The 70,983-nt window shown below is 43.6% G+C and overlaps 3 protein-coding genes and 1 long non-coding RNA gene across 8 annotated transcripts; 2 read left to right on the forward strand and 2 right to left on the reverse strand.

Annotated features, from left to right (window-relative positions):
• The first annotated feature begins 10,806 nt into the window (after window positions 1-10,806).
• On the forward strand, window positions 10,807-13,266 carry LOC144581254 (histone H2B type W-T-like). Of its 2 annotated transcripts, XR_013531832.1 has the most exons (4): window positions 10,807-11,266; window positions 11,662-11,720; window positions 12,595-12,642; window positions 12,927-13,266. XR_013531832.1 is itself a non-coding variant. In XM_078364318.1 (3 exons), the coding sequence occupies exons 1-2, from the start codon at window positions 10,854-10,856 to the stop codon at window positions 11,696-11,698; spliced, it is 450 nt and encodes a 149-aa protein (XP_078220444.1). In that variant the 5' UTR covers window positions 10,807-10,853; the 3' UTR covers window positions 11,699-11,720; window positions 12,927-13,266. The 2 variants fall into 2 exon arrangements, 1 of the variants encoding a protein (XP_078220444.1); XM_078364318.1 differs by lacking the exon at window positions 12,595-12,642.
• Window positions 11,139-25,684, reverse strand: LOC118151099 (uncharacterized). The gene is made up of 3 exons (XR_013531833.1): window positions 25,603-25,684; window positions 12,738-12,927; window positions 11,139-11,677 (listed from the first exon to the last, which is right to left on the reverse strand). It is a non-coding gene; the product is annotated as an uncharacterized LOC118151099 (long non-coding RNA).
• Window positions 25,685-29,607: 3,923 nt separating this feature from the next.
• On the forward strand, window positions 29,608-32,092 carry LOC144580971 (histone H2B type F-M-like). Of its 3 annotated transcripts, none has more exons than XR_013531381.1 (4): window positions 29,608-30,067; window positions 30,490-30,548; window positions 30,750-30,922; window positions 31,775-32,092. XR_013531381.1 is itself a non-coding variant. In XM_078362300.1 (4 exons), the coding sequence occupies exons 1-2, from the start codon at window positions 29,658-29,660 to the stop codon at window positions 30,524-30,526; spliced, it is 447 nt and encodes a 148-aa protein (XP_078218426.1). In that variant the 5' UTR covers window positions 29,608-29,657; the 3' UTR covers window positions 30,527-30,548; window positions 30,750-30,768; window positions 31,775-32,092. The 3 variants fall into 3 exon arrangements, 2 of the variants coding, with proteins under 2 accessions (XP_078218426.1, XP_078218427.1); XM_078362300.1 differs by having other exon boundaries at window positions 30,750-30,768; XM_078362301.1 differs by lacking the exon at window positions 30,750-30,922.
• Window positions 32,093-43,529: 11,437 nt separating this feature from the next.
• Window positions 43,530-45,786, reverse strand: LOC144581231 (histone H2B type W-T-like). 2 transcript variants are annotated; one of them, XR_013531803.1, is made up of 4 exons: window positions 45,327-45,786; window positions 44,873-44,931; window positions 43,951-43,998; window positions 43,530-43,666 (listed from the first exon to the last, which is right to left on the reverse strand). XR_013531803.1 is itself a non-coding variant. In XM_078364216.1 (3 exons), the coding sequence occupies exons 1-2, from the start codon at window positions 45,737-45,739 to the stop codon at window positions 44,895-44,897; spliced, it is 450 nt and encodes a 149-aa protein (XP_078220342.1). In that variant the 5' UTR covers window positions 45,740-45,786; the 3' UTR covers window positions 43,532-43,666; window positions 44,873-44,894. The 2 variants fall into 2 exon arrangements, 1 of the variants encoding a protein (XP_078220342.1); XM_078364216.1 differs by lacking the exon at window positions 43,951-43,998 and having other exon boundaries at window positions 43,532-43,666.
• Window positions 45,787-70,983: the final 25,197 nt, after the last annotated feature.

Consider the following 70,983-nt stretch of genomic DNA (forward strand, 5'->3'; position numbering starts at 1 on the left):
GAGGCCAACTGAATCTGTCTCTCTCTCTCCCTCACTCCTCGGTTTTTCTGTAGTTTATGCAAATAGTAAACAAAAATATTTTACTATTATTAATATTATTTGGAATTTTTTTTAAAAAAGGAAACCAAATATTAACCTCACATTTGTATATTATTAACTCAAAGCTAATTTTCCTGAAATCCTGCAAATAAAGCCACTTAATTTCAGTTTGTTTGCCTGCAAGGCAACATTCTTGATAAACTTCTTTTTATAATCTTCTATAAATTCGTGTTGCCTTTTTTCATTTGCTCATACTTATTTAGTTTTATTTTTTTAATTTAGAACAATTCCTAAAAACTTTAAAACTAGGCAACATTACATTTCCTAACAAAACTTACATTCCTGTGCCGTTTTTTGACCTTTTGTAAATTACAAAACTCATCTTGCTTTTTAAATATACCTTGTACATAAAATTCTTTCTCTTATATCCAGAAGTTTTAATTGTAAGTGTTAACTATAATGTTCTATCAAAGTAACCCTTATTATTATTGAATCTCCAAGGAAGCCAGTAATTTCAATTGTGTATCAGATGTAGAGCCCATGACAAAAGGCAGTGCCTGGAGTCAGGCCTCCCCATGGACCTTTTTCTTTTCTTTTTTTTTTTGAGACAGAGTTTCGCTCTTGTTACCCAGGCTAGAGTGCAATGGCGTGTTCTCGGCTCACCACAACCTCCGCCTCCTGGGTTCAGGCAATTCTCCTGCCTCAGCCTCCTGGGTAGCTGGGATTACAGGCACGCACCACCATGCCCAGCTAATTTTTTGTATTTTTAGTAGAGACGGGGTTTCACCATGTTGACCAGGATGGTCTCGATCTCTTGACCTCGTGATCCACCCGCCTTGGCTTCCCAAAGTGCTGGGATTACAGGCGTGAGCCACCGTGCCCAGCGACCTGTAACAGTTTTAATCTAAAGACATAAGTTCTCAGACAAGCTGGTATCAAAAGTATTATGGAAGTAACTGCCTTATGACCTTAAAACATCCAGTATAGAGTGTTTCTGACCAGTAGACTCAGACGAACTGTCTAAGTTTCAAAGACATTTTTCTTTTGTTTTACCAATACTTTTACAAGTGTTTGTACTTAGCAAAGATTACTGAGGTCCCGTGAACTTGAAAACTATTGGGCTAGTTATTTAATTTATGAGTACTCACTTATGTTTAAGTTAATTGGTACCATGGATAGCCAATATATAAACATCTCTATAGACATATACATATAGGGACACATAACATATAACATTTATGTGTACATGTGTGTGATCTAAAAGCCTATATTAGTTTGTTTTCACACTGGTGTAAAGACGTACCAGAGACTAGGCAATTTAGTGAAGTAAGAGGTTTAGTGGACTTACTTACAGTCCCGCATAGTTGAGGAGGTCTCAGATTCATGTCAGAGGGTGAAAGTTACATCTCACATGGTGGCAGACAAGAGAAGAGAGCTTGTGCAGGGAAACTTTGGTTTTCAAAACTGTCAGTTCTGGTGAGACTTATTTACTATCACAAGAACAGCATGAGACAGACCAGAACCCGTGATTCAATTACCTCCCACCAGGTTCTTCCCACAACATATGGGAATTGTGGGAGTTGCAATTCAAGATGAGATTATTGTGGGGACACAGCCAAACCATATCAATGCTAAGGAGAACAAGGGGTACAGCTCAAAAGAGAGTAGAGCTTTCGACTTGAGAGGAATCTGTCCACTTGCGGCTTCTGGTGTTCCATGACGAATCATGGAAGTCTTGACCCACAAAAAGAGTGTGTGGAGCCTTTTCTGTTTTCCTTAAGGGATCTCAGGCTGTTTCAAGAGTGAAGAAAAAAGGATTTAGGTCTTCTCACGTGGCATTGGTGATTGCAACTGAAAGGAGGGACAGAGAGAAGTAAGACTTGTTTACAGAGAACAGAGGCTTTAAACCTCTCTCTCTCTCTACCTTTCTCTCTCTCTCTCTAAATATAAACATACAAATGTGTGCGTGCATGTATGTGTGTGTGTGTGTGTGTGTGTGTGTGAGTGTGTATCCTAAATATTACTATAAATTGTGTTAACTTTTGAATATTGAGCTCTTGAAAAATCCTTGGAAATTTCTCCACATTAGATTTTAACCATGACAAACACCTGATATTTCTTGGTGTTTGTTCTTTTCTTGTTTGTCTTGTTTTATTTAAAGTAAAGGTAACCTTTCAGTTAAGTTTAGCCAAGATTATGACTCAACCAAGAACACACGAGGTGTCTCCAAAAAGGTGAAATGCAGATTTCACAAGGGCCAGAAAATCCCCAAACCCCACACACAACTCAAAGAGAAAAGAAAGGTTTGCTAGCCATTAACAGGATACGACCACATATTTGTCCCACCAAATCTTTCACAGTCTTAGATTCTCAGCTATGTACACACAATGACTAAAGGGCCTCATGTACCTTCACGATAGATGAGAGAAACAGGAAACAAAAAGAAATGCAAGGAAGGGAAATGGGTCAATAAGAAATAGGTACTCACCAAAAGTCAAACAAATATCCAACCAAGAGGGGCTGTTTTCCTGACCCGGAGCGCAACCCACTGTGTTGAGTTGAAAACACAGAATTTGAACTCAAAGGCCGCAAGGTGGAGTGGCCTTTGTTGTTATTCCCACAGGGGCAGTATGAGCAGACACAGGAGTTTATGTTTGTTTGGGTCAGATTTTTGCTCGTCACTTTTGTCAAGCCAAGTTTTAAGGCTAGCTGTCATAACATTATGTGTCTTTCACACATGTAACCTTTCTATCAATAATAAATCTCTAAAGTCCTTTTAATAAAATTTAGGAGGCTAAAGGATCAGTCTTTTCACCATTGGCAATTAGAATTCTCAGTAGTGTACTGAAGTTCAATAGCGACTGGATGCAATACCCTCTTCAGAGAAGAAGTAATCAAAAAGATTCCCCCGTTCCCAGACATAGGCTGAGATAACAAACGACTCCCGGGATTGCAGTTTGCCAGCACATGCTACGTAGACCAGCAGTCTCCAACCGTTGTGACACCATAGACGGGTTTCATGAAACACAATTTTTCCGTGGAATGACATTGTGGGGATGGTTCAGGGATGATTCACGTGCATTACACTTATTGTGCACTTTATTTCTGTTATTATTATATTGTAATATGTAATGAAACAATTTTACAGCTCACCATAATGTAGAATCAGTGGGAGCTCTGAGCTTGCTTTCCTGCAACTAGACAGTCCCATACAAGGGTGATGGAAGATAGTGACAGATCATCAGGCATTAGATCCCCATAAGAAGTGTGCAACCTAAGATCCCTCCATCCCCAATACATCTATTAGATTCCCGACCCCTCATTGCTCTCCTACTTGAAGATGAGTTCGTTACTGGGGTACTCAAGTTAAATTACATTCATTAGGGTGGGCTATAACCAAAACATCTAGTGTGCATTGAGCATATCAATAGGGCGAATTTAGACCCAGAGACGTGTGTGCGGGGAAGAAAATGGGAAGTGGCATAGGGAGAAGTGGGCCATCTATAAGCCAAGGAAGTATCCCTGGAAGAGATCTGTGTCTCTTACTACTCAGAAGGAACCAACTGAGCTGACTCTTTGATTTGGACTTCCAGCCTGCAGAACTGTATACAATAAATTTCTGCTGTTTAAGTCACCTGGTCTGTGGTACTTTGTCAGAATAGCCCTAGCAAACTACGAGAGATTCTGTTGCCAAGCAGTGGGATGATGCTATAAGGAACACCGGAAAGACTGGAAGACGCCCTGGAACTAGGTAATGCATAGACACTGGAAGCATTTAGACATGCATGACACAAGAAGCCTAGAATCCCTTTAGGTGACAGCTGGGGGAAATATGAACCCCAAATGCAATTCAAAAGAGGGCTAAGAAAGAACTCTTTGCTGTAGAGAGAGGATCTCTGACTTAGAGAATACATATATCATGATCACCAAGATGTTGCTATAACTATGCGTGTTAAAGGTGCTTGTGATGAGTTTACCGATGGAAACTAGGAAGATGTTATGGGAAGCATGAGGAAAGGTGATCCTGGATTTACAGTGGCCAAGAATTGGGCTGTATTGTGTTCTTAGAGTTTTTGAGGAAAGTAGAAATTGTAAGTGATGAACTTGCACATGCAGCTGACTTCTAGCGTTGGGGCTCGGAGCACAATACCTCAAAGTGAAGGCTTTAGAAGTAGTCTCTGATGCAAAAAATTTTCTCTGACGTTCGGTGTCTCCTGTCTTTCATTCCCATTCTGCCCAGGAGCTAATCACAGAGAACAGAATCCCTCTTCCCGAAAGTGGGTCCTAGAAACTAGAAGCCCTTTTTTCTAAAGGCTTCTAATCTTGGAAACTTCATTGTAATATTTTCCACCTTTTCGTGTAAAAACTGGCTATGAAGAAGTAATCTAACCTATCTTGTTTGAATGGAAGTCACAAGGACCCCATTGCAGAGAGGGTCGTGTCCTGTAACCAGGAGAAAGGACTGTCTGCTTGGAGAAGCCACGCAGAGTTTAGATGAACAGGCTTTGCACAGTTTTGGCCACTCAGTCTATTAGCGTTAGATCATAGACTTTTTGTCCCATTATTTATACACGGCTGTCCCTACGCCTTTGAGCCCAGGAATAAAAACAGATAACTTCCCATGTGTCTTCAGCTATTCACACTAAAGGCACCTGGGGATATTGGTTAAATAGGTTGGTGTGCCTTATGTCCTATGGATGTTCCTTTTGCGAGTTGATTTTTCAGCAAAACTTAAGAAGAGGGCGATGGGGACCCTTGGCCACTACAGCAGCACGTTGAGAAAAGTATTTAGGATTTAACATGGCTTCTCCTAGATCCATATAGTAAATGGGAGAGAAGAGAGAGAAATTAGCCAAGGAAGCACTGAAGAAAAGGAAGCCAGCATCTGATGATTCAGAAGGTACTGAACGTGTTCAGATACCTTGCTCTGGAAACAGGTCAAAGGGTGCTCCTGGAAAGCCATTAGCTAAAGAAGTGAGGCATGTGGCTCATGGATCCTATAAACCATCTCTGCAGAAGTTAGGAATTGAGATATGGGAGATATGGGTATTCAAGAAAGATATGCGGAAAACTTCTTGTCTGATGGCCTGAACTCATGTGAATTCCATGGGAAGGCAAAAAGTTTTTGAGAATTTTATAGCAGAAAAAATGTTGCCAGAATGAAATGAAGGGGACAAAGAGGAGCTGAAATGAAAGGAGGCTGTTAGAGTTCCTGGCTCGTACAGTAAAGAAAGGGACTGATTGAAGTACCCAGCTATAACCATTTCTTCATTTTCGAGAAGAGGACGAAGGGCTCCAAAGTTGGGTCAAAGGCTGGCATGGCCGTCACTTCTGCCAAGAACCAGGGGCACCGTACTAGGGGACTGGACGATCTCTCTCTTGGTCTCAGAAATGGAGGTCACCTCCTGAGTTCCAGGCACTTGTACCGCCTCCTCGGTTTCAGAGGGATGGACTGCAGTAGCCCAGGCTAGAGTGAGAGCCCCCACTCTGCTGCCCAGGGCTTAGGCTGTGAAGCTTTTAGCCCATTGGACCTCAAGGACAGAACATTAAGCCCAAGTAGAATCTTTTCCATCCTTAGAATCTAACGGAATTTGCTCCACTGGGTTTCAAACTTGCTAAGGATGCACGAACTCCAGTAGTTTTTCTGATTTCCTGCTTTTTGGTATGATAAGCCCTATCCGGTACCAGTCCCACAACTGTATTTCAGAAGCTGATAACTTGTCTAGCTTCACAGGTGCAGTGGTGGAGAGAACTCCTGCCTCAGCATGAGTCAGACCTGGAGACTCACCCATTCCAGATATAGAGTTTTAGGTGAACTTTTGGAGAATCGATCTTTGAGTGAGTTAAGATTTTGGGGATGTTGTGATGACGTTCTGTGACCTCATTTGGAGAGAGGCTCTACACAGGTCATCTGGTTAAAGTGAAGTTAGGAGGGTCGACCTTACCCAACAGGATTGTTCTTCTTACAAAAAGGTGACAACTGGCATCCAGAACTCTGAGATTAAAAATAGTGTTTAAGTCAGCCAGTCTATGGAATATTTTTGCAGTGTCCCTAGAATACAAATAGAATAAACCTCCATCAACAGCATTAAAAGCATACCACCAATGGAAGGACCAAAGAAGCACAACCACGTAACCACAGGTTTCCCCTTGAACTCCCGCTGAACACCACTGGATGACTAACTCTTACTGGTTCAGATCAGGAAAACTGGTCACATTTTGGGCTGTGGCTCCTGGGCTGGATGTGCCTCACTGGCTTACACGAATCCGTGTGAGGCTTGTGCTGCTCCATCAGACAACGTTCCACCATCCCCATGACGTATAGAGGCCAGTCACGAAGGTTTCCAAAAGCAAAAGATTCTAGCCTGAAGAAGAGCAGAATGAGATAAATCTAAACAAATGAGATTCCATTTCTAGGGAGCATAGAATAGGAATTGTTCTTTGAACTTGTTGATGCCGTTTTCTCTGTGCTGTGTTTCGGCCATTGCTTATGTTCTGAAATGAACTCCACGTACAGGGAATGCTGACACAGAGATTCATTGGACTATATTTGTCTTATTCATATTATTTTCCCCACATTGATGCTTCTTATTTGTTGTTTAAACAGTATAGCCGTTTCCCTTAATTTTTGCATTCAGTAAACCACAGAATGACATCACGATTGCACTGTAGGTTCCCCTTCTCCTCAATCACCCACTTAAATGCTATATCAAATGTTCAGCTTCTTCTTCCCATCTTCACATCAAAACACCGTTTTTCCTCTTTCTTCCTATAATTCACTGGTATCAGTCCCCTTGAAATCTCACTCTTCACTCCCCACAGTCCAGTTAGAGTTCATAGTTAACTCTGTTTCAAATGTGCCTCTTTGATTTCTGGATTTGCAAGTAGAACACACACAGTCCACGGTAAAATATCCGAAGGGGTTTGATTTCTCAGAAAGTCATGTCAAATTACCCAGTAGATATGCAAGGATGCATTCAGAAATTTATGTCTGCGTCCTATTTGACAGAAACATTGGCATTTTAAAGCCATACAATTAGCATAATGAGGATTAAGTCACTGAGTGAAACGTGGTGTTGTGGACCAGGTACACAGCTCTGTCATTGGAAAAGAACAGCGTTCTCCAAAGCGTGTTTGGTTTTTAAAGTGTTGTTCCAGACAGTACAGGAACGAGCCAAATGGAATTTCCAGGAAGCGTCTCACTATTTCAGGTCCTTGAGCTCTGAAATTACTCTTCCAATTCCTTCAGATTTATCCAATTCTATTCCTTTTTTGTCCATAACCTCCTGTTTCTTTAAAACACAAACTTTATGCATCATTGGATGATGGGAGTGTCTGAAGAGAATGTCAAGCCCCAGTCTCCACTCATTTCACCACAGAACCTGCAGCCCATGAGCCACAGCCATTGGCACAAGCGAGGAAGATGACTGGGACTGAAACCGTATGTGTGTTCCCTGGTGTTTCCCTATTACATGGAAGAGGGGCAGAGAATGATTTCTGCCTGCTCTGTGACTTTTTGCACAGTTGCTTTGCTTTCAAATGTAGTGATTTGGAGATATAAATCTGTACATTTATATGTCTCTTGCCCCTTGCAATAATTAAGAAAAAGATGATGAGGCAATAAGAGAACTGAGATGACCCCTCCTTTCTCCTCCTGTGATGTCACTGTTAATATTAACATGAATGCTAATAAGTTCTATTATAAAGATGCATGCACGCGTATGTTCACTGCTCCACTATTCACAGTAGCAAGGACAGGTAGTCAACCCAAATGCCCCTCAACGATAGGCTGGATAAATAAAATGTGGTGCACATACACCATGGAGTACTATGCCTCCATGAAAAAGAACAACATCATGTCGTTTGCAGGAACTCGGATGGAGCTGGAGGCCATTATCTTTAGCAAACAAATGAAGGATCACAAATATGGTTTGGTCCTGTGTCCCCCACTCAAACCTCACCTTGAACCGTAATTCCCATAATCCCCCAGTGGGACAATGTGGAGGTGACAGAATCGTGGGGGCGGTTCTCCCATGCTGTTCTTGTGATAGTGAGTGAGTTCTCACGAGATCTGATGATTTTAGAAAGGGCTTCCCCCTTCACTCTGCACTTTTTCTCCTTCCTGATGCCACGTGAAAAAGGACGGGTTTGCATTTCCTTCCACCATAATTGTGAGTTTTCTGAGGCCTCCCCGGTCCTGTGGAACTGTGAGTCAATTAAACCTCTTTTCTTTATAAATTACCCAGTCTCTGGTATTTCTTCACAGCAGCCTGAGAGCAGACTAACGCAACCAGAAAACGAAATAGCACATGTTCTCACTTATAAGTGGGAGCTAAATGATGCGAACACCTGGACTCACAGAGGGAAACGACACACTGCAGCCTATCGGAGAGGAGGGAGAGGATCAGGAACAATAACTAATGATTACTAGGCTTAATGCCTGGGTGATGAAATGATCGGTACAGCAGAGCCCCACGACACACATTTACCTCTCTAAGAAACCTGTCCATCCTGTACATGTACCGCTGAACTTAAAAGGGAAACACCCTGATGCAATAAAGATTATGACTGTATTATAAATTAAGAAAACAGGTAGGGTACAGTGTCTCAGGCCTGTAATCACAGCACTTTGGGAGATCGAGGCGGGTGGATCACTTCAAACCAAGAGTTCACGACCAGCGTGGCCAACATGATGAAACCCCGTCTCTAGTAAAAGTACAAAAGTTAGCCCTGTTTGGTGGTGCACACCTGTAGTCCCAGCTTCTGGGGAACCTGAGGCAAGAAAATCTTTTAAACCCAGGAGGTAGAAGTGGCAGTGAACTGAGATTGCACCAATGCGCTCCAGCCCGGGAGACAGAGTGAGACTCTGTCTCAAAAATAAACAAAAACAAGGAGAATGAAAGGAACAAAAGAAAGACTATATAGTTTTGCATCATGTGGATGATGGGAGCATCCTATGAGAGCAGCTCATGCCACAGTCACCACTGGCTCAGGCGATAAAGGCTTTGCTGCCCTTCAGACACCACCAGCCATGGCTGAAAGTGTACAGAGGTGACCCGGAAATGAACCAGTGAGAGCCTCCCTGGGATGTTTAGCCTTGCAGATTGTGAAGAAAAATGGTATGGCTCTTTCCCTGTTGATTATTTGCTTTTTTAAAAACAAAAAAATCATGGTGATTTACTGATATGAATCCAGAGATTGTTGCATACAAGTTTCTTCTGCCTTGTACCAAACTAAGAGAAGGATTGGCTTGCTAAGAGTTCTAGTAGATTTATAAAATTATCATTTGTAGAGGGGACTGTTCAGAAATCGTTTACTAGGCTTCTGTCATGGAGTTTACCACAGAGGATGTTAACTAATAGCAAACATGAGGCTTTCTGTCCTTCCTCATCGTGAACCGATTCATCAGGAGTACAACAAGTAGTCTGTTAAAGATATTACGGGAAATACACCTGCCAGCCTGACCTTTGAAATGAGAGTTCACTCATGACCTTTATTTCTTCGTTTTTTCTTAATAAGCTTTTGTTGTTTCTTCCTGCAACTGAATTTTACTTAAATTCATTTAAGGCATGTCTTTGCATATATTATCACAGGCTCTTGAAAGCTATCTTCTTTTTCTGAGACAGAGTCTTGCTGTATCGCCAGGCACTAGGCTGGAGTATAGTGGGATGATCTTGGCTGACTGCAACCTCTGCACCCCGGGTTCAAGCGATTCTCCTGCCTCAGCCTCCCACGTAGCTGGGACTACAGAGGTGCGCCACCAGGCCCAGCTAATTTTTCTTTTGTATTTTAGTAGAGGTGTGGTTTCCCTGTGTTGGCCAGGATGGTCACCATCTCTTGACCTCGTGATCTGCCCGCCTCGGCCTCCCAAAGTGCTGGGATTACAGGCATGAGCCATGAAAGCTATCTTTCTAAATTGAACATGGTTTTTATTTTTGGAATCGATTTCTCTTCCTCAGGGAGTTCCGAGGAGATTTAAGGTGATATTTTAAATTGAATATCTCTTAAACTTATTAGCCATTTCCAGCTTCTGAGTTGTGATTTGTGGTTGCTGTTTCGTTTTCCTTTTTTTTTTTTTTCCTGGTTTAAACCTGGTCAACGTTGAGTGTCGTTATATGTTTTACATAAAAGCACCTTTCCGTTTCTATTCTCGGCTTGGAGGCTGTGGTATGGCCATTCCTCGTTCTCCTGATTCACTGAAGACGGTGATCAGAACTGAAGACAGCAGCCAGACCGCCAGGTCCTTTTCTGCCCAGGAGCCCTTGGCGGCCGTATCGGGGAGTTCCTGCTAAAGCCGGGGTGGCTTAGCCAGGGATAACAGTAGATTCTGAGATGGGTGAGAACCGGTCCACACGTGGACACGGTCGTTCCTCTGGCATCCGCATAATGGCCTTGGGCTCAGGAGGTCTGTCTCTCTTCAAGGAGCATGAGCTGAAATTGCTGAGCTTTGGGAGTTTTCAGTGACACCCTTCAAAGTGCACAGGGTGTGTCATGTATCAGCTGAGGAGGGCTGATGCGCTTTTTCCCGGTGAGGCATCTGTGTAAGTGCCTCCGACGTAGGCCACAGGGGGCGCCTAGGCCGGCAGACGCCCGCTGTGATTGGTTGACAAGATGCCAAGCAACGGAACCATCCAGTCACCTTCGATGCAGGGAGGTTTGCTGACAGGGTCCCTGTGTGACTTCATCCACTTGATCCAATCAGATGTCAAGTTTGCCCGTGACGTGGAGCCATGCTGCGTACCCAAGCATCCCCGCTTCACAATCGCCATTGTCTGTCCCCGTCGACAACCGCCATTGCCTCTTCTTGCGATCTAATGGCCGCTGCCTCCGCCATGGCTAGAAATTCCTCTGGGGAACAAATGATCACCCAGGAGCCCAAAGAGGCCAACTCCACAACGGCCCAGAAGAAGAGCAAGCAGAGGAAGCGAGGGCGCCGAGGGCCCCGCAGGTGCCACGCCAACTGCCGCGGGGACAGCTTCGCCACCTATTTCCGCCTGGTGCTGAAGCAGGTTCACCAGGGCCTCAGCCTTTCCCGGGAGGCCGTGAGTGTCATGGATTCTATGGTTCACGACATACTTGACCGCATCGGCTCCGAGGCTGGTCGCCTGGCCCACTCCGCCAAGCACGTGACCATCACCGCCTGGGAGATCCAGATCGCCGTGCGCCTGCTGCTGCCCGGGGACATGGGCAGGCTGGCCGAGTCCGAGGGCACGAAGGCTGTTCTCAGGTACACCAGGAGCAAGTGAGCTACCTCAGGAGCCCCTGAGCACCACGGAAAGACCAGTGGCTCCCCAAGTGGGGGGGACCCCAGCGGAGGTTGGGGTGGGTGGCGTTCTTTCGAAATCGTGTCGGGGGGGTAGCATGTGGCATGTGGCGTCCTGCGATTTTTCAAGCATTTCTCCCTCGGTACTAGACACTATCAACTCCAATATATCTGTAGTGCCATTCGCTCTAAGGAAAAGTAGTGAGTTTTTCCTCGATCCTGCTTCATTTCCTCAGTTTCCTAAATGGTCGTTTTTATTAGTTTTCTTTCTAGGTTATCTTTATGGTGATGTTATCAATGTACTGATCTTTACCCTTTTCACTCTCGTTCTCCTGCGACTGGATGGCGGAATATTCCAGAACTTCAGTATATGCCCTACAGCAACAGAAAAAGTGAATACGCTGACAGAAGAACCAAGGTAACCGTCCTAAATGTTTTCAACATCTCTCCCAACACGAATCCAAGTAAATAAGCAAATGAGGCCCAGTTACACCGTACATATAGCTAAATAAAACTTTGAGGAATCCGCTCATTTTCCCTCTGCCTCGACTCTGACATCACTATTGCAGTTCATTCTTTTATTTTTCCCTGACAGATAATCTTTTCATTTCTTTTTAAACAGAAACCTCCGTTAGTTCCAGGTTTGTGTCAGTGGGCTTAGGGAGAGTCCACGCAAACAGCTGATGCCCTAGTATCCAGTGGTGCAGGCAGTGAGCAACAGTCAGTGTCCCAATGTGTGGGGCGTGACTGAGGCTGTACCCACAACCGCTTTCCTGTGATATTCACTCTGGTGTTTCAAGGGACAGGGCTGTGATTCTTTACCTGACGTTTTAGTTTTCAGTGTTTGTAACCACGGTGATTTAAGGATATGAATCCAAAGCTAGGGGTATTCTATGTTCCTTGCCCCTGGCATCAAGTTATGCAGAGCTTGGTCAGCCTTTAGGAGGAGTAAGATGACACTTATTTCCTCCAGAGATTTGCTTATTCATGTTAATGTTAGTATAGGCTGCTTTTCATTGTGCTTTCTTCTGGGTCCCAGGTCTTTGTATATTTAGCATTTTCTTCTATAAGTGTATTGCAGAATTTCAGAGCAGCTGGTGGCTTTCTCTTTGCTTTTCATTTAAATAGATTTCCAGCAGTCCGAGCATGTGGACAAGAAAACCTACGCTGGGATTGCCACCCATAGGAATTTATTATTTTGTGCCTTGAAGCTCAGTCTGTGGTCATTTCTGTTAAATGATTCCCACAAAGTTTGAAACATCTCATAAACAACCCTTCTCGTTTATATGCAGAAACCTGTCAAGGATGGTACACTCAGCCAAACCATGAAAGAAAAGCTGGTAAATCACAAGAATCAAAATTTTCTTGAGTCCCTCAGAAGTGGGAAATAACCACCCCAGGGGGACCCAACACACAGCCACATAGATTATTCTACCTTTGAGGGGAGGACCGCTTGGTCAAGATGGAAATGAGCGCAGAGCAGGATAGAAGCCAGAGCTTCCCTGAGTAGTGCAGACGGGTACGGGTAGAAGGTCACCTCCAGAGCTCCACTTGGGATCCAAAGAGAAAGGATGTAGAAGCAAGAAGTCCTCTCACCGGGATTGGTTGTTTTCTGTTTTTCCAGACTGTTGGAAACATGTTATGAAAATAGTTGAAGAAAAATGCTCACCTCGCCAGGAGACCAAGAAACACCACCACGAAATCTGCTGCAATGAAATCCCTCTGCAGGAGGCCGACAAGTGTTCCTACCTGTCCACACAACAATCTGAAAACCAAAGATGCTTTGCAGATCCCTGTTGTTTTCCAGAGACAGAGCTGTGTACCTGATCCAAAACACCACACCCCACTCAGTCAATGAATTCTCATTATGCTCATCGTTTTGCTTTAAAGTGCCAACTTTTCTGTCAAGTAGGACATAGAAATAAATTTCGAAAGTTATCCTTGCATATCTACTGAGTAATTTGATATGTCTTTTTCAGAAACCAAATCCACTGGGATATTTCACCCTGGAGTGTGTGTTTTGTACCTGCAAATTCAGAAATCAAAGAGGAGCATTAGTAACACAGGGCCCACGATGAACTCTGGTCGGGCTGTGGAGAGTGGAGAGTGGGAGTTCAAGGGGACTGATGCCGACGAATTATAGGAAGAAAGAGCAAAAGGGTAGTTTGATGGGATGATGGGAAGAGGAGGTTCACGCCTTTGGTACAGCATTTCGGTGGGTGATTGAGAAGCAGGGGAACCTAGTGAGCAATCCTGATGCCTTGCTGTGGCTTACTGAAAACACAAAGTAAGGAAAATGTCTTTACTGCTTCAATAACCAATGAGAAATACCGATGTAGGAAAAATAGTAGGAATAAGAGCAATAGAGTCCAATCAGTCTTTCTGTCAGCATTCCCTGTACCATGGAGTTCATTTCAAAAGAGAAGCAACGACCCAAACACTGCACAGAAAAAACTACAAAAGTGTAAGGATCAATTCCTATTCTAGGCTCCCTAGAATTGGAATCTCACTTGTTTAGATTTCTCTGATTCTGCTCTTCTTCAGGCTAGAATCTTTTGTTTTTGAAAACCTTCATGACTGGCCTCTGCGCATCATGGGATGATGGAATGTTGTCTGATGGTGCAGCAGAAGCTCCACTCGGATCCCTTTCAGCCAGTGAGGCACCTGCAGCCCAGGAGCCACAGCCCAAGGTGTGATCAGGTGTCCTGGTCTGAACTAGTAAGAGTGAGTTGTCCAGGGATGTTCAGTTGGAGTTGAAGGGGAAACCTGTGGTTGGATGGTTGTGCGTCGTTGGTTCTTCGATTGGTTGTATGCTTTTAATGCCGTTGATGGAGATGTTCTATTAGTTTTCTAGGGCCGATGCAAAAACATTCCAGAGACTGGCTGACTTAAACGCTATTTATTTTCTTGTTTCTTAAAGTTATACTTGTAGTTCTGGGGTGCGTGTGCAGAATGTGCAGATTTCTTACATAGTTATACATGTGCCATGGTGGTGGCTGCATCCATCACCCCGTCCTCTACATTAGGTCTTTCTCCTAAGGCTCTCCCTTCCCTAGCCCCCCAGCCCCCCAGCCCCCGACAGGCACCGGTGTGTGATATTCCTCTCCCTGTGTCCGAGGAACACTATTTATTTTTTATCTCACAGTTCTGGATACCAATTGTCACATTTTTGTAAGGAGACGAATCCCATTGGTTAGGTCTACCCTCATAACTTCACTTTAGCCAGATGACCTGTGTAGAGACTCTCTTTAAATAAGGTCACATTCTAAAACACTGGGAGCCAGGACGTCTACATGTGAAGTTTGCGGGGACAAAACTCCATCCGTAATGGTGCTTCTTCTGCGTCCACTCCTCCACAGCACAAATTAACGTCCTCACATAGAAAACACATTCATTTCATCACAACCTCCCCGAAGGCTTAACTGAGTCCAAAACCAGTTATCCAACATCTCACCTGAAAATCTTCTCCATCAGGAATGGGTGAGTCTTCAGGTCTGACTCATGCTGAGGTAGGAATTCTCTCCGCCACTGCACCTGTGAAGCTAGACAAGTTCTCTGCTTCTGAAACACAGTTGTGGGACTGGCACCGGAGAGGGCTTATCACACCGAAAGCAGGAGCTCAGCAAAAGTCCTTGACCTCGTGGGCCCGAGGCAAGCTTGAAACATAGTGGGGCAAACTCCGTCAGATTCCGTGGAAAGAAAAGATTCTACTAGGGCTCAACGCTCTGTCCTTGAGGCCCAATGGGGTAACAGCTTCACACCCTAAGTCCTGGGCAGCCAAGTGAAGGCTCTCACCCCAGCCTGGGCTGCTGCCGCCCATCCCTCTGAAACCGAGGAGGTGGGACAAATGCCTGGAACTCAGGAGGTGACATCCGCTTCTGGGACCGAGAGGGATGGCCCAGCCCCCAGGTACTGTGCCCCTGGTTCTTGGGGGGAGGTGGCGGCCGTGCCAACCTTTGACCCAACTTTGGAGTCCTTCCTCGTCTTCTCGAATGTGAAGAAATGGCCACAGCTGGGTACCTCAGTCAGCCCCTTTCTTGCCTGTACAATCCAGGAACTCTAACAGCTTCTTTCCATTTCAGCCATCTTTGTCCCATCCAGTTCATTCTCACAACACTTTTTTTCTGGTATAAAATTCTCAAAAACTTTTTGGCTTCTCGGGGAATTCACATGAGTCCATGCCATCAGACAAGATCTTCCTTGAATACCCATATGTCAGTTCCTAACTTCTGCAGAGATGGTTTATTGGATCCATGAGTTACATGCCCCACTTCTCTAGCTAATGGGTTTCCAGGCGCACCCTTGGACCTGTTTCCAGAGTGAGCTATCTTCTTTCTTTGTACCTTCTGAATCATCAAACGCTGGCTTCCTTCTCCTCAGTGCTTCCTTGGCTAATTTACCTTTCTTCTTCTCCATTTACTATATGGATCTAGTAGAAACCATATTAAACCCTAAATGGTTTTCTCAATTTGCCACTGTAGTGGCTACGGGTCCCCCCGGACCTCTTAAGTTTCACTGAAAAATCAGCTTGCAAAAGGAACATCCATAGGACATAAGGCATACCAACTTATTTAACTTGTATCCCCGGGAGCCTGTAGTGTGAATAGCCAAAGACACATGGGAAATCATCTATTTTTATGCATGGGCTCCAAGAAGTATGGACAGCTGAGTATAAACATATTGGAACAAATGGCTGTAATCTAATGCTAACAGACTGAGTGCGGGAAACCCGGCCAGGCCCGTCCGTCTAGACTCTGCTTGGCTTCTCTGAGCACACAGTTCTTCCTCCTGGTTATGGGTCATGACCCTCTCTGCAATGGGGTTTCTTGCGATTTAGCCTATCGAAAAAGATGGGTTAGATTATTTCTTCATAGTCGGGTTGTACATGAAAAAGTGGAAATATATTACAATACCATTTCTAGGTTCTGTGACTATCTTTAGAGAAAGGGGCTTCCGATTCCTAGGACCCACCTTCAGGAAGAGGGATTCTGATCTCTATGATTAGCCCCTGGGGCAGATTGGGACTGAGAGACAGGAGACCATGGAACGTCAGAGAAAATGTTTTATATCTGAGACTACTTCTGAGGCCTTCATCTTGAGGTATTGCGCTCTGAGCCCCAACACTAGAAGTCAGCTGCATGTGCAATTTCATTACTTACGATTTCTACTTTCCTCGAAAACACTAAGAACACATTAAAGCCCGAATCTTTGCCACTGTAAAACCAGGATCCCCTTTCCTCGTGTGCTTCCCATAACATCTTCCTAGTCTCCGTCTGAAAACTCACCACAAACACCTTTGGCACTCACAGTTCTAGCAACATATAGGTGGTCATGATACATGTATTCTTTAAGTCAGATAGCCTTTCTCGACGGCAAAGAATTCTTTCTTAACCTTCGTTTGACTTGCATTTTGCGTTCATATTTCCCCCAGCTGTCTCCTAAAGACACTCTAGGCTTCTTGTGTCATGCGCGTCAGAACGCTTCCAGTCTCTATGCATTACCTAGTTCCAAGGCCTCTTCCAGTCCTTTGGGTGTTCCTTACGGCATCATCCCACTGCTTGGCAGCAGAATCTCTAGTAGTTTGCTAGGGCTATTCTGACAAATACCACAGGCCTGGTGGCTTAAACCGCAGAAATTTATTGTTCACAGTTCTGCAGGCTGGAAGTCCAAATCAAGCCGTCAGCTGGGTTGGTTACTTCTGAGGAGTAAGAGGGAGGGATCTATTCCAGGGATCTTTCCTTGGCTTGAGGACGACCCACTTCTCCCAATGTCACTTGACATTTCCTCCCTCGTACGCATGTCTCTGTGTCTGAAGTTCCTGTGGATAGCCACAATGCACGCTAGACGTTTTGGTTAGAGCCCACCGTAATGAATGTAATGTAACTTGAGTACCCCAGTAAAGAACCCGTCTTCAAGTAGGAGAGAGATGAGGGGTCGGGAGTCTAACAGATGTATTGGTTACAGAGGGATTTAGGGTGCATACCACTCCTTGTAAGAACCTCATGCCTGATCATCTGTCATGGTCTCCCATCACCCCCACACGGGACCGTCTAGTTGCAGGAAAGCAAACTCAGGGCTCCCACTGATTCTACATTACAGTGAGTTGTAAAATGATTTCATTACATATTACAATAGAATAAAAATAGAAATAAAGTGCACGATAAGTGTAATGCACTTGAGTCATCCCAAAACCATACCCCCAGTGCTGTTCCATGAAAATCTTGTCTTCCATGAAACAGGTCTGTGGTGCCACAAAGGTTGGGGACCGCTGGTCTAACTAGCGTGAGCCGGCAAACTGCAACCCCAGGAAGGAATCATTTGTTATCTTAGCCTATGTCTGGGAACAGGGGGCATCTTTGGGACTACTCCTTCTCTGAAGAGGGTAGTTGCTGTTGAACATCACTACGCTATTGAGAATTCTAATTGCCGATGGCCAAAAGATTGATTGATCCTTGAAATTAGCCTCCCACATTTTATTAAAACGATTTTAGAGTTTTCTTATTCTAAGCGTTCGATATAAAGGTTAAATGTATGAAAAGACACAGGATGGTGCCACGGCTAACCTTAAAACTTTGCTTGACAAAAGTGAAGAGCAAAAAATATGACGAAAACAAAGATAAACTCCTGTGTCTGCTCAAACTGCCCCTGTAGGAATAACAGCAAAGGTCACTCGACCTTGCGGCCTTAGACTTCACATTCTGTGCTTTCACCCCGACGTTATGGGTTGCGTTCCTGGTCAGGAAACCATCCCCTCCCGGTTGGATATTTGTGTGACTTTCGGGGAGTACCTATTTCTTATTGACCCATTTCGCTTCCTTGGATTTTTATTTCCTGTCTTCTTGCACCTGTGATGGAGGCGCATGAGGCCCTTTAGCCATTGTGTATACATAGCTGACAATGTAAGACCCTCGAAAATTGCATGGGACAAACATGTGAGTTGTATCTCGTTAATGGCTAGCAAACCTTTCCTTTCTCTTTGAGCTGTGTCTGGGGTTTGGAGCATTTCTGGACCTTGCGAAACGTACTTTTCAACTTTTTGCGGACACCTCGTGACACCTTGGTTGAGTCATATTCTTGGTTAAACTTGACTGAAAAGGTACCTCTACTTTACAGAAAACAAGACAAAGAAGAAAAGGACAAAACCAGGAAATATCAGCTGTTTGTCTTGGTGAAAATCTCATACGAAGAAATTTCCAAGGATTTTTCAAGAGCTCGATAGTCAAAAGTCAACTCAGTTTATACGAATACTTAGGATACAGACACAGACGCGCGCATGCGCGCGCGCGCACACACACACACACACACACACACATACATTTATATATTGATACTTAGAGAGAAAGAAAGAGAGAGACATTTAATGGCTCTGGTCTCTGTAAACAGTCCTCAGACCACTGAATTCCTCTCTTCTTGAACCTCTGGTAAGCATATGTGCTCCCTTAGTCTATCTCTCCATTTACTTCTCTCTGTCCTTCCTTTCCGTGGCAATCCCCAATGCCACGTGAGAGAACCTAAAACCATTTTTTCTTTTGCAACAGCCTGAGATCCCTTAAGGAAAATAGAAAAAGAAATTTTAGAGTGTGCTCTGTCTCTGCACAGGTGACTGCTAGATATAAACCATAACTTTTAAAAATTAACTGGAAAGTCACAACTCTTTTGAACCTCAGCAATATACATACAGAAAAACAAACACACACCCATTGGGCCAAGAAGACAACTCGATGGAAATTATATTGCATTAACATTCACATTCATATTAACATCGACATCCCAGGAGGAGAAAGGAGGGGTCATCTCAGTTCTCTTATTGTCTCATCATCTTTTTCTTAATTATTGCAAGGGGCAAGAGACATGCCTCACTACCAGCTAAAGATTTATATCTCCAGATCACCACATTTGAAAGCAAGTGTGCAAAAAATCACAGAGCAGGCAAAAATCATTCTCTGCCCCTCTTCCATGTAATAGGGCAACACCAAGGAACGCGCACACTGTTTCGGTCCCAGTCATCTTCCACGCTTGTGCCAATGGCTGTGGCTCATGGGCTGCAGGTTCCTCTCTGGTGAAATGAGTTGAAACTGGGGCTTGGCATTTTCCTTGGACGCTCCCATCATCCAATGATGCGTAATTGCCACTGATAAATGTTCGTGTTTTAAAACACAGGAGGTTATGCACAAGAAAGGAATACAATTGGATAAATCTGAAGGAACCGGAACAGTAATTACAGAGCTCAAGGACCTGGGTAACGAGATACCTCCTGAAAATTCTACTTGGCCATTTCCTATACCGACTCTGGGTCCATGTTTGTGTATTGAAAAGAATTCTGTGTATGAGATGTGTTCGAAAAACAGGATTGGGTAGGTAAGATGCTTAGATCAAGAATTTCATTTTATCAGTTGCCAACTCAAACATAATGGACGTGTGGACTATTCCACCAAATCATCTGGTGAAAATATTAAGGGACATTGCTGCAAAAATACCGTTGATCTGATTAATCCTTATAAAGGGAGACCTGGGACTCGAACCGATAGAAGTGACCATGTAGCAAAGTGATTACCTGCAAAATTATTAAATGTGATCATTTATTTCCCTTGGAGCAAACGGCACCCCAGATACAGATTGAATCTGAGTTGACAGTGTTTAGTTCTCGGGGAAAGAATACTTGAAAAACCGGTGGGACACCACAGGTCACGTGTCCCTTAAGTCGAAGGGGATGCATGTTATAAATGAGTATAAATTGCACACGTGATGCATCATTATAATATTCAGTCCTTGCTTCTTGTTTTAATTCTTCAATGCCTTCGTGGTCTTCATGGCATCCATTTTATAAGTCACTGTGTTTCATTCGCCCCTATTTCCCACTGTATCGTATTAATATTCCTGCTTGGCACCTCCCATCGTGCTCTTTTGATCACATTACAACTCGTTGAATGATATTCTTTGGAAATGTCCTTAACAAGGTTTCTGTTGGTGTCGACACTAAGAGTTTTCCATTTCTCTGCCATGTATCCTTGTTTCCGGGTTAGATTCTGCAGGAAGCTGACACCGTGATGGAGTTTAGTGTGCAGGACACTTATCCAGGATCAACAGCTGAGGAAGGGACAAGAAGGAGCCAGGAGTGGGCAGAGGAAGAAGTTCGTGCTTACTTCAGGCCAAACCAAAGCCTCTTATGATACCCAGAGATGCTCTGAAGGTAAAATGGCCCTTCAGCGTTGTTCAGTATTGGGAATAGCTAGATCTTTATATCCCTTCCTGGATTTGTCCTTGCATGTGGTCCGCCTCGGGAAGGGGATGACCTAGAGCAGGGCAGTTCCTGCGGTTCAGCTAGTGCCCTCAGGGACAAGTGGCTGTTACCTGGCACCTGCCTGCACTCCCAGCATCACAAACATCAAATCCATCCTCGACAGGAATTCTGGGTGGTTCACCTGCATGTCTATCACAGCTTGCTTATACTTTCGTGATACTATTTAGCTAGGAATTCCACTCTATGTTGACAGTATTTGCTCTCAGACTTTGCTTTTGGCTTCCATTCATTGATATGCAGAGGTCTGCTTACAAACCCTTTCTTTTCCCCCGGTAGGCAATGAATTTTTTTCCTCAGCTATTATGATGTCAAGGTTTTCACTTTTCTGTGGCTTTAGTATGATGTGCACAAGTGTGTTTCCTGAATCGGCAATTCATGTCTTTCCTCTATTGTGGAAAATCACCAGCCATTTCTTCTCTTTAAATGTGATTTTCCCCAAATTCACTCTTATTTCCATTTCTGTAATACCCGTAGGATGTTCATCACGCCTTCTTTGTCCACACCTTAAGCCCCCTTGTGCCGAGAACCGGCTCAGTTGGGACACCCCACACCCAGGTGGGCTGAAGGTATTTGAGAGGCAGAAACCCAGATGGCACAACTAAGTGGCTCTATACTGGGGAACAAACAGCCTGAGAGCCTGCGTGGCTGAGAGCTCTCCAGACTGAAGGCCCCGAGCAGAGACTCATCCACGCATTTAGTTGCCCTTTGGCAGGTGATTCGCATTAACACACAGGTGTTCTACATATACACATAACTCAGGAATATACCAGGTAGGCAGCTGTTACCCGCCTACCACTAATTACAAAATGATAGTAACTTCCACAAGGGAGCCATGGAGGCAGCATACACTTAATGTTTCTCAACACCCTTGCCTCTCTCTAATCGTTTGTTTCCTCGTTCTCTATATGCCGTACTGTGTGTCATTACTCTTACCTGTCTTGTCATTCACAAAATCTCTATTCCGCTATCTCTAATCTGCCCTTTAAAATGTTTTTTATCTCTTCTTCCGGGGATGGCTATGTTTATTTCTTTTACATGACTTTATTTTATTTTTATTTTACTTTAGGATCTGGGATACATGTGCTGAACATGCTGGTTTGCTTCATAGGTACACATGTGCCACAGTGGCTTGCTGCACCTATCAAACCGTCATCTAGGTTTTAAGCCCCACACGCACTGTTTGTCCTAATGATCTCCCTCCCTTTGCCCCTCGCCCCCCGACAGGCCCTGCTGTGTGATGTTCCCCTCACTGTGTCCATGTGTTCTCATTGTGCAACTCTCACTTATGAGTGATAACATGCAGGCTTTGGGTTTCTGTTCCTGTGTTTGTGGAGAACGATGGCTTCCAGGTTCATACGTGTCCCTGCTGAGGCCACACGAACTCATTCTTTCTCATGACTGCGTAGTATTCCATGGTGTATATGCGCTACATTTTCTGTATCCAGTCTATCACTGATGGGCATTTGGGTTAGTTCCAAGTCTTTGCTATTGTAAATAGTGCTGCAATAAACATACGTGGGCATGTGTCTTTATAATAGAATAATTTATAATCCTTTGGGCATATACCCAGTAACGGGATGGCCGGGTCAAATGGTATTTCTGGTTCTAGATCCTTGAGGAATGGCCACACCCCCTTTTACCTTTGTTGAACTAATTTACACTCCCACCAACAGTGTACAAGCATTCCTATTTCTCCATAGCCTCACCAGCATATGTTGCTTCCCGACTTTTTACTGATCGCCATTCTAACTGGCGTGAGATGGTATCTCATTGTGGTTGCGATTTGCAATTCTCTAATGACCAGTGATAGTGAGCTTTTTTTTTCGTATGTTTATTGGCCACATAAATGTCTTCCTTTGAGAAGTGTCTGCTCATTTTCGTTGCCCACTTTTTGATGGGGTTGTTTGATTTTTTTTCTTGTAAGTTTGTTTCAGTTCCTTGCAGATTCTGGATATCAGAGCTTTGTCAGAAGGATGGATTGCAAAAATTTTCTTTCATTCTGCATGTTGCCTGTTCACTCCGCTGCCATTTTCTTTCTTCTGAGCGGAAGCTTAAATGTGTAGAAGTATGTTCGATTCTTGCCTTGGCAACATTCTACCGGTTCGATCTTGGGCAAGTGACAGTCTTATGTGGTTCAGTTCCTTCGTCCATAAAAATGGAGATAATGACACTACTTCACAGAGATCTTGTGAAAGGTAATTGAAGTGTTCCCTGTAAAGCACTCAGAACAATGCCTGGCACAGTCACCATTCAGACAGTGGTGACTCTTTTTATTGCTATAGATACCAATGCCTGGTTTAATTGACACCAACCAGTATGAGTGTTGGCTATGTGGGTGGTAATGAAAGAGAGTGAAATACACTGGCAAGGTCAGAAGTGGGGTAAGTTCGCTCAGTCTTCTGCTTAACATGTGGACTCTACCAATGTTCAAGGGATTGTGATTTTCAGTAATATAATTGTAATTAGTCCTTGACTCTGCCATTGAACCCAATATGTTGTTGTCCCCAGTCATATCAAATGGTGAAGAAATATCTCTAAAGAGCCAGGGAAAAATACTGACATAACTGCATAGTCACTAATTAAAGGCCAAGGTATTGATTAATGGAATCAGAAAAAGGTCTGATATATACCTGGGTATTTCACATGCGGAAACAACACTCAGGTCTCTGCAGCAATGTTTTCGTGCAGAAAGCTTGTATTAAAGACTTCCAGAGATATAAAACCAATAGATTATTTATCCATCTATCTATAGAGAGAGATTTATTTTAGGAAACTGATTCGTGTGATTATGGAGGCTGGCAGGTCCCAAATCTGCAGGATGGGCTGGCAGCCTGGAGTCTCAGGTACCAGCTGACGTTACACTTTAAGTCTAAAGTCCATGAGGCAGAAGACCCATGGGAGAGCCAATGCTGCAGTCCCAGTGTGAAGGCTGTCTGCTGCAGAATTTACTCTTGCTTGGGAGAAGCCAGTCTTTTTGTTCTGTTCAGGCTATTATGGAGGGCAGTCTGTTTTGCTCAGTTCCATTGATTTAATGTTAATGTTACCCAAAAACACCTTCACAGAAACGTTCAGAATAAAATGTGACCACATATCTAGGTAGTGTAACCCAACCAAGTCAGGTTACCTAAATCTCTATCCTTGCTTATTTGGGAAAGAAAGTATCTCCCCCTGATTGGAAAGACAAGACAAGATATAAAATTGGCCATCACAGAGCTAAATGTGGATCATCAGGTAATGACTGTAAATCCCTAAGCTGAAAATTTTCCCCACTCCCTGCTTCCCACCCTTTCTGTCACCAATTTGCAACAGGATAAACATATGCTCCCCAGCTTCCAGTGGACTTATGTCCAGTTAAGCCTATCATAAAGTCAAATAATTTTAAGTCGCACCATCCTGAGTCGGAGTCCGTCTGTATTGGACACAATTGTGCAACACGGAATGGCTTTGCATATGCTTCAGACAGCTACTGCAACATAGAATTGAGCACAGGAATCGTCGAATTTGCTAACTGCTGCTTGAAAAAGCTCCCGTGTTTGCATGAGAAAATCATGTTCCTTGTATACCTTTGCGGGGAAGGCTAACGTGAAGCTTTTGCTTTTGCATCACTGAATTGATCACATTGCCTTCGAGGAAAGATTAAGCTATGAAAAGCCTTGCTGTGAAGGGGAGGATACCCTCAGACTGTCTACCCCTAGGTATCCATGCCTTGAAGGTGCCACCACTACAACATGAGAGAGGATGGCAGAGGACAATGTTCAAGTACTTGGGTTCTGGACTCAGACTGGTGTGGATTTGAATCCTTGCTTTCCCATTTATCAGCTGTGTTATCACGGGGCATGTTACTCAGTTACTCTGTGTGTTCTCCGCACAAAATTGAGGCTGAAATGTCTACACCATAAAGGGTTATTGGGAGGAGTCAATGTGATACACAGACCAGGAGATCCAGAAGGGCTGGGTGGACTAGCCACACAAATTCAGCAATGGTCTCATAGGTTGTCAGGGGCCAGTGTCTTATCTCATTCAGGTTCATTCATTTATATGCTCATTCAACAAAGATATGAGCGCTACTACACTCACAATTTCCTGCATGATCTAGTTACCCTGGGAAGTGCAGAGTCGTACATTTGGACACGTTTTAGAGTGAAAGCAATGCTATTTGGAATTACTCCGGGACAACAGGTGAAATCAGGACATACGGTCACTATGCTGGGGAAAATGTCTAGGATTAGGAAAAAGAGTAGTCAACATTTAAAGCTTTGTCTGTGCCCTCACTGACTTCCACACTCATTCTCTTTTATTCCAGACTGACAGTCTATGATGAAAGAGGAAGTGCATTCCATTGGGTCAAGAATCAGGACCAATCACATTTTTGAGAAAGCATTGTACTGAAATAAATGTTTTTCTTGTCTCAACTTGCCATAGTTTGTTAATTTTGTCAGACGCATGTGCTTGAAAGTGAAAAAGCCCCACAACAATCACATTGACAGAGAGAGAGAAAGAGAGAAAGGGGGGGGATCATTCCAGTTTTCTTAATTGGCCACTATCATTTTCTCTAACTTGTGAACAAACGTGAATCTAAAAGAGCCAGTCTTTCAAGAAGGATCCCAGTGGCTGAGCCTAAATTTAAAATACAGCCAAGCTGCCATGTGCTGACTGGAGCTCACAGATGTGCTATGAGTTTCCAAAAACCCACAGCACTATCTAACTTTGGAACTTTCAGAGCTCACGTGAACCAACCGACCAACCAACCAACCAGAGCTCATCTGCCCCTGCCAATCAGGGCTCAGTTGTACTGACCAAACAGAGCTCAACTGAGTCAACCAATCAGACCTAAGTCTGAATCCTGTATTTGCATCAATGGACTGTACTGGGAACTTGAATGGGAAGTTTCTCTATGAAAGCCATATCGTCTTTCTGTTCTCTGGAATTGCACCTCTGCTTCCCACTGAAGTCTCTACCTCCCTGGATTTTCAAACTCTTCACAGGAATAGTGTCTTACCTCCAGATTCCTTTTCAGAGAACCTTTCTTCACAGTATGATGAAAGAGGCAGGACACGTCCTTAGAGCTTTGGATTCACAATCCTGAAATCACCACAATTACAATAAGGCAAAAAGTCAAACAAAGAAATATAAAGTAGACAAAAAGCACAAACTAATTTTCTCCTCAATTTGCGAGCCTGAACAGCTAGGAGGGCACTTAATGGATCAGGTCAGGTCACCTGCTCCCATCTTGAGCCAATGGCTGAGGCCCAGGGCTGAAGATACATTCCTTGAGCCAGCAGAGAGTGGGGTTTGGGTGCTCTCATTTGATGCTTTCACCCTAAGTGATGCATACTCACAGGACATTAAGTTCTGCATTCAAAATGATTGTAGAATGGGAAATATTAGAATTAGACAAATGTGAATGCGTTAGAGTACTTACTTCAGTTTCTAGGAAGCTTGAAAAAGGTGTGTTCAATGAATTTCTGATTTAGCAATTTCTGCGCTATGGGTTTCTGCTATGTATTTAAATGAATTCTATAACAGATGCAATGATGAGAAAAGATTGTATGAGGTCTCCTTGTTCCATTAGTAAAGTTTGTCTCGGTTTGATGTTTTTAAATTGTTATTTATAGCAGTAAACATTTGTCCTTATTTGTGTGTGTGTGTAACTTGATATAAGGCACACACACACACACAAATAATTGTACCTTAATAATATTTAAGGTACAATTTTTGTAACCACATTTATAAATGAGCTTCTCAGATTCTTCTTTTTTAGTATTCATCCTGAGATTGGAATCAACATCATGTTATGTTTTTTTGAAATAAATTTTGTCTGCCGGGCACTTTAGCTCATATGCCCGTAATCCCCAGCACCTTGGGAGGCCTAGGCAGGAGGATCGTGTGATTCTAGAGTTAGGAACCATCCTGGAGAAACAAAATGAAACCCGGTCTTTCCAAAAATAAAAAATTAAAAAGTTAGCCGGATGTGGTGGCACGTGCCTCTAGTCCAGGCTACTCGGCAGGCTGAGGTGGGAGCATCACTTGAACCCGGGAGACACAGATTGCAAGTGAGCTGAGATCGTGCCACTGCACTCCAGCCTGGGTGACAGAGCAAGATTCTGTTAAAAAAAAATTTTTTTTCTCTGTAAACCGGGAACAATCTTATTAGGTATAAGTGACCTGATCTTAAAAGTCTGAGAGGAAGCAGCATTGGAATTTCGGGTGGTACCTTCCTGGTGATCTCCATGTCTTCAATTCTTCTTAATCATTAAATCCTCGTTTGGTTCACTTTCGGGGATTTATGTTTCACATTCATATATTTAAGGTATGTTTCTGAATGTATTGTCATATATTCTTGAAGGGTATTTGTTTAACTTATTTCCGATTTCATAGATTGAATTTTTCTCCATAAGAAGGTTTCTTAGAGAACTGGGCTAGTGTTCTTTTTCACCCAACATCGCTTATTCACCAACAGTAACATTCAGAGTCTTTTGGGGATCAAAATACTGTTCAGAAAAGAGATTTAAATTTCGTACACATTTAAGGATTGGAAATGCTTTTACAAGCATCTCCATTGTTGTTTGTGTTGTCTGCTTGGAGACTGTGGTTTGGCCATTGTTCGTTATGCACATTCACTGAAGGTGTTGATCGCAACTGAAGAGAGGAACCAGACCGTCAGGCCCTTTTATGCCCATGAGCCCTCGGCAGCCATGTTAGGGAGTTCCTGCTCAAACCAGGCTGGCTTAGCCCAGGATAGCAGTACATTCTGAGATGCACCCGTCTCAGAACGGTCCACACGTGGCCACAGTCATTCCTTTCACATAATGGACTTGGGCTCAGGAGGTCAAGGTCTTTTCAAGGAGGGTGAGCTGAACTAACCTTTGGGAGTTTTCAGTGACCCCTTTGGAAATGCTCACAGCGCAGCATGGATCAGCTGAGGAGGGCTGATGGGCCCTTTTGGCCATCTATCTGTGTAACTTTGAGGTAGGCCACATTGGCCACTTAGGCCAGCAGATACCCACTGTGATTGGTTGACATGATGCCAAGCAAAGGGATCATCCAATCGCCTTCAAGGCAGTGAGGTTTGCTGACAGGCTCCCTGTGTAAGACTTCATTGAACCAGATATCGAGTTGGCCTGTGACATAGAACCACGCGGCCACTCCAAAGTGCCCCACCCCCAACCTTCCCAGGTGCCCAACTGTCATCGTCTGTTCTTGCCATCTAGCGCTGCTGCCTCTGCCATGGCTGAGCCTTCCTCTATGGTAACCTCTGAGGAAGACCAGAGCACCCAGGAACCCACAGAGGCCAGCTCCTCGACGGCCCAGAAGCAGGAGAAGCGAGGGCGCCAAGGGTCCCGCAGGTGCCACGCCAACCAAGGCAGGGAGCTTCCAGGACAGCTTCGTTTTAAAACAAGAAAATCATGGTGACTTACTGATATGAATCCCGAGATTGTTGTGTCCAAGTTTCTTCGGCCTTGTCCCAAACCAAGAGAAGGATTGGCTTGCTAAGAGTTCAAGTAGATATATAAAATTATCATTTGTAGAGGGGACTGTTCAGAAATCGTTTACTAGGCTTCTGTCATGAAGTTTACCACATAGGATGCTATCTAATAGCAAACATGAGGCTTTCTGTCCTTAATCGTGAACCGATTCATCAGGAGTAGAACAAGTAGTCTGTTAAAGATATTGCTGGAAATACACCTGCCAGCCTGACCTTTGAAATGATAGTTCACTCATGACCTTTATTTCTTCAGTTTCTCTTAATAAGCTTTTGTTGTTTAATCCTGCAACTGAATTTTACTTAAATTCTTTTAAGGCATGTCTTTGCATATATTATCAAAGGCTCTTGAAAGCTATCTTCTTTTTCTGAGACAGAGTCTCCCTCTGTCGCCAGGCATCCGGCTGTAGTGAAGTGGCGCGATCTTGGCTGACTGCAACCTCTGCACTCCGGGTTCAAGCGATTCTCCTGCCTCAGCCTCCCGCGTAGCTGGGACTACAGAGGTGTGCCACCAGGCCCAGCTAATTTTTCTTTTGTATTTTAGTAGTGGTGGGGTTTCCCTATGTTGGCCAGGATGCTCTCCATCTCTTGACCTCATGATCTGCCCACCTCTGCCTCCCAAAGTGCTGGGATTACAGGCGTGAGCCATGAAAGCTATCTTCCTAAATCGAACATAGTTTTTATTTTTGGAATCCATTTCTCTTCTTCAGGGAGTTCCGAAAAGATTTAAGGTGAAATTTTAAATCGAATATCTCTTAAACTTATTAGCCATTTCCAGCTTCTGAGTTGTGATTTGTGGTTGCTGTTTCGTTTTCCTTTTTTTCTTTTTTCTTTTCTTTTTTTTTTTTTTTTTTGGTTTAAACCTGGTCAATGTTGAGTGTCGTTATATGTTTTAAATAAAAGCACCTTTCCGTTTCTATTCTCGGCTTGGAGGCTGTGGTATGGCCATTCCTCGTTCTCCTGATTCACTGAAGATGGTGATCAGAACTGAAGACAGCAGCCAGACCGCCAGGTCCTCTTCTGCCCAGGAGCCCTTGGCGGCCGTATCGGGGAGTTCCTGCTAAAGCCGGGGTGGCTTAGCCAGGGATAACAGTAGATTCTGAGATGGGTGAGAACCGGTCCACACGTGGACACGGTCGTTCCTCTGGTATCCGCATAATGGCCTTGGGCTCAGGAGGTCTGTCTCTCTTCAAGGAGCATGACCTGAAATTGCTGAACTTTGGGAGTTTTCAGTGACACCCTTCAAAGTGCGCAGGGAGTGTCGTGTATCAGCTGAGGAGGGCTGATGCGCTTTTGCCCTGTGAGGCATCTGTGTAAAGCCACAGGGGGCGCCTAGGCTGGCAGACGACCACTGTGATTGGTTGACATGATGACAAGCAGTGGGATCATCCAATCACCTTAAAGGCAGTGAGGTTTGCTGACAGGCTCCCTGGGTAACACTTCATCCAACCAGATGTCGAGTTGGCCTGTGACGCAAACCCCCGCCAACTCCAAAGTGCCCCGCCCCCAACTTTCCCGGGTGCTCAACCGTCAACGTCTGTTCTTGTCATCTAACGGCCGCTGCCTCCGCCATGGCTGAGCCTTCCTCTAAGCCAACCTCTGAGGAAGACCAGAGCCCCCAGGAACCCAAAGAGGCCAGCTCCGCGACGGCCCAGAAGCAGGAGAAACGAGGGCGCCGAGGGTCCGGCAGGCACCACGCCGGTTGTGGCGGGGACAGCTTTCAGGACGGCTTCGTCACGTATTTCCCCTCGGCGCTGAACCAGGTTCACCAGGGTCTCAGCCTTTCCCCGGAGGCCCTCAGTGTCATGGAGTGTATGATTCGTGACATACTGGACCGCATCGCCACTGAGGCTGGTCAACTGGCTCGCTACGCCAAGCGGGTGACCATCACCCCCTGGGACATCCAGATCGCCGTGCGACTGCTGCTCCCGGGGAAGACAGGCAAGTGTGCGGAGTTACAGGGCACGAATGCCGTCCTCAGGTACACCGGGGCAAGTGAGCTCCCTCAGCAGCACCCGAGCACCACGGAAACCCAGAGGCTCTGCTCAGAGCCACCGCAAGTGGCCCGAAAGACCAGTGGCCCGTTAAGGGGAGAACCCCACTGGAGGCTGGGGTGGGTGACACTGTTCTGACTTAGCAGGCGTGTGTCGTGCGGTGTCCCGGGAGTTTTCGAGCACTTTTCCCTCAGTAATAAACAGGGTCAGCTCCAATATATCTGTTGTACAATTTGCTGCAAGGAAAAGCAGTGGGCTTTTCCGTGCCCGTGTTTCATTTCCTCAGTTTCCCAAATGGCCGTTTTTATTAGTTATATTTCTAGGTTATCTTTACGGTGGTATTATCAATGTGCTGATACTCGCCTTTTTCACTCTCATTCTCCTGCGACTGGACGGTGGAATTTTCCAGAACTTCATTATGTGCGTTATGGAAACAGAGAAAGTGAATACGCTGATAGAAGAAGCAAGGTAACCATCCTAAACCTTTTCAACATCTCTCCCATCAGGAATCCATGTAGATAAGCAAATGAGGCCCATTTACAGTGTACATATAGCCAAAGAACATTTTCAAGGGTCCATCCATTTCCCCACTTCCTTGAGTCTGAGATCGCTCATGCGATTCATTCTGCTTTGAGCCTGACAATAATCTTTTCATTTCTTTTTGAACAGAACCCTTCCTTACTTCCAGGTATGCATCAGCAGGATTTGGGAGTGTCCCCGCAAACAGCTCATGGTCTACTGGTACAGCGGCGAAGCAAAAGAGTGACCTGCAGTCTATGAGCAACAGTCATTGTCCCAATGTGGGGAGTGACCCAGGCTGAACCCACAGCAGCCTTCCTGTGGTATTCAGCCTGGTGGTTCAAGGGACAGGGGTGTGATTCTTTACCTGATGTTTTCGTTTTCAGTGTTTGTAATCACGATCATTTTAGGATATGAATCCAAAGCTAAAATTAGTATATGCTCCTTGCCCCTAGCATCAAGTTATGCAGAGCATTGTCAGCCATTAGGAGAAGTAAGATAATGCTTATTTCCTCAAGAGAGTTACATATTAATATTCATATTAATGTTAACATAGGCTGCCTTTAATTGTGCTTTCCTCTGGGTCTCAAGTGTTTACACTTTTAGCATTTTTTTCTATAAGTGTATTGCTGAAATTCAGAACAGCTGGTGACTTTCCCCTTGCTTTCCTTTTAAATCGATTTCTAGCCTCCCGTGTATGTGGACAGGAGAACATTCCCTGGGATTGCAACCCATAGGAATTTATTATGTGGTGCCTTGAAGCTCAATACATTGGCCATTTTTGTTAAGTGTTTCCCGTGCATTTGCAAGCATCTCATAAACAACCCTTCTCCTTCATATGTAGAAACCAGTAAAGGATGGCACTCTCAGTGAAACTGTGACACAAAAGCTGGATAAACGACAAAAATCAAAATTTTATTGAGCCCCTCAGAAGTGGGAAAGTACCACCCCAGAGGGACCTAACACGTAGCCGCGTGGATTATTCCACTTTGACAGACGGCCGCTTGGTCAAGAGGGAAATGGGGGCAGGGCAATATAGTAGCCACAGCTTCCCTGAGTAGTGCAGATGGGAAGCAGGGAAGCTTCACCCTGGGAGCTCCACTCGGGATCCATAGAGAAAGGATGTAGAACCAAGAAGTCCCCTCATCGGGATTTTTTCCTTGCTCTGTTTCCAGAATATTAGAAAAATGTTATGAAAATAGTTGAAGAGAAATACTTACTGCACAAGGAGACCAAGAGAAACCCCCACAAAATCAGCCACAACGAATCCCTCTGGATGGTGCCGTCAAATGGTCCTACATGTCCGGAATAACATTTCAAAAACCAAAGACGCTTTGCAGGAACCTGTTCCCTTTCAGAGACGGGGCTATCTATGTGCCTGCTCCAAAACACCACATCTCACTCCGTGGCTTAATTCTCTTTATGTGAATTGTTTTGCTGTAAATTGCCAATGTTTCTGTGAATTAAGACATACTAATAAATTTCCAAAGTTATCCTTGCGTATCTGTGTAATTAGGCAAGTCTTTCTGAGAAACCAAATCCACTGGGATATTTTACCCTGGACTATGTGTTTTCCACTTGTAAATTCAGACATCAAAGAGGAGCATTAATAAAATAGGGTTAGCAATGAAATCTGATTGGGCTCTGGGGAGTGAAGAGTGAGGGGGCAAGGGGACTGATGCTGGCAAAATATAGGAAGAAAGAGGAAAAGCGTGGTTTCCTGTGAAGCTCAGAAGAGGAAGCTCACACATTTGATATAGATTTCAGTGGCTGATTGAGGAGACAGGGAACCGAGCGAGCAATCGTAATGCAATGCTGTGGGTTACAGAAAGCAGAAACTAAGGGAAACAGCTTCACTGCATAAACCACAAATAAGAAGTATCAATGTAGGGACAATAGTATGAATGGGACAAGCACAGTGCAGTCAAACATTTTATCAGCACTCCCTGTAACATAAAGTTCATTTCAAAACATAGGCAAGGACCCAAACACATTACAGAGGAAACTGCCACAAAAAGTGCAAGGAACAATACCTCTTCTAGGCTCCCTGGTAATGGAATCTCACTTATTTAGATTTATCTGATTCTGCTTTTCCTCAGGCTAGAACATTTTGTTTTTGAAAATCTTCATGACTGGCCTCTACATATCATGGGGATCATGCCGTGTTGCCTGATGGAGCAGCACAAGCTCCACTCGGATCCCCGTCAGCCAGTGCGGCACCTGCAGCTCCACAGCACACAGTGTGATCAGGTGTCCCAGTCTTATCTAGTAAGGGTTAGTTGTCCAGGGATGCTCAGTTGGAGTTTAAGGGGAAACCTGTGATTAGATGAGTGTGGTTCTTTGGAAGTTCAATTGGTTGTATGCTTTTAATTCTGTTGATGCAGGTTTATTCTATCCGTTTTCTAGGGCCACTGCAAAAGTATTCCACAGACTGGCTTACTGAAACACTAATTTTATCTCAGAGTTCTGGATGCTAATTGCCACCTTTTTGTAAGGAGGACACAATTCTGCTGGGAAGGACCCACTATCGTAATTTCACTTTAACAAAGTGACCTGTGTACAGACGGTCTCCAAATAAGGTCACATTTTAAAGTGTAGGGGGCCAGGACTTCTACATAGGGAGACACAACTCCATCCATATTAGCACACCTTGTTCGTCCACTTCCCTGCCTGAATTAATTTAATCATAACATTCCCAAAGTCTTAACCGACTCCGAAATCAACCCTTCATCATGTCATCTGAAAGTCTTTTATATCTGGAATAGGTGACACTCCAGGTATGATTCATGCTGAGGCAGGAATTCTCTCCACCACTGCACCTGTGAAGCTGGACGAGTTATCAGCTTCTGAAATATAGCTGTGGAAATGGTACCAGATATGGCTTATCATACCAAAATCAGGAAATCAGAAACACTACTGGAGTTTGTGGGCCCTAAGCAAGTTTTAAAACTAATGGTGCAAATTCCGTTAGATTGTATGGGCGGAAAACATTCTACTTGGGGCTCAATGCTCTGTCCTTGAGGCCCAATGGGGTAACAGCTTCACACCCTAAGCCCTGGGCAGCGAGGTGGTGGCTGTCGCTGCAGCCTGGGCTCCTTGCAGCCCATCCCTCTGAAACCGAGGATGTGAGACATATACCTGGGACCCGGGAAATGACCTCCGTTTCTGGGACCAAGAGCAAGATGGCCCAGTCTCCAATTTCGGTGCCCCTGGTTCCTGGGGGCACTGATGGCCATGCCAACCTTTGACCCTACGTTGGAGTCCTTCTTCCCTGTCTTAAGAATGAAGGAGCGGTCACAGCTGAGTAGCTCCATCAGTCCCTCTCTTATCTGTACAGTCCAGGAACTCTAACAGCCTCCTTTCCTTTTGGCCCATCTTTGCTCCATGCAGTGTAGTCTGATGACATTGTTTCTAGTAGAAAATTCTCAAACACTTGTTGGCTTCCCATTGAATTTACCTGGGTCCAGATCATCAGACAAGGAGTTGTCTAGAGATCTTTCTTGAATACCCGTATCTCCCACATCTTAATTCCTAGCTTCTGCAGAGATGGTTGATTGGATCCATGAAATACATGCCTCGCCTCTTTAGCTAATGGTTTTCCAGTCCCTCCCTTGCACCTGTTTCCAGAGCAGGGTATCTGTATACATTGAGCACCTTCTGAATCACCCACTGCTGGCTTTCTTTTCCTCAGTGCTTCCTTGGCTAATTTGTCTCTTTTCTCTCCCCTTTGCTATAAGGATCTAGGAGAAACCAGATTAAATCCTAAATACTTTTCTCAATTTACCCACGTAGTGGCCAGGGGTCCCCCTGGCCTCCTTAATTTCATGGAGAAATCAGCTTGCCAATGGCAGATCATTAGGACATGAAGCATGCCAACTTATTTAACATGTATTCCTGGGAGCCTTTAGTGTTAATGTCCAAAGACACAAGGGAAATGATCTATTTTTATGCCTGGGCTCAAAAGAGTAGGGACACCTGTGTATCAATATTGTGGGACAAAAAGGCTATGATCTAATGCTAACAGACTGAGTGGGGGAAACACGGTAAGGCCTCTCTGTCTGGATTTTGCTTGGCCTATCTGAGCACACAGTCCTTCCTCCTGGGTATGGGGCATGACCCTCTGTGTAATGGGGGTCTCATGACTGATAGTCAAATGTGGTAGTTCAGACAATTTCTTTACCACCAGGTTTTTACACAGAAAGAAGTGGGGATGGGTATTCAGATTAATATTGTCAGCTTTTATGAACTGGCTTTGTGGGAAAGGCACTCCGGTTTCAAAGGCTTGCCTTGGGGATGAGGGATTCCGCTTTTTATGGCCAACCTCAGGGGAGAATGGGACTGAGAGACAGGAGGGCAGGAGAAGGTTAGAGATAAAATTCCTGTTTATGAAACTTCCACAAGGAGTAGTTTCACAGTGCTGAAACTGGGTTGTTGAATTGTCTTACACAAGCTATTGAACCAGTCTCCCAGGACTGAGAATAGGCTGGTCCAGTCAAACAATTAACAGTTATTTCTCATTTCAGGCAATGAGATTGTGGAGGGGCTTCTACCAGAGTTAGTCCTCTGTATGATTCATGCAATCTGATATTTAGTAGGAGACATTTCTATGGGAACAATGACAAACACAAGTTAATGGTTAGAACAGAGTATAAACTCAGCTTTCCAGTCTAGAGGTCAGTCAGGGGAGATTTTTAGATGCTCTTCTTGAAACATCTTCAGATGAAGTGAGAGCAAAGAGTAACAATCAGAGAGATTCTTCTTGGGGTGGAGTTTGCATCAGGTGATCTAGTGAACTTTTTGACAAGTCTGTACTTCAACAAGCCTGAAGGTTATTCATATCTAACTTGCAGTAGCCATTTTTCTCATAAGGTATATCAAGTTTCCTAGTTTCAGCTTGCTGGGCCTTGGGGAATAGCACTTTTAGTTTAAGGGATGTTACACTCAGTAAAAATGGGGAAAAGTTTGAATAATTAGTTTGGAGACTTGTAGTCAGAAAAGAATTCAGGACTCATTCCAAATGGTAGGGAAATTATCTTAAGTGAAAAACAGTGAACATAGCCATAATATAGTAACAGGTATATTATAGCTTTTAAAAATTTTTTGAACCATAAATTGATTCTCTCATGTTTCCCATTTTTATTGAAGGTGAATCACAGTAGGAGCAAATTACTTGCAAAGTAAGTTTCACTCTTTTTATACTTTGCCTGATTATTTGCACAAAGTGTATCAAGAATAGCGATTGATTGTATAGGCTCTTTTCAGTGAGCTTTGCTGCAACTATGTTATTATAAGTAATTCTAATTTGGATATTTAGAAGCTTCTCAAGGTTAAAAAGTCAATCTGAGGATTTATTTGTATATGTAGATATCTGTATGAATTGTGTGAATTCCTCTCTTCTCAAGGTCCCCACATTACCCGAGGTTCCTGGGCCTATCAGACGGTAACTTTTTTTTTTTTTTTTGAGACAGAGTCTTGCAAGATCACTGTTGCTAAAGTGCAATGGCATGATCTCAGCTCACTGCAACGTCCACCTCCTGGGTTCATGGGATTCTCCCAAGTAGCTGGGATTACCAGCACACGCCACCTCACCTGGCTATTTTTTCTATTTTTAGTAGAGATGAGGTTTCATTGTATTGGCCAGACTGGTCTTGAACTCCTGACCTTGTGATCCACCTGCCTCAGCTTCCCAAAGTGCTGGGATTACAGGCATGAGCCACCACACCCAGCCAACAGTGACATTCCTTACTTACCACAGATTAGAAATTGTGTAAAGCAACTACTAGCCAAAGTACCAGTCCAGTCTTTTTATCAACTCTATAAAGTCAACCTAATTTTTGCAAAGCAGTCTGGTCATATCTGAAAATATGCCTTTCTATCAAAGCCTTGGTAAAATCTGCAGTGTTTCCAATTATGCCTAGAGAACAAATTCTAACCAAACTTATGCAATAACTGTATTACCATGAGGTAAGAATACCCTCAAATGGTTTCTCAATTTTGGAGGAATCTGGCAGAGAGAAATAGAAATGTTTCAGATTTGGGTCACAAAAGTATACTTTATCCAATGTTTTGTGAGCTATATGTAGCTAAAAAAAAAATATTTTTTGACTCTGGAAAGGAAAACATAAAAGGAACCAGAAGTGTTTCAAAAAAAAAAAGGTCAAGAAAAAATCTTTAGTTCACTGTGACTTCAGTACCATGTAATTAACTGTTGTTCTGCTTGATAACTACTCTTTGTTTTTGCTGCTTATAAACTACTTTTTGAGAAAAATCAATGTAAAACAAGAATTTTCAGTTCATGACAAATGTGTTTGAGGATCCCTGGTGAAAGGTACAATTGACAAGGAGATTCGCTTATTTCTGTGGCATACAATTTAACATAATAATCATAATTATTATAGATAACATATCCCAAGACGGGTTAGAATTTTAGGAGTCTCATAAAATTTGGGACATATATTCATAACACTCTTATACAGCTAGAACCCAAAGAAATTTAAGCATAATTTCATATTTGTCGGTGTTTCCTGTATCATGTTAAGAGATCAAATAAGCCTAATATGTCTCTCTCAGACTTTCAGGGCATAAAATGTCCAAAAACCTGGTTGGAAAATGCCAAGCCCCAGTTTCAACTCATTTCACCAGAGAGGAACCTGCAGCCCATGAGCCACAGCCATTGGCACAAGCGTGGAAGATGACTGGGACTGAAACAGTGTGCACGTTCCTTGGTGTTGCCCTATTACATGGAAGAGGGGCAGAGAATGATTTTTGCCTGCTCTGTGATTTTTTGCACACTTGCTTTCAAATGTGGTGATCTGGAGATATAAATCTTTAGCTGGTAGTGAGGCATGTCTCTTGCCCCTTGCAATAATTAAGAAAAAGATGATGAGACAATAAGAGAACTGAGATGACCCCTCCTTTCTCCTCCTGGGATGTCGATGTTAATATGAATGTGAATGTTAATGCAATATAATTTCCATCGAGTTGTCTTCTTGGCCCAATGGGTGTGTGTTTGTTTTCCTGTATGTATATTGCTGAGGTTCGAAAGAGTTGTGACTTTCCAGTTAATTTTTAAAAGTTATGGTTTATATCTAGCAGTCACTTGTGCAGAGACAGAGCACACTCTAAAATTTCTTTTTCTATTTTCCTTAAGGGATCTCAGGCTGTTGCAAAAGAAAAAATGGTTTTAGGTTCCCTCACGGGGCATTGGGGATTGCCACGGAAAGGAAGGACAGAGAGAAGTAAATGGAGAGATAGACTAAGGGAGCACATAGGCTTACCAGAGGTTCAAGAAGAGAGGAATTCAGTGGTCTGAGGACTGTTTACAGAGAACAGAGCCATTTAATGTCTCTCTCTTTCTCTCTCTCTAAGTATCAATATATAAATGTATGTGTGTGTGTGTGTGTGTGTGCGCGTGCGCATGCACGCGTCTGTGTGTGTATCCTAAGTATTCGTATAAACTGAGTTGACTTTTGACTATCGAGCTCTTGAAAAATCCTTGGAAACTTTGTCGTATGAGATTTTAACCAAGACAAACAGCTGATATTTCCTGGTTTTGTCCTTTTCTTCTTTGTCTTGTTTTCTGTAAAGTAGAGGTACCTTTTCAGTCAAGTTTAACCAAGGATATGACTCAACCAAGGTTGCACGAGGTGTCCGCAAAAAGTTGAAAAGTACGTTTTGCAAGGTCCAGAAATGCTCCAAACCCCAGACACAGCTCAAAGAGAAAGGAAAGTTTTGCTAGCCATTAACGAGATACAACTCACATGTTTGTCCCATGAAATTTTCGAGGGTCTTACATTGTCAGCTATGTATACACAATGGCTAACGGGCCTCATGCGCCTCCATCACAGGTGCAAGAAGACAGGAAATAAAAATCCAAGGAAGCAAAATGGGTCAATAAGAAATAGGTACTCCCCGAAAGTCACACAAATATCCAACCGGGAGGGGATGGTTTCCTGACCAGGAACGCAACCCATAACGTCGAGGTGAAAGCACAGAATGTGAAGTCTAAGGCCGCAAGGTCGAGTGACCTTTCCTGTTATTCCTACGGGGCAGTTTGAGCAGACACAGGAGTTTATCTTTGTTTTCATCATATTTTTTGCTCTTCACTTTTGTCAAGCAAAGTTTTAAGGTTAGCCGTGGCACCATCCTGTGTCTTTTCATACATTTAACCTTTATATCGAACGCTTAGAATAAGAAAACTCTAAAATCGTTTTAATAAAATGTGGGAGGCTAATTTCAAGGATCAATCAATCTTTTGGCCATCGGCAATTAGAATTCTCAATAGCGTAGTGATGTTCAACAGCAACTACCCTCTTCAGAGAAGGAGTAGTCCCAAAGATGCCCCCTGTTCCCAGACATAGGCTAAGATAACAAATGATTCCTTCCTGGGGTTGCAGTTTGCCAGCTCACGTTAGTTAGACCAGCGGTCCCCAACCTTTGTGGCACCACAGACCTGTTTCATGGAAGACAAGATTTTCATGGAACAGCACTGGGGGTATGGTTTTGGGATGACTCAAGTGCATTACACTTATCGTGCACTTTATTTCTATTTTTATTCTATTGTAATATGTAATGAAATCATTTTACAACTCACCGTAATGTAGAATCAGTGGGAGCCCTGAGCTTGCTTTCCTGCAACTAGACGGTCCCGTGTGGGGGTGATGGGAGACAATGACAGATGATCAGGCATGAGGTTCTTACAAGGAGTGGTATGCACCCTAAATCCCTCTGTAACCAATACATCTATTAGACTCCCGACCCCTCATCTCTCTCCTACTTGAAGACGGGTTCCTTACTGGGGTACTCAAGTTAAATTACATTCATTACGGTGGGCTCTAACCAAAACGTCTAGCGTGCATTGTGGCTATCAACAGGAACTTCAGACACAGAGACATGCGTACGAGGGAGGAAATGTGAAGTGACATTGGGAGAAGTGGGTCGTCCTCAAGCCAAAGAAAGATCCCTGGAAGAGATCCTTCCCTCTTCCTCCTCAGAAGTAACCAACCCAGCTGACGGCTTGATTTGGACTTCCAGCCTGCAGAACTGTGAACAATAAATTTCTGCGGTTTAAGCCACCAGGCCTGTGGTATTTGTCAGAATAGCCCTAGCAAACTACTAGAGATTCTGCTGCCAAGCAGTGGGATGATGCCGTAAGGAACACCCAAAGGACTGGAAGAGGCCTTGGAACTAGGTAATGCATAGAGACTGGAAGCGTTCTGACGCGCATGACACAAGAAGCCTAGAGTGTCTTTAGGAGACAGCTGTGGGAAATATGAACGCAAAATGCAAGTCAAACGAAGGTTAAGAAAGAATTCTTTGCCGTCGAGAAAGGCTATCTGACTTAAAGAATACATGTATCATGACCACCTATATGTTGCTAGAACTGTGAGTGCCAAAGGTGTTTGTGGTGAGTTTTCAGACGGAGACTAGGAAGATGTTATGGGAAGCACACGAGGAAAGGGGATCCTGGTTTTACAGTGGCAAAGATTCGGGCTTTAATGTGTTCTTAGTGTTTTCGAGGAAAGTAGAAATCGTAAGTAATGAAATTGCACATGCAGCTGACTTCTAGTGTTGGGGCTCAGAGCGCAATACCTCAAGATGAAGGCCTCAGAAGTAGTCTCAGATATAAAACATTTTCTCTGACGTTCCATGGTCTCCTGTCTCTCAGTCCCAATCTGCCCCAGGGGCTAATCATAGAGATCAGAATCCCTCTTCCTGAAGGTGGGTCCTAGGAATCGGAAGCCCCTTTCTCTAAAGATAGTCACAGAACCTAGAAATGGTATTGTAATATATTTCCACTTTTTCATGTACAACCCGACTATGAAGAAATAATCTAACCCATCTTTTTCGATAGGCTAAATCGCAAGAAACCCCATTGCAGAGAGGGTCATGACCCATAACCAGGAGGAAGAACTGTGTGCTCAGAGAAGCCAAGCAGAGTCTAGACGGACGGGCCTGGCCGGGTTTCCCGCACTCAGTCTGTTAGCATTAGATTACAGCCATTTGTTCCAATATGTTTATACTCAGCTGTCCATACTTCTTGGAGCCCATGCATAAAAATAGATGATTTCCCATGTGTCTTTGGCTATTCACACTACAGGCTCCCGGGGATACAAGTTAAAGAAGTTGGTATGCCTTATGTCCTATGGATGTTCCTTTTGCAAGCTGATTTTTCAGTGAAACTTAAGAGGTCCGGGGGGACCCGTAGCCACTACAGTGGCAAATTGAGAAAACCATTTAGGGTTTAATATGGTTTCTACTAGATCCATATAGTAAATGGAGAAGAAGAAAGGTAAATTAGCCAAGGAAGCACTGAGGAGAAGGAAGCCAGCGTTTGATGATTCAGAAGGTACAAAGAAAGAAGATAGCTCACTCTGGAAACAGGTCCAAGGGTGCGCCTGGAAACCCATTAGCTAGAGAAGTGGGGCATGTAACTCATGGATCCAATAAACCATCTCTGCAGAAGTTAGGAACTGACATATGGGTATTCAAGGAAGATCTTGTCTGATGGCATGGACTCATGTGAATTCCCCGAGAAGCCAAAAAGTTTTTGAGAATTTTATACCAGAAAAAAAGTGTTGTGAGAATGAACTGGATGGGACAAAGATGGCTGAAATGGAAAGAAGCTGTTAGAGTTCCTGGATTGTACAGGCAAGAAAGGGGCTGACTGAGGTACCCAGCTGTGACCATTTCTTCACATTCGAGAAGACGAGGAAGGACTCCAAAGTTGGGTCAAAGGTTGGCACGGCCGCCACCTCCCCCCAAGAACCAGGGGCACAGTACCTGGGGGCTGGGCCATCCCTCTCGGTCCCAGAAGCGGATGTCACCTCCTGAGTTCCAGGCATTTGTCCCACCTCCTCGGTTTCACAGGGATGGGCGGCAGCAGCCCAGGCTGGGGTGAGAGCCTTCACTTGGCTGCCCAGGACTTAGGGTGTGAAGCTGTTACCCCATTGGGCCTCAAGGACAGAGCGTTGAGCCCTAGTAGAATCTTTTCTTTCCACGGAATCTGACGGAGTTTGCCCCACTATGTTTCAAGCTTGCCTCGGGCCCACGAGGTCAAGGACTTTTGCTGAGCTCCTGCTTTCGGTGTGATAAGCCCTCTCCGGTGCCAGTCCCACAACTGTGTTTCAGAAGCAGAGAACTTGTCTAGCTTCACAGGTGCAGTGGCGGAGAGAATTCCTACCTCAGCATGAGTCAGACCTGAAGACTCACCCATTCCTGATGGAGAAGATTTTCAGGTGAGATGTTGGATAACTGGTTTTGGACTCAGTTAAGCCTTCGGGGAGGTTGTGATGAAATGAATGTGTTTTCTATGTGAGGACGTTAATTTGTGCTGTGGAGGAGTGGACGCAGAAGAAGCACCATTACGGATGGAGTTTTGTCCCCGCAAACTTCACATGTAGACGTCCTGGCTCCCAGTGTTTTAGAATGTGACCTTATTTAAAGAGAGTCTCTACACAGGTCATCTGGCTAAAGTGAAGTTATGAGGGTAGACCTAACCAATGGGATTCGTCTCCTTACAAAAATGTGACAATTGGTATCCAGAACTGTGAGATAAAAAATAAATAGTGTTCCTCGGACACAGGGAGAGGAATATCACACACCGGTGCCTGTCGGGGGCTGGGGGGCTGGGGGGCTAGGGAAGGGAGAGCCTTAGGAGAAAGACCTAATGTAGAGGACGGGGTGATGGATGCAGCCACCACCATGGCACATGTATAACTATGTAAGAAATCTGCACATTCTGCACACGCACCCCAGAACTACAAGTATAACTTTAAGAAACAAGAAAATAAATAGCGTTTAAGTCAGCCAGTCTCTGGAATGTTTTTGCATCGGCCCTAGAAAACTAATAGAACATCTCCATCAACGGCATTAAAAGCATACAACCAATCGAAGAACCAACGACGCACAACCATCCAACCACAGGTTTCCCCTTCAACTCCAACTGAACATCCCTGGACAACTCACTCTTACTAGTTCAGACCAGGACACCTGATCACACCTTGGGCTGTGGCTCCTGGGCTGCAGGTGCCTCACTGGCTGAAAGGGATCCGAGTGGAGCTTCTGCTGCACCATCAGACAACATTCCATCATCCCATGATGCGCAGAGGCCAGTCATGAAGGTTTTCAAAAACAAAAGATTCTAGCCTGAAGAAGAGCAGAATCAGAGAAATCTAAACAAGTGAGATTCCAATTCTAGGGAGCCTAGAATAGGAATTGATCCTTACACTTTTGTAGTTTTTTCTGTGCAGTGTTTGGGTCGTTGCTTCTCTTTTGAAATGAACTCCATGGTACAGGGAATGCTGACAGAAAGACTGATTGGACTCTATTGCTCTTATTCCTACTATTTTTCCTACATCGGTATTTCTCATTGGTTATTGAAGCAGTAAAGACATTTTCCTTACTTTGTGTTTTCAGTAAGCCACAGCAAGGCATCAGGATTGCTCACTAGGTTCCCCTGCTTCTCAATCACCCACCGAAATGCTGTACCAAAGGCGTGAACCTCCTCTTCCCATCATCCCATCAAACTACCCTTTTGCTCTTTCTTCCTATAATTCGTCGGCATCAGTCCCCTTGAACTCCCACTCTCCACTCTCCACAGCCCGACCAGAGTTCATCGTGGGCCCTGTGTTACTAATGCTCCTCTTTGATTTCTGAATTTGCAGGTACAAAACACACACTCCAGGGTGAAATATCCCAGTGGATTTGGTTTCTGAAAAAGACATATCAAATTACTCAGTAGATATGCAAGGATAACTTTCGAAATTTATTTCTATGTCCTACTTGACAGAAAAGTTGGCACTTTAAAGCAAAACGATGAGCATAATGAGAATTCATTGACTGAGTGGGGTGTGGTGTTTTGGATCAGGTACACAGCTCTGTCTCTGGAAAACAACAGGGATCTGCAAAGCATCTTTGGTTTTCAGATTGTTGTGTGGACAGGTAGGAACACTTGTCGGCCTCCTGCAGAGGGATTTCATTGCAGCAGATTTCGTGGTGGTGTTTCTTGGTCTCCTGGCGAGGTGAGCATTTTTCTTCAACTATTTTCATAACATGTTTCCAACAGTCTGGAAAAACAGAAAACAACCAATCCCGGTGAGAGGACTTCTTGCTTCTACATCCTTTCTCTTTGGATCCCAAGTGGAGCTCTGGAGGTGACCTTCTACCCGTACCCGTCTGCACTACTCAGGGAAGCTCTGGCTTCTATCCTGCTCTGCGCTCATTTCCATCTTGACCAAGCGGTCCTCCCCTCAAAGGTAGAATAATCTATGTGGCTGTGTGTTGGGTCCCCCTGGGGTGGTTATTTCCCACTTCTGAGGGACTCAAGAAAATTTTGATTCTTGTGATTTACCAGCTTTTCTTTCATGGTTTGGCTGAGTGTACCATCCTTGACAGGTTTCTGCATATAAACGAGAAGGGTTGTTTATGAGATGTTTCAAACTTTGTGGGAATCATTTAACAGAAATGACCACAGACTGAGCTTCAAGGCACAAAATAATAAATTCCTATGGGTGGCAATCCCAGCGTAGGTTTTCTTGTCCACATGCTCGGACTGCTGGAAATCTATTTAAATGAAAAGCAAAGAGAAAGCCACCAGCTGCTCTGAAATTCTGCAATACACTTATAGAAGAAAATGCTAAATATACAAAGACCTGGGACCCAGAAGAAAGCACAATGAAAAGCAGCCTATACTAACATTAACATGAATAAGCAAATCTCTGGAGGAAATAAGTGTCATCTTACTCCTCCTAAAGGCTGACCAAGCTCTGCATAACTTGATGCCAGGGGCAAGGAACATAGAATACCCCTAGCTTTGGATTCATATCCTTAAATCACCGTGGTTACAAACACTGAAAACTAAAACGTCAGGTAAAGAATCACAGCCCTGTCCCTTGAAACACCAGAGTGAATATCACAGGAAAGCGGTTGTGGGTACAGCCTCAGTCACGCCCCACACATTGGGACACTGACTGTTGCTCACTGCCTGCACCACTGGATACTAGGGCATCAGCTGTTTGCGTGGACTCTCCCTAAGCCCACTGACACAAACCTGGAACTAACGGAGGTTTCTGTTTAAAAAGAAATGAAAAGATTATCTGTCAGGGAAAAATAAAAGAATGAACTGCAATAGTGATGTCAGAGTCGAGGCAGAGGGAAAATGAGCGGATTCCTCAAAGTTTTATTTAGCTATATGTACGGTGTAACTGGGCCTCATTTGCTTATTTACTTGGATTCGTGTTGGGAGAGATGTTGAAAACATTTAGGACGGTTACCTTGGTTCTTCTGTCAGCGTATTCACTTTTTCTGTTGCTGTAGGGCATATACTGAAGTTCTGGAATATTCCGCCATCCAGTCGCAGGAGAACGAGAGTGAAAAGGGTAAAGATCAGTACATTGATAACATCACCATAAAGATAACCTAGAAAGAAAACTAATAAAAACGACCATTTAGGAAACTGAGGAAATGAAGCAGGATCGAGGAAAAACTCACTACTTTTCCTTAGAGCGAATGGCACTACAGATATATTGGAGTTGATAGTGTCTAGTACCGAGGGAGAAATGCTTGAAAAATCGCAGGACGCCACATGCCACATGCTACCCCCCCGACACGATTTCGAAAGAACGCCACCCACCCCAACCTCCGCTGGGGTCCCCCCCACTTGGGGAGCCACTGGTCTTTCCGTGGTGCTCAGGGGCTCCTGAGGTAGCTCACTTGCTCCTGGTGTACCTGAGAACAGCCTTCGTGCCCTCGGACTCGGCCAGCCTGCCCATGTCCCCGGGCAGCAGCAGGCGCACGGCGATCTGGATCTCCCAGGCGGTGATGGTCACGTGCTTGGCGGAGTGGGCCAGGCGACCAGCCTCGGAGCCGATGCGGTCAAGTATGTCGTGAACCATAGAATCCATGACACTCACGGCCTCCCGGGAAAGGCTGAGGCCCTGGTGAACCTGCTTCAGCACCAGGCGGAAATAGGTGGCGAAGCTGTCCCCGCGGCAGTTGGCGTGGCACCTGCGGGGCCCTCGGCGCCCTCGCTTCCTCTGCTTGCTCTTCTTCTGGGCCGTTGTGGAGTTGGCCTCTTTGGGCTCCTGGGTGATCATTTGTTCCCCAGAGGAATTTCTAGCCATGGCGGAGGCAGCGGCCATTAGATCGCAAGAAGAGGCAATGGCGGTTGTCGACGGGGACAGACAATGGCGATTGTGAAGCGGGGATGCTTGGGTACGCAGCATGGCTCCACGTCACGGGCAAACTTGACATCTGATTGGATCAAGTGGATGAAGTCACACAGGGACCCTGTCAGCAAACCTCCCTGCATCGAAGGTGACTGGATGGTTCCGTTGCTTGGCATCTTGTCAACCAATCACAGCGGGCGTCTGCCGGCCTAGGCGCCCCCTGTGGCCTACGTCGGAGGCACTTACACAGATGCCTCACCGGGAAAAAGCGCATCAGCCCTCCTCAGCTGATACATGACACACCCTGTGCACTTTGAAGGGTGTCACTGAAAACTCCCAAAGCTCAGCAATTTCAGCTCATGCTCCTTGAAGAGAGACAGACCTCCTGAGCCCAAGGCCATTATGCGGATGCCAGAGGAACGACCGTGTCCACGTGTGGACCGGTTCTCACCCATCTCAGAATCTACTGTTATCCCTGGCTAAGCCACCCCGGCTTTAGCAGGAACTCCCCGATACGGCCGCCAAGGGCTCCTGGGCAGAAAAGGACCTGGCGGTCTGGCTGCTGTCTTCAGTTCTGATCACCGTCTTCAGTGAATCAGGAGAACGAGGAATGGCCATACCACAGCCTCCAAGCCGAGAATAGAAACGGAAAGGTGCTTTTATGTAAAACATATAACGACACTCAACGTTGACCAGGTTTAAACCAGGAAAAAAAAAAAAAAGGAAAACGAAACAGCAACCACAAATCACAACTCAGAAGCTGGAAATGGCTAATAAGTTTAAGAGATATTCAATTTAAAATATCACCTTAAATCTCCTCGGAACTCCCTGAGGAAGAGAAATCGATTCCAAAAATAAAAACCATGTTCAATTTAGAAAGATAGCTTTCATGGCTCATGCCTGTAATCCCAGCACTTTGGGAGGCCGAGGCGGGCAGATCACGAGGTCAAGAGATGGTGACCATCCTGGCCAACACAGGGAAACCACACCTCTACTAAAATACAAAAGAAAAATTAGCTGGGCCTGGTGGCGCACCTCTGTAGTCCCAGCTACGTGGGAGGCTGAGGCAGGAGAATCGCTTGAACCCGGGGTGCAGAGGTTGCAGTCAGCCAAGATCATCCCACTATACTCCAGCCTAGTGCCTGGCGATACAGCAAGACTCTGTCTCAGAAAAAGAAGATAGCTTTCAAGAGCCTGTGATAATATATGCAAAGACATGCCTTAAATGAATTTAAGTAAAATTCAGTTGCAGGAAGAAACAACAAAAGCTTATTAAGAAAAAACGAAGAAATAAAGGTCATGAGTGAACTCTCATTTCAAAGGTCAGGCTGGCAGGTGTATTTCCCGTAATATCTTTAACAGACTACTTGTTGTACTCCTGATGAATCGGTTCACGATGAGGAAGGACAGAAAGCCTCATGTTTGCTATTAGTTAACATCCTCTGTGGTAAACTCCATGACAGAAGCCTAGTAAACGATTTCTGAACAGTCCCCTCTACAAATGATAATTTTATAAATCTACTAGAACTCTTAGCAAGCCAATCCTTCTCTTAGTTTGGTACAAGGCAGAAGAAACTTGTATGCAACAATCTCTGGATTCATATCAGTAAATCACCATGATTTTTTTGTTTTTAAAAAAGCAAATAATCAACAGGGAAAGAGCCATACCATTTTTCTTCACAATCTGCAAGGCTAAACATCCCAGGGAGGCTCTCACTGGTTCATTTCCGGGTCACCTCTGTACACTTTCAGCCATGGCTGGTGGTGTCTGAAGGGCAGCAAAGCCTTTATCGCCTGAGCCAGTGGTGACTGTGGCATGAGCTGCTCTCATAGGATGCTCCCATCATCCACATGATGCAAAACTATATAGTCTTTCTTTTGTTCCTTTCATTCTCCTTGTTTTTGTTTATTTTTGAGACAGAGTCTCACTCTGTCTCCCGGGCTGGAGCGCATTGGTGCAATCTCAGTTCACTGCCACTTCTACCTCCTGGGTTTAAAAGATTTTCTTGCCTCAGGTTCCCCAGAAGCTGGGACTACAGGTGTGCACCACCAAACAGGGCTAACTTTTGTACTTTTACTAGAGACGGGGTTTCATCATGTTGGCCACGCTGGTCGTGAACTCTTGGTTTGAAGTGATCCACCCGCCTCGATCTCCCAAAGTGCTGTGATTACAGGCCTGAGACACTGTACCCTACCTGTTTTCTTAATTTATAATACAGTCATAATCTTTATTGCATCAGGGTGTTTCCCTTTTAAGTTCAGCGGTACATGTACAGGATGGACAGGTTTCTTAGAGAGGTAAATGTGTGTCGTGGGGCTCTGCTGTACCGATCATTTCATCACCCAGGCATTAAGCCTAGTAATCATTAGTTATTGTTCCTGATCCTCTCCCTCCTCTCCGATAGGCTGCAGTGTGTCGTTTCCCTCTGTGAGTCCAGGTGTTCGCATCATTTAGCTCCCACTTATAAGTGAGAACATGTGCTATTTCGTTTTCTGGTTGCGTTAGTCTGCTCTCAGGCTGCTGTGAAGAAATACCAGAGACTGGGTAATTTATAAAGAAAAGAGGTTTAATTGACTCACAGTTCCACAGGACCGGGGAGGCCTCAGAAAACTCACAATTATGGTGGAAGGAAATGCAAACCCGTCCTTTTTCACGTGGCATCAGGAAGGAGAAAAAGTGCAGAGTGAAGGGGGAAGCCCTTTCTAAAATCATCAGATCTCGTGAGAACTCACTCACTATCACAAGAACAGCATGGGAGAACCGCCCCCACGATTCTGTCACCTCCACATTGTCCCACTGGGGGATTATGGGAATTACGGTTCAAGGTGAGGTTTGAGTGGGGGACACAGGACCAAACCATATTTGTGATCCTTCATTTGTTTGCTAAAGATAATGGCCTCCAGCTCCATCCGAGTTCCTGCAAACGACATGATGTTGTTCTTTTTCATGGAGGCATAGTACTCCATGGTGTATGTGCACCACATTTTATTTATCCAGCCTATCGTTGAGGGGCATTTGGGTTGACTACCTGTCCTTGCTACTGTGAATAGTGGAGCAGTGAACATACGCGTGCATGCATCTTTATAATAGAACTTATTAGCATTCATGTTAATATTAACAGTGACATCACAGGAGGAGAAAGGAGGGGTCATCTCAGTTCTCTTATTGCCTCATCATCTTTTTCTTAATTATTGCAAGGGGCAAGAGACATATAAATGTACAGATTTATATCTCCAAATCACTACATTTGAAAGCAAAGCAACTGTGCAAAAAGTCACAGAGCAGGCAGAAATCATTCTCTGCCCCTCTTCCATGTAATAGGGAAACACCAGGGAACACACATACGGTTTCAGTCCCAGTCATCTTCCTCGCTTGTGCCAATGGCTGTGGCTCATGGGCTGCAGGTTCTGTGGTGAAATGAGTGGAGACTGGGGCTTGACATTCTCTTCAGACACTCCCATCATCCAATGATGCATAAAGTTTGTGTTTTAAAGAAACAGGAGGTTATGGACAAAAAAGGAATAGAATTGGATAAATCTGAAGGAATTGGAAGAGTAATTTCAGAGCTCAAGGACCTGAAATAGTGAGACGCTTCCTGGAAATTCCATTTGGCTCGTTCCTGTACTGTCTGGAACAACACTTTAAAAACCAAACACGCTTTGGAGAACGCTGTTCTTTTCCAATGACAGAGCTGTGTACCTGGTCCACAACACCACGTTTCACTCAGTGACTTAATCCTCATTATGCTAATTGTATGGCTTTAAAATGCCAATGTTTCTGTCAAATAGGACGCAGACATAAATTTCTGAATGCATCCTTGCATATCTACTGGGTAATTTGACATGACTTTCTGAGAAATCAAACCCCTTCGGATATTTTACCGTGGACTGTGTGTGTTCTACTTGCAAATCCAGAAATCAAAGAGGCACATTTGAAACAGAGTTAACTATGAACTCTAACTGGACTGTGGGGAGTGAAGAGTGAGATTTCAAGGGGACTGATACCAGTGAATTATAGGAAGAAAGAGGAAAAACGGTGTTTTGATGTGAAGATGGGAAGAAGAAGCTGAACATTTGATATAGCATTTAAGTGGGTGATTGAGGAGAAGGGGAACCTACAGTGCAATCGTGATGTCATTCTGTGGTTTACTGAATGCAAAAATTAAGGGAAACGGCTATACTGTTTAAACAACAAATAAGAAGCATCAATGTGGGGAAAATAATATGAATAAGACAAATATAGTCCAATGAATCTCTGTGTCAGCATTCCCTGTACGTGGAGTTCATTTCAGAACATAAGCAATGGCCGAAACACAGCACAGAGAAAACGGCATCAACAAGTTCAAAGAACAATTCCTATTCTATGCTCCCTAGAAATGGAATCTCATTTGTTTAGATTTATCTCATTCTGCTCTTCTTCAGGCTAGAATCTTTTGCTTTTGGAAACCTTCGTGACTGGCCTCTATACGTCATGGGGATGGTGGAACGTTGTCTGATGGAGCAGCACAAGCCTCACACGGATTCGTGTAAGCCAGTGAGGCACATCCAGCCCAGGAGCCACAGCCCAAAATGTGACCAGTTTTCCTGATCTGAACCAGTAAGAGTTAGTCATCCAGTGGTGTTCAGCGGGAGTTCAAGGGGAAACCTGTGGTTACGTGGTTGTGCTTCTTTGGTCCTTCCATTGGTGGTATGCTTTTAATGCTGTTGATGGAGGTTTATTCTATTTGTATTCTAGGGACACTGCAAAAATATTCCATAGACTGGCTGACTTAAACACTATTTTTAATCTCAGAGTTCTGGATGCCAGTTGTCACCTTTTTGTAAGAAGAACAATCCTGTTGGGTAAGGTCGACCCTCCTAACTTCACTTTAACCAGATGACCTGTGTAGAGCCTCTCTCCAAATGAGGTCACAGAACGTCATCACAACATCCCCAAAATCTTAACTCACTCCAAGATCGATTCTCCAAAAGTTCACCTAAAACTCTATATCTGGAATGGGTGAGTCTCCAGGTCTGACTCATGCTGAGGCAGGAGTTCTCTCCACCACTGCACCTGTGAAGCTAGACAAGTTATCAGCTTCTGAAATACAGTTGTGGGACTGGTACCGGATAGGGCTTATCATACCAAAAAGCAGGAAATCAGAAAAACTACTGGAGTTCGTGCATCCTTAGCAAGTTTGAAACCCAGTGGAGCAAATTCCGTTAGATTCTAAGGATGGAAAAGATTCTACTTGGGCTTAATGTTCTGTCCTTGAGGTCCAATGGGCTAAAAGCTTCACAGCCTAAGCCCTGGGCAGCAGAGTGGGGGCTCTCACTCTAGCCTGGGCTACTGCAGTCCATCCCTCTGAAACCGAGGAGGCGGTACAAGTGCCTGGAACTCAGGAGGTGACCTCCATTTCTGAGACCAAGAGAGAGATCGTCCAGTCCCCTAGTACGGTGCCCCTGGTTCTTGGCAGAAGTGACGGCCATGCCAGCCTTTGACCCAACTTTGGAGCCCTTCGTCCTCTTCTCGAAAATGAAGAAATGGTTATAGCTGGGTACTTCAATCAGTCCCTTTCTTTACTGTACGAGCCAGGAACTCTAACAGCCTCCTTTCATTTCAGCTCCTCTTTGTCCCCTTCATTTCATTCTGGCAACATTTTTTCTGCTATAAAATTCTCAAAAACTTTTTGCCTTCCCATGGAATTCACATGAGTTCAGGCCATCAGACAAGAAGTTTTCCGCATATCTTTCTTGAATACCCATATCTCCCATATCTCAATTCCTAACTTCTGCAGAGATGGTTTATAGGATCCATGAGCCACATGCCTCACTTCTTTAGCTAATGGCTTTCCAGGAGCACCCTTTGACCTGTTTCCAGAGCAAGGTATCTGAACACGTTCAGTACCTTCTGAATCATCAGATGCTGGCTTCCTTTTCTTCAGTGCTTCCTTGGCTAATTTCTCTCTCTTCTCTCCCATTTACTATATGGATCTAGGAGAAGCCATGTTAAATCCTAAATACTTTTCTCAACGTGCTGCTGTAGTGGCCAAGGGTCCCCATCGCCCTCTTCTTAAGTTTTGCTGAAAAATCAACTCGCAAAAGGAACATCCATAGGACATAAGGCACACCAACCTATTTAACCAATATCCCCAGGTGCCTTTAGTGTGAATAGCTGAAGACACATGGGAAGTTATCTGTTTTTATTCCTGGGCTCAAAGGCGTAGGGACAGCCGTGTATAAATAATGGGACAAAAAGTCTATGATCTAACGCTAATAGACTGAGTGGCCAAAACTGTGCAAAGCCTGTTCATCTAAACTCTGCGTGGCTTCTCCAAGCAGACAGTCCTTTCTCCTGGTTACAGGACACGACCCTCTCTGCAATGGGGTCCTTGTGACTTCCATTCAAACAAGATAGGTTAGATTACTTCTTCATAGCCAGTTTTTACACGAAAAGGTGGAAAATATTACAATGAAGTTTCCAAGATTAGAAGCCTTTAGAAAAAAGGGCTTCTAGTTTCTAGGACCCACTTTCGGGAAGAGGGATTCTGTTCTCTGTGATTAGCTCCTGGGCAGAATGGGAATGAAAGACAGGAGACACCGAACGTCAGAGAAAATTTTTTGCATCAGAGACTACTTCTAAAGCCTTCACTTTGAGGTATTGTGCTCCGAGCCCCAACGCTAGAAGTCAGCTGCATGTGCAAGTTCATCACTTACAATTTCTACTTTCCTCAAAAACTCTAAGAACACAATACAGCCCAATTCTTGGCCACTGTAAATCCAGGATCACCTTTCCTCATGCTTCCCATAACATCTTCCTAGTTTCCATCGGTAAACTCATCACAAGCACCTTTAACACGCATAGTTATAGCAACATCTTGGTGATCATGATATATGTATTCTCTAAGTCAGAGATCCTCTCTCTACAGCAAAGAGTTCTTTCTTAGCCCTCTTTTGAATTGCATTTGGGGTTCATATTTCCCCCAGCTGTCACCTAAAGGGATTCTAGGCTTCTTGTGTCATGCATGTCTAAATGCTTCCAGTGTCTATGCATTACCTAGTTCCAGGGCGTCTTCCAGTCTTTCCGGTGTTCCTTATAGCATCATCCCACTGCTTGGCAACAGAATCTCTCGTAGTTTGCTAGGGCTATTCTGACAAAGTACCACAGACCAGGTGACTTAAACAGCAGAAATTTATTGTATACAGTTCTGCAGGCTGGAAGTCCAAATCAAAGAGTCAGCTCAGTTGGTTCCTTCTGAGTAGTAAGAGACACAGATCTCTTCCAGGGATACTTCCTTGGCTTATAGATGGCCCACTTCTCCCTATGCCACTTCCCATTTTCTTCCCCGCACACACGTCTCTGGGTCTAAATTCGCCCTATTGATATGCTCAATGCACACTAGATGTTTTGGTTATAGCCCACCCTAATGAATGTAATTTAACTTGAGTACCCCAGTAACGAACTCATCTTCAAGTAGGAGAGCAATGAGGGGTCGGGAATCTAATAGATGTATTGGGGATGGAGGGATCTTAGGTTGCACACTTCTTATGGGGATCTAATGCCTGATGATCTGTCACTATCTTCCATCACCCTTGTATGGGACTGTCTAGTTGCAGGAAAGCAAGCTCAGAGCTCCCACTGATTCTACATTATGGTGAGCTGTAAAATTGTTTCATTACATATTACAATATAATAATAACAGAAATAAAGTGCACAATAAGTGTAATGCACGTGAATCATCCCTGAACCATCCCCACAATGTCATTCCACGGAAAAATTGTGTTTCATGAAACCCGTCTATGGTGTCACAACGGTTGGAGACTGCTGGTCTACGTAGCATGTGCTGGCAAACTGCAATCCCGGGAGTCGTTTGTTATCTCAGCCTATGTCTGGGAACGGGGGAATCTTTTTGATTACTTCTTCTCTGAAGAGGGTATTGCATCCAGTCACTATTGAACTTCAGTACACTACTGAGAATTCTAATTGCCAATGGTGAAAAGACTGATCCTTTAGCCTCCTAAATTTTATTAAAAGGACTTTAGAGATTTATTATTGATAGAAAGGTTACATGTGTGAAAGACACATAATGTTATGACAGCTAGCCTTAAAACTTGGCTTGACAAAAGTGACGAGCAAAAATCTGACCCAAACAAACATAAACTCCTGTGTCTGCTCATACTGCCCCTGTGGGAATAACAACAAAGGCCACTCCACCTTGCGGCCTTTGAGTTCAAATTCTGTGTTTTCAACTCAACACAGTGGGTTGTGCTCCGGGTCAGGAAAACAGCCCCTCTTGGTTGGATATTTGTTTGACTTTTGGTGAGTACCTATTTCTTATTGACCCATTTCCCTTCCTTGCATTTCTTTTTGTTTCCTGTTTCTCTCATCTATCGTGAAGGTACATGAGGCCCTTTAGTCATTGTGTGTACATAGCTGAGAATCTAAGACTGTGAAAGATTTGGTGGGACAAATATGTGGTCGTATCCTGTTAATGGCTAGCAAACCTTTCTTTTCTCTTTGAGTTGTGTGTGGGGTTTGGGGATTTTCTGGCCCTTGTGAAATCTGCATTTCACCTTTTTGGAGACACCTCGTGTGTTCTTGGTTGAGTCATAATCTTGGCTAAACTTAACTGAAAGGTTACCTTTACTTTAAATAAAACAAGACAAACAAGAAAAGAACAAACACCAAGAAATATCAGGTGTTTGTCATGGTTAAAATCTAATGTGGAGAAATTTCCAAGGATTTTTCAAGAGCTCAATATTCAAAAGTTAACACAATTTATAGTAATATTTAGGATACACACTCACACACACACACACACACACACACACATACATGCACGCACACATTTGTATGTTTATATTTAGAGAGAGAGAGAGAAAGGTAGAGAGAGAGAGAGGTTTAAAGCCTCTGTTCTCTGTAAACAAGTCTTACTTCTCTCTGTCCCTCCTTTCAGTTGCAATCACCAATGCCACGTGAGAAGACCTAAATCCTTTTTTCTTCACTCTTGAAACAGCCTGAGATCCCTTAAGGAAAACAGAAAAGGCTCCACACACTCTTTTTGTGGGTCAAGACTTCCATGATTCGTCATGGAACACCAGAAGCCGCAAGTGGACAGATTCCTCTCAAGTCGAAAGCTCTACTCTCTTTTGAGCTGTACCCCTTGTTCTCCTTAGCATTGATATGGTTTGGCTGTGTCCCCACAATAATCTCATCTTGAATTGCAACTCCCACAATTCCCATATGTTGTGGGAAGAACCTGGTGGGAGGTAATTGAATCACGGGTTCTGGTCTGTCTCATGCTGTTCTTGTGATAGTAAATAAGTCTCACCAGAACTGACAGTTTTGAAAACCAAAGTTTCCCTGCACAAGCTCTCTTCTCTTGTCTGCCACCATGTGAGATGTAACTTTCACCCTCTGACATGAATCTGAGACCTCCTCAACTATGCGGGACTGTAAGTAAGTCCACTAAACCTCTTACTTCACTAAATTGCCTAGTCTCTGGTACGTCTTTACACCAGTGTGAAAACAAACTAATATAGGCTTTTAGATCACACACATGTACACATAAATGTTATATGTTATGTGTCCCTATATGTATATGTCTATAGAGATGTTTATATATTGGCTATCCATGGTACCAATTAACTTAAACATAAGTGAGTACTCATAAATTAAATAACTAGCCCAATAGTTTTCAAGTTCACGGGACCTCAGTAATCTTTGCTAAGTACAAACACTTGTAAAAGTATTGGTAAAACAAAAGAAAAATGTCTTTGAAACTTAGACAGTTCGTCTGAGTCTACTGGTCAGAAACACTCTATACTGGATGTTTTAAGGTCATAAGGCAGTTACTTCCATAATACTTTTGATACCAGCTTGTCTGAGAACTTATGTCTTTAGATTAAAACTGTTACAGGTCGCTGGGCACGGTGGCTCACGCCTGTAATCCCAGCACTTTGGGAAGCCAAGGCGGGTGGATCACGAGGTCAAGAGATCGAGACCATCCTGGTCAACATGGTGAAACCCCGTCTCTACTAAAAATACAAAAAATTAGCTGGGCATGGTGGTGCGTGCCTGTAATCCCAGCTACCCAGGAGGCTGAGGCAGGAGAATTGCCTGAACCCAGGAGGCGGAGGTTGTGGTGAGCCGAGAACACGCCATTGCACTCTAGCCTGGGTAACAAGAGCGAAACTCTGTCTCAAAAAAAAAAAGAAAAGAAAAAGGTCCATGGGGAGGCCTGACTCCAGGCACTGCCTTTTGTCATGGGCTCTACATCTGATACACAATTGAAATTACTGGCTTCCTTGGAGATTCAATAATAATAAGGGTTACTTTGATAGAACATTATAGTTAACACTTACAATTAAAACTTCTGGATATAAGAGAAAGAATTTTATGTACAAGGTATATTTAAAAAGCAAGATGAGTTTTGTAATTTACAAAAGGTCAAAAAACGGCACAGGAATGTAAGTTTTGTTAGGAAATGTAATGTTGCCTAGTTTTAAAGTTTTTAGGAATTGTTCTAAATTAAAAAAATAAAACTAAATAAGTATGAGCAAATGAAAAAAGGCAACACGAATTTATAGAAGATTATAAAAAGAAGTTTATCAAGAATGTTGCCTTGCAGGCAAACAAACTGAAATTAAGTGGCTTTATTTGCAGGATTTCAGGAAAATTAGCTTTGGAGTTAATAATATACAAATGTGAGGTTAATATTTGGTTTCCTTTTTTAAAAAAATTCCAAATAATATTAATAATAGTAAAATATTTTTGTTTACTATTTGCATAAACTACAGAAAAACCGAGGAGTGAGGGAGAGAGAGAGACAGATTCAGTTGGCCTCCTGGTGTCCTTATCAGTTCTGTTGATTGTTTGGGAAACTGAGTCTCATCGACATCGAAGTGTAAAGGCTTTTTGCTTTTTAAAATCTTTAATTCATCATTTTGGCTAAAAAAAATAACTGTCATTTTACAGTGACCTGGGCTCCTATTGTGAGCAAGAGTTTCAAACTTTTGATATTTAAAAAATTTCCCCAAATACATTCAAAGCAGAATTCACCCTTTGACCTCATACCAGCTTTTTAAATATTATGGGCCCCAGAATGCTAAGAGAGACATATAAAATTATTTGGTCTGTTAACATTATACAGGAAACATTGACAAATATGAAATCATGCTTAAACTTCTTTGGGCTATATCTGCATAAATGTGTTATGAATGTATGTCCCAAAATTGTATGAGATTCCTAAAATTCTAACCTGTCTTAGGATATGTTATCCATAATAATTGTCATTATTATCTTACATACGTATATGCAACAGAAATAACTGAAGCTCCCTGTCGTTTGTGTCTTTCACCATGGCTACACTAAGACGCTTGTCATTAACTGACAATTCTTGTGTGACTTTGACTGTTCTCAAAAAGCAGTTTGTAAACAGTGACTGTCCAAACTTTCGTTCTTTATACAATACGTGGTAAGGACTCTGGCAAGCACTCTTAAATAGAAGTTTCTGATAACTTTAGAGGTCATACTATTAGACTAGGAAAAAGAATTTCAGGGGCTCCAATTGAAAAACAAATGTGGGCATGAGGATCATTAACCCGAAATCCAGCAGAACAACAGTTAATTACTTGGGACTGAACAAAGAGATTTTCGGGACTTTTTTTTTTTTTTGGTTTGAAACATTGCTGATTCCTTTCCTGTTTTCCTTTCCAGAGTCAGGAAAACATTTTTGTTTATTTTTGCTTTTTAGCTATATGTAGCTAAGAATACATTGTGTAAAGTATACTTTTTTGGGCCAAATATGAAGCATTACTTTATCTCTCTGCCCGATTTCTCCAAAATCAAGAAACTATTTGGGGGTATTCTTAACTCATGGCAATATAGTTATTTGTGTAAATTCAGTAAGAATCTGTTCACTTTTGTAACAGGACATACTGGAGACACTGCTGATTTTACCAAGGCTTTGCTAGAAAGGCATATTTTCAGATATGACCAGACTGGTTGCAAAACTTAGGTTGACTTTATAGAGCTGATAAAAAGTCCCTTAGAAACACCAGACTGACACTTTGGCTAGTAGTTCCTTTACAAGATTCCTAACCTGTGGTAAAGTAAGAACGTCATTTTCTGACAGGCCCAAGAACCTCAGGTAATCTGGGGACCTTGAGAAGAGAGGAATTCACACAATTCATATGGATGTCTACGCATATGGATAAATCTTCAGATTGCCTTTTTAACCTTGAGAGGCTTCTGAAAGGCCAATCTAAAATTCCTTGTTAAAAAAAATAGTTCCAGCAAAGCCGACTGAAAAGAGCCTATGCAACCAATCACTATTCTTGCTACAACTTCTGCAAATAATCAGGCAAAGTATAGTAAGAGTGAAACATACTTTGCATATAAATCAGTCCTGCTGTGATTCATCTTTAATGAAAATGGAAACTGGAGAGAAGAAATTTGTGTTTCAAAAAAATTTATTAAAAAACTATAAAATACCTGTTATTAGATTCTGGCCATGTTCACTGTTTTTCACTTCATATTATTTCCCTACCATTTGGAATGAATGCTGAATTCTTTTCTGGGTACAAGTCTCCAAACTAATGATTCAATCTTTCCTATAGTTTTTACTGAGTTAAAAATCACTAAAATTAAAAGTGCTCTCCCCCAAAGCCCTGCGTGCTGAAACCAGAAAGCCTGATACACGCTTTGAGAGAAATGACTACAGCAAGTTAGATGTAAACAGCCTTCAGGCTTGTTGAGGTACAGACTCGTCAAACAAGTTCACTGGAACCTCTGATGCAAACTCCACCCTAAGAACAATCTGTCTGATTGTCACTATCTGCTGTCACTTCATCTGAAGATGCTTCCAGCCCAACATCTAAAATCTTCTAAACTGACTGCCCCTGAACTCGAAAGCTGGGTTTGTAGTCTCTTCTAACCATAAAATTGTATTTGTCATCATCCTCATAGAAATGCCTTTTACTAAATAGCTGATAGCACAAATCATACAGAGAACTAACTGTGGTAGAAGCCCCTCTATGAACTCACTGCCTGAAATGAGAAACAACTGTTAACTGTTTGACTGGACCGGCCTATTCTCAGCCCTGGGAGACTGGTTCAATGGCTTGTATACGACAATCCAAAAACCCAGTTTCTGCACTGTGAAACTTCTTGGGGAAGTCTCATACTGAGGAATTTTGTTGCAGCTCAGAAAACAATAGCCCACAATGAAGGCCTCAGAAGTAGCCTCAGAAGCACAATTTCTCTCTGACCTTCTCCTGCGCTCCTCTCGCTCTGTCCTATTCTCCCCTGAAGATAGCCAGAGAAATCAGAATCCCTTGTCCCCAAAGGAAGTCTTCGAAACCAGAGCCCCTTTCCCACAAAGCCAGTTCATAAAAGCTAAAAACATTAATCTGATTCCCCACCCCCCAAGTCTTTCTGTGTACAAACATGGTGTTAAAGAAATTATCTGACCTACTTCATTTGACTGTTGCTCATGAGACCCCTCTTTCCAGAGAGGTTCCTGCCCCTTACCCAGGAGGAAGGACTGTGTGCTCAGAGAGGCCAACCAGAGTCTAGATGGACAGGCTAGACTTAGGTTGACTTTATAGATGGACAGAGTCTTGCTGGATTTCCTCCACTCAGTCTATTAGCATTAGAGCATAGCCTTTTGTCACACAGTAGTTACGTCCCTGATTTCTCTTTAACACAAAATTTCCTCTGATGCATGACAAAATACCTCAGCAAGCATCATGTCCACCAGATGTCCTTGAATTATGTCCACTGCACAAAGCACATGTCGTTCACCAGTGCCTCTTTGTAGATCTTGGGAGCAGAGTTAGTTAAATAATGGACATATTTCAGGATTTCAGAAGAATCATGGAAGCAGTAGCAGACCTGCGAGGTGAAGGACCCACCTGTCACACACCTCAGATAGATGCTGCATGGCACAGATTGCATTGATGATCCGGGCGAAGAGGATTCAAGACACTTTTGTGCTCCACTAATGGCCAATTCAGGTGTTGGCCCAATTGGCCTGTGACCCCAGATGTTTCACCAACGTCCTCCACATTAAGGTGAAAGAATAAATGCCACTTTCTCAGGCTTCATCCTCAACACTGCACATTTGTTCCCCGCATTATCCAGGAGTGAGGGCCACAATCAAAGAGTAGAAAGCTGTGATGGGTCAAGAATGAGGACCAAAACAGAATTATTTTTATCGTTCAATTTCCATTTGACTCCCATTGTTCTCTTATTGACGAAGTAGGCAGGAGACATTTCCACTCATAACTATGAATTCATATCTTTCAACCACCAAGATTGTGACCAAATAATCAAAAAAAGAAACTCCCAACAAGAATGTAAGCACAAATCTCCCCCTCAGTCTCCAAGGAAGAACACCCAGAATGATGCTACCTTTCTTTCTTTCTTTCTTTCTTTCTTTCTTTCTTTCTTTCTTTCTTTCTTTCTTTCTTTCTTTCTTTTTCTTTCTTTCCTTCTTTCTTTCTTTTTCCTTCCTTCCTTCCTTCTTTCTTTCTCTTTCTTTCTTTCTTTCTTTCTTTCTTTCTTTCTTTCTTTCTTTCTTTCTTTCTTTCTTTCTTTCTTTCTTTTTTTCTTTCTGGGTCGCATAGCACACATGGAACTAGTGGCTGTGGCTCAGTGGCTGCATCCTTTCAGTGATCCTGTGCGGAGTGGGATTTCAGCTCCTCTCATTGGATGCTCCCATATTCTCAGTGATGTACAGTTGAAGGTCATGAAGTTTTATTTTGATTTTTTAACGAAAGATTATATCTTGGAAAACAGTTGACCCAGGTGAATCAGAATGAGTTGGAATAGTGTCTTTATTCCTGGGTCCTTTGAAAGGGGTATTGTAAAAACTTTAATCTAGGTATTTCTATAATATGTTTGAATCCCAGTCACGTATTTCAATGGAAATTCCTTGATACAAGTCATGTTGACTTATTTAATGAGGGGATACTTGATCTACTACTACTATTTTCCTTGGCATGATGCTTATAATTTGTTATTTACATGATGCAGGTCATTTCCTTTAGTTCCTTCTTTCAGCAAAACGCAGCATTGGATCACCGATGCTCACTTGATACCGTTTACCCGCTTTCAGCCACGGGGATGAATACTCGGTCAGATGTACTCATTTCCTATTCCGGTCTTCAACATCAACACCCATTTCTCCTGTCCCTTGCCTATAATTTGTCTATGTCAGTCATTCTTAGACTCCCAGCCAGCATTCCACAGCCAGATTATGGTGCATTTTAAACGTTATTTCACTAACACTCCCGTGTACTTTCTGAATTTACAAATGCAAAACACAACAAGAAAGGCCTAACCATTCAATGTTTACCAAAACGACTACTCACAATGCTATGTGCTTAAGAATAGTATGCACGAATTAACAGTCTTTGGTGGAACACTTTTATGTCCTATGGAAAACTTCTGGCAAGTTCATGGAGCACCAATGAGCATGAAAGAAATAAAGTGACCGAGGGAAATGCAGTGTTTTTCAAACGGCTCCACAGTTTTTTCTCTCTGCAAAGGCACACAGCTCTGAAAAGACACCTCAGCTTCCACAATTTGGTTAGGGATGTATAAGACGGTCTCAAATCACCACACGGGGACATTTATTGCCGTTAATGTTGTGATAGATTTTCTCAGTCTCTTTTGGAAGCAACCTTTTTTATTCTGTTTGAAATGATTTTAGAGGATTTTCCTAAAATTCAAAAATAAGTACTAATACTGATAAGTGAGCAAACAGTCACGGAGCAGGCAAAAATTATTCTCTGTCCCTCTTCCGTGTACTAGGGCAACACCAAGGAACGCACGTACCGTTTCAGTCCCAGTCATATTCCTCGCTTGTGCCAATGGCTGTGGCTCATGGGCTGCAGGTTCCTCTGTGGTGAAATGAGTGGAGACTGAGGCTTGGCATTCTCTGTGAATGCTCCCATCATTCAATGATGCATAATTGCAACTGTAAAAGTTTACATTTTTAAAAACAGGAGGTTGTGGACAAGAAAGGAATAGAATTGGATAAATCTGAAGGAACTGGAACAGTAATTTCAGAGCTCAAGGACCTGGAATAGTGAGATGCCTCCTGAAAATTCTACCTGGCTATTACATGTACTGTTTCTGCATCCTGATTTGTGTACTGAAAAAATTCTGTATATGAGTCGTGCCAGAAAAACAATATTGGATACGTAAGATACTTACATCTAGAATGTAATTTTATATGTTGCCAGATCAAATATAACGGCATTTGGACTATTCCACCAAATTCTCTAGAGAGAAGAAGAGTGAAAATATTCAGGGATATTGCTACAAAAATACCATCCATCTGACTAATCCTTATAAAGGGAGACCTGGGAATCTAACTGACAGAAATGACCATGTAGTGAAGTGACTACCTGCAAAATTATGAAATGAAAGCAATTACTTCCCGTAGAACAAACCTCACCACAGATGTAGACTGAAGCAGAGTTGACAATGTTTAGTCTCAGGGAAAGAATGCTTGAAAAATCGATGGGATGCCACAGGTCACGTGCCCCTTAAATCTGGAGGGTGCAACTCTTGGCCACGTGATGCATAATTACAATATTTTGTTGTTTCTTTAATTCTTCAATGTCTTCATCATCTTCATAGCGTTCGTTGTATATGTCATTGTTATTCATTCACCCCTATTTCCCAGTGTAATAGGTCTATTACTATTCCTTCATGGGAACTCTAAGTGTCCTCATTTGATCACTTTATATCTCTTTAAAGGGTATTCTTTAGAAATTTCTTTAACAAGGTTTCTGTTGGTGTCAACACTAAGAGTTTTCAATTTCTCCGCCATGTATCATTGTTTCTTGGTTAGGTTCTGCAGGAAGCAGACACCGTAATGGAGTTTAGTGTGCAGGACACTTATCCAGGATCAACAGCTGAGGAAGGGACAGGAAGGAGCCAGGAGTGGGCAGAGGAAGAAGTTCGTGCTTACTTCAGGCCAAACCAAAGCCTCTTCTGATACCCAGAGATGCTCTGAAGGTAAAATGGCCCATCAGAGTTGTTCAGTATTGGGAATCATTAGCTAGATCTTTATATCCCTTCCTGGATTTGTCCTTGCATGTGGTCCACCTCAGGAAGGGGGTGACCTAGAGCAAGGCAGCTCCTGTGGTTCAGCTACTGTCCTCAGGGACAAGTGGCTGCTGACTGGCACCTGCCTTCACTCCCAGCCTCACAAACATCAAATCCATCCTCCACGGGGATTCTGGGTGGTTCACCTGCATGTCTATGACAGCCTCCTTATTATTTCATGATGTTTTGTCTAGGAATGCCACTCTATGTTGACAGTATTTTCTGTCGGACTTTGCTTTTGGCTTCCATTCATTGCTATGCAGAGGTCTCGGACAAACTCTTTGTTATTCCCTGGGAGGCAATTCGTTTCTTATCAGCTATTGTAATCTCTATGTTTTCACTCTTCTGTAGATTTAATATTATGTGTACAAGTGCGTTTCTGTACACATAATATTATCATTGACGAATCATGTCTTTGCTTTATTCTGGAAAAGTACCAGCCATTTCCCTCTGAATATTATTTCCTCAAAATTCACTCTAATTTCCATGTCTGTAATGGCCATGTGATATTCATCATCCCTTCTTTGTCCACACCTTATGTCTCTTTGCTTCCCTTTAATCCTTTTTTTCTTTGTTCTCTACATGCGGTAGTGTGCACAGTTTCTCTTATATGGCAGCAGATGAGGCATGAGGAACATCAAAGCAGTTTGACATGATGGTATGTGCCTATAGTCCCAACTGCCAAACAGGCTGAAGAGGGAGGATCACTTGAGGTCTGGAGTACAAAGCTGTAACGCTCTGTGATTGTGCCTGTGAATAGCCACTGCACTTCAGCCTGGGCAATGTGGCAAGACCCCATTTCTAAAAAATAAACCTTTAAAAAACAATTTTTAAAAATCAGCATGGCAGAAGCTTCTGGTCCTTTTAAAGATCACCTCTGAAATTGACATGACATCACTTCCACCATACTCCACTGCTGAAAGTAATCTCAGGCCTACCAGAAGCAAAAGAAGGAAGGGAACGGACACGACCTCTAAGTAGGAATAGTTTCTAGGAATGAGCAACCTTCCTGAATCTGGCATCTAGTGCCACATGAGACACATTTCTTGAGATGTTTCTGGGTACCACAAAGAGGGTACGTTCACGCAAGCTAATACTTTGTTCACTGCCCCATGGTGATAGTCTCCAGAATGGGTTTACACTTGACTTTTCCCTAGCAGGGTGACCTCTTCCACAGAGTGGGGATCCTTGTACTCTATGCCAGAGCCAATGGCTGGATGTGGCATGAGGTTTCTAACTCTTATAATAAATATCCTCTGCCATCTGACTCGGGGAATCTCTCGAAATAAACAGACACACATGTAGGGAGAATGGAGAGTGTGTGCAGTGAGTACATGGTGAATGGAACTTGGCAAGAACCTGTCCCCAGTACCTGATTCTCCTCTTGGGCCATGGAGTTTTCAAAATGCTTCATCAACCCCTTCCTTCAGGAGCTTCCTAACATCCCGCAATTCAATCATAATCCATCCCTCTCCACGGTGCCTAAACAATAACCTATAAACAATATCATAATTAGGGCTAGTGTGAGGATACAGAAAGATTTTGGAGAGGGGGAAATGCAGAATCAGCCCCTGATGTCTGCATCCCACATTGTGAATCCCACATTGTTGGAGTTTGATTGTCGGAAACACTTGCTGATGCAGCTCCGTTTGAATTAATTCCCCAGTGGAGATTGAGCTAGGTGAAGCAAATCCACGAGGCCTTGCCTTATCTTTTAAGGTATTTCCTATCAAGTGGGCTAACATCACAAAGCATGGTTTCTGTCAACCTCTGATAAACTCAAAAACTCAAAAGCTAGTACTATGTCTAATGGAACAGGCACTGGAGAGACATTCAGGTGATCAACCCGGGTCCTAGTGTTGGATCTAATCCACGTGCTGTGTGATCTTGGTTAAAGCCCCTTACATCTCTGGGAAAATCCCATCCGCAAAAGACTTCTGAATTTCTGGGAGGGATAGAATTCACTGTGCCCGTCCCAGGAAAAAAGGATCACAACAAGCACAAGAATTATACATCTTATTCCTTTTTAAAACAAATTTCCCTGGGACAAGTGGAGATATTCTTGGGAAAACGTCAGGTCCAGTTAAAGCCATATGGTTCCTGCCTAACTAACACCAAGGGCTGATGTCGTTCACTCTCACCTCTGTGTAGGAAGATCCTGAATGCATGTGTTTCAAGACAACAGACAGGTTGCAGGATTCATGGCAACAGCAAGGCCCATGAGGGGCAATACTGGTCTGTCAATCGTCTCAGATGGACACAGTGCACAATGACAAGGGCTGGATTACTGACCCATCTAGAGGAGTCTGGGTGCTCTCACACTCCCCACTAATGTCCTATTCATGGGTCCCCCAAACCTGCTTGTGATCCTAGGTTTCTTGTTCGTGTCCCTCCAAATAAGGAGAAACAGTAAACGGCCACTTTTTCAAGCTTCCTACTCTCATTTTTCTCTTACTCAGAAGTGATGGATCATGATCAAAGAAGGGGAGGGCAGTGATGTGCCAGTGATCAGGACCAAACCCAGTGTATTTGCCACTGTACTGGGAGCTGGGTTTTCATCCTGCAAATTTAATGGGGTAGGTTTTATATTCCGACAGGCACGTGTGCTTAGAGGTGAGAAAAATAGCTACGCATGCAAAAAGCTTGAGGAAGAAAATGGGGTGGAGGGAAGGGGGAATCATTTTCATTACACTAATTGTGGTCTTACTTGGCGGGAGAAGCAGGTACTATGTCCACTCATAACTCTGGATTTAGATCCTCATTACTATGATTAAAAGCCTACAACATATCCCACAAAGAAACAATCAGGAGAGGACAAAAATCACACCCATTGAATCACAGGTTTCTCCCTCGCCTGCAAGAATGAATAGCCCAGGAAGACACCTACTGGCTCTCCTAGGACACCTGATCACACTTTGAACCAATGACTGTGGTTCCACAATGGCAGAACCCTCACTGGCTGACTGAGAGCAGAGTTGGGCTTGAGCTTCTCTGATTGGACCTTGCCGTCATCACCATTATGCACAGATGCAAGTCATAAAGGTTTCTGGGTTCCAAAACAAAAGCTTATAACCTGGAAAGGTGCATAATCAGATAAATCTGAATGACTTAAAGCAGTAACTCCAGTTTCTAGAGAGCCTAGGAATCCATATAATTTCTTGAGCCTTATTTAATTATTATTTGATTCTTTCTGCACTGTGCTCAGGTCCTCACTGATGTTTTTAAGTGAACTCAGGAGTACAGGTAATGCTGAGAAAAGTGTGACTGGAGTATATTTGTCCTATTAATACTATTTCCCCCGAAAGATGACAGTGATTTGTTGTTGTTGATTCCTTTCCTTTTTTCTTTTTCTTTTCCTTTCTTTTTTGTTCAGATGGGCTTTCACTCTTGTTGCCCCAGCGGGAGTGCAATGGCCCAATCTCAGGTCACCAAACCTCGCCTCCGGGGTTCAGGTGATTCTCCTGCATCAGTCTCCCTAGTAGCTGGAATTTCAGGTGGATGCCATAATGCCCAGCTAATTTTTGTATTTTTAGTAGAGACAGGGTTTCTCCATGCTAGTCAGGCTGGTTGCGAACCCCTGACCTCAGGTAAGCCACCGCCTCAGCCTCCCAAAGAGCTGGGATTACAGGCGTGAGCCACCATCCCTGGCAGCTTCATTTGTATACTGTAGTTTATGTAATCCAATATGTCTAAAATATCATTTCAACACATAGTATAATGAATTTTTAATTTGTTATTTAAGCATTAAGCCTTTAATATTTACTAATTTAAGCACAGTTTGTATTTTCAGTAAATCACACCATTAGATTATTATTGCTCACTAGATGGCCCTTTGCCCTGGTCAACCACTGAAGTGAATAACCACATGTATTCATGTTAACTTCCGTCTTCAATTCCATTTCCCCACTCTCATACAGATGACTCATCTGTGTCAGTCCCATTATGCTCCCTGTCTTCAATCCACAGACACATTTTGGTGCTCTTTAAGGGTTGTTTTGCTCATGCTCTTCTGTGGTTTCTGAATTTACAAGTGCAAAACACTTATAGCACCATAAAAATATCCTGATGGGGTTGACTTCTTAAAATTACTTCTCATAAGGACGTATGTATCCGCAGCCCACTGCCATGGCCGCCTACAAGGTGTATGTGACCCCACGTCCTGAGAGCACCTGGAACTTGGAGAACAGCTTCAGGGCTGGTGTGCTGCGGACCTGTGTCCTGCAGCCCACGAGGAGAGGAAGTACTGGTGGGCAGGCACTGCGAGATGCTGGCTATGAATTTCACATCTGCTTCACCTCAGTGCACAAGTGCGCAATCCAGACCCTCCGAACAGGGTTGGATGCCGTTGATGAGATGTGGCTGCCAGTAGTGAGGACTTGGCGTCTCACTAAGAGGCACTGTGTGTGTGTGTTTTGTGGGGGGTGGAGGGAACCCAACGAACATGAAACTGCTGCCACCATGGCAAGGCCCAGGTAAATATCTGGAGGTGTTCCTGTGTTGTCTCACCACCTCAAGTTTGCATGCCCGTGCTCCTTACTGATGTTGCTGCAGAAAGCATGGTCAGACTGAAGGACGGCTATCCACCTTTGAGGGTCTGAAGGACACTATTGCCAGAATTCTGCCCTTTTGAAATGAAGATAGTTCCCAGATCAAGGAGGGAAAATAGATACTGACTGCTGCCCATGGCAACAGCCTTTGGGACACGGTGAAGCATCTGGAGGGACTCTCTGAAGAGCCTATCATGGAGCTGAACCTGCCGACTGGTATTCCCACCATTTATAAATTGGACAAGAACTTGAAGCCCATCAAGCCACGCACTTCCTGGGGGATGAAGAGACCATGCATAAAACCGTGGGAGCTGCAGCTACCCAGAGCTAGGCCAAGAAGTGAAGGCCAGCAGGCAGGCCACTAACCCAAGGGACACCCTCCCTGCCCATGGCACTCCTCCGCGCCTCCCTCTTGCACGTGTCACACTGACCACATCTGTAGGCATCTGAAGTTGTAGCTGCAGATGGGGACCAGTGGCTCTCATTTTCATTTTAGCAATTTTGTCTCCTGCCCCCACTCCCTTCGTGCAGTCTAGTCAGAATAGCACATCTGAGGCACGAGTTCTCAGTCCAAGCCGAGGGATAGCTCCCCTTGTCCAAGAGAGTTGAGAGGAAGTGGCTTGGGCGTTTACCGGTGCCTTGTTTACTAAGAACCCTCTGGGAGGAACCGAGGCATGACCAATGAGGAGAAGCAAAAGTGCCTGTTTGCTTTGCCTCCAAGCAGCCAGCCCCATGCTCGTCTGAAGCCAGGACATTGCCTGTGGGGCTCTAGTCATTCCACTGGCAGATGAATGTAACCTGCATGGTGACATAAAACATAACTATTTCCTCCCTAGAGACAAGCTGGCTCTAGAAGCTTGGAATGGGATCAATCCTGAATTAAGATTATGTGCTACATTTTCTTTTACCAAAAACATGTGTATAAGAATTAAAAAACAAAACAAAACAAAACAAAGCTCCTCTGGGATTTCTTGCGGCAGTTGAAACAGTCCTGTATGTGGTCATTAGAAAATACGCCATTCCGCACACCAATATGTGGTAAGCTTCTTGATATCTAAGGGGCAGTAGTGTCGTTAGATATCAAGTGTCCTTGATTTCTGAATCATGTCCCTGATTTCTGAAATCATGACTGATTTCTGAATCATGTTCTCGTTGCCTGCCCTTGCCATGTGGACCCAGTATCCATTTTGAGCATAACTGTACTAAATCTTTATTTCTAGAGCAGTATAATAAAAGTCTTATGTGCAAAAGAAAGAAACAATGAGCATATGGGATCGGTGTACATGAAAAACTACGAGAAAATCCTTCATGTTGAAGTAAGACACTGGAATTTTGAAGCAGCAGCAACTAGCAGTATACATTCAGTGGCTTAGTGAAATGGGCTTTTTCTGATGCTCCACAGGAAAAGAAGCATGGCTCCTTTGGTTTCTAAAATTTTGTTCTGCATGTGTACGATGATTTTGAAGCACCACCCAGCAGGACTCATTTGCAGTCGATTTCAGGGTAGTTTGTCTTGGTTTCCTTGTGCAGGAAACAGCTTTTTCCCCCCAGATATTTTAATACGATAGTTCTAACTTTCCTGAATAATAGTAACGATAATCATAACAATAACAATAAGCACTAATGCTGATGAGAAGAGTTACTTGTACTATGTTCAGACTGTGGCTACTGATCCCAAGGTGAACTCTGGAGATGAAATTGCCTGCTTCCTGCCTGCATTAGGCAGGGAAGCCCTCTTTAGTATCCTGTCCTGGCCCCATTTTTCCCTCAAGTAAGTGGTGCTCTGTAAAAGAGAGAATAATCTCTGTGTGAGTCGCTTCTAGACAGGTCTTATGCCTCTTCTGATGGGCTAAATAAAAGTGTTGATTTTTGTAGTTTATCGAGCGTTTCTCTTGTTGTTTGGCCAAGAGTGACAGCCTTTAAAGTTTGTCTACATAACAAATAAAGAGTCATTTACAAATTTGTTTTATGAAAAATCACAAATGCAACATTTAAAATCATGACCAAATATTGGGGGTTCCATTAAACCACACAATAAATTTCTAAGAACTGAAATCCTGGAGTATGTTTTTTCCCTACAGATATCAGCATAAGTCCCTTTTTAATAGAAAAGCAATTAGAAGAACAACAGCTTCAAAATTTAGTAATGCTCATGTAGAGAAATGAAACCAACAAAAAGCCATTGGACCCAGAAAAAAACACACACACACAATGTCCGTTAGAACATATTAACAAGTAAAAGCATGTTGACCGTCAAATTTCTTGAAGAGAACATGTCATCTTAGGTCTCTTAATACCGGATCATGCTCCTCTTGTTTATAAGACACAAGGGGCAGGTGAAATATCCCACTCCCAAGTCTGGATTCACATTTTTAAATCACCATGAATATAAACAAGTAAAGAAACAAAACAAACACACAAACAAACAAAAGCAGGCAAATAGTCTCATCCTCATACCCCTCAATCCCCAAGCTGAATATCACAGAATGGCTATAACTGGTGCAGCTCCAGTCACTCCCTCACACGTTGGGCCAATGGCTGTGCCTCATGACCTGCAGTTCCCTTATTGGCTGCATCACTCTACAAAAGGTCCCGATCTGTTTTCATTGGATACGTCCTTCCCCTAAGAGATAAATCACTGCAACTAGTGAAGGTTTGGCTTTGCAAAATCCAAAGATCCTGAGTTGTAAATATCATAATGGGGTGAGCCCCAATAGTTTAAAGTGGAAATTGCAGAGTTAAGACTTCTGCAATACTGAAGTGTTTCTTAAAAAGTTTATTTAACTATTTCTGTACTATCTTTGGGTGCTATTGTGTGTATTTAAAAGAATTCCAACATGGGGTGAGTTACAAAAATTGGATTGGGCAGGTAAGATTTTATATCAAGTCTTCAAGTTGCATGTTGCCAAATCGGGCATAATGAAAATTTGTTTTTTTCCCCATGAAATTCTCAAGGAAGAATGAGAGTGACAAAGCTAACGGAAGTTGGCAGAAATATACTGTTGATCTGACTAACCCTAGGAATTATAAGACAGAAATGACCATGGAGTAAAGGGATTAGATGGGAAATTATTAAATTAAAATCATTACAGTCCTTGAAGCAACTTGTGATATAGATAGATATGTTAGAGTTGACAACGGAGAAAGAACGCATGAAAAATCGTCAGGACGCCACAGGCCACCTGCACCCCCCGGTCCCCAAATTGGAAGGGCGCCACCAACCCCCACCCTCCAGCTGGTCCCCGCACTTGATGGGCTTCAGGTCTGTCAGGCCATGTGCAGTGGCTCTGAAAAGAGCCGTTGTGTTTCAGTGCTCAGGCGATCCTGAGGCCGCTCACTTGCTCCTGGTGTAGCGGAGCATGGCCTTGGAGCCCCTGGACACAGCGTGCTTGCCCATCTCCCCCAGGAACATCGGGCAAAAGGCAGTCTGCATCTCCTGGGAGGTTATTTTATTTTATTTATATATATACTTTATTGCATTTTAGGTTTGGGGGTACATGTGAAGAATATGAAAGATTGTTGCATAGGTACACACATGGCAGTGTGGTTTGCTGCCTTCCTCCCCA

Source organism: Callithrix jacchus, chromosome X, assembly GCF_049354715.1.
Source record: "Callithrix jacchus isolate 240 chromosome X, calJac240_pri, whole genome shotgun sequence".
NCBI lineage: Eukaryota > Metazoa > Chordata > Mammalia > Primates > Cebidae > Callithrix > Callithrix jacchus.

Coding starts and splice junctions, on each gene's coding strand:
- LOC144581231 (XM_078364216.1), bottom strand. CDS start 45,739: ATGGCCGCTGCCTCCGCCATGGCTAGAAATTCCTCTGGGGAACAAATG. Junction 44,932..45,326: donor GGCACGAAGGCTGTTCTCAG/GTACACCAGGAG, acceptor GGAATATTCCAG/AACTTCAGTATATGCCCTAC.
- LOC144581254 (XM_078364318.1), top strand. CDS start 10,854: ATGGCCGCTGCCTCCGCCATGGCTAGAAATTCCTCTGGGGAACAAATG. Junction 11,267..11,661: donor GGCACGAAGGCTGTTCTCAG/GTACACCAGGAG, acceptor GGAATATTCCAG/AACTTCAGTATATGCCCTAC.
- LOC144580971 (XM_078362300.1), top strand. CDS start 29,658: ATGGCTGAGCCTTCCTCTAAGCCAACCTCTGAGGAAGACCAGAGCCCC. Junction 30,068..30,489: donor GGCACGAATGCCGTCCTCAG/GTACACCGGGGC, acceptor GGAATTTTCCAG/AACTTCATTATGTGCGTTAT.